This window comes from Juglans microcarpa x Juglans regia, chromosome 1S (genome assembly GCF_004785595.1).
Source record: "Juglans microcarpa x Juglans regia isolate MS1-56 chromosome 1S, Jm3101_v1.0, whole genome shotgun sequence".
Lineage (NCBI taxonomy): Eukaryota > Viridiplantae > Streptophyta > Magnoliopsida > Fagales > Juglandaceae > Juglans > Juglans microcarpa x Juglans regia.
In genome coordinates, this window is record NC_054595.1 from 13452330 (window position 1) to 13524418 (window position 72089).

Genomic DNA, 72089 nt, shown 5'->3' on the forward strand with positions numbered 1-72089 from the left:
CATGACATGTATTTGACTGGAAAAATAACATGAATTGTAACAGCCCGCAAAAACTCAATGGATGAATTTCTTTAGAACTTAGAAACGTCATGAAATCCTGGAAAGATTTCACAATCGAGTGACTGATTTGGTTTTAATATGTCAACATGGTCAGATCCCGACCTGCTTTTGTGATGAAGTTGTCTTTTTTTTTTTTTTTTTTTTATTTAAGGCACTTAGGAATGTAAGTTGGTGAAAGGAATTGCACCATTAGTCTCGGATGAATATTTAGGATTTTACAGTGCAATGTTACGTTTTTCGTCTCCCGGATGAATAGTATCCAGCAATGCCTTTTTATTTGATCGAGATACTTAGGAGTCAGATTTTGTGAAACAATTGCATCACTAGAGACTCATATGATTATTTAGGAATTTATGGTGTAATAATAATTTTTGTAATTTTTTTGGTGATAGTAACACCCGGAATATTGTCACGTAGCACCCGGTTCAAAAGATTGTCAAATCGCTATATGGAATGTCCAAATCCACTTAGAATCACTAGGATTGCTTCTTGGATGGACACTTAGCACTAGGGGTGGGCAAAAAATCTGCCCACTTCGACTCCGTTCGAGCTCTGACAGCACTCTTACTCCAACAGTCGTAGATTTTTGAAATTGGAGTCAGAGTCGGAGTCTAGATTCCATGTTAACTTCGAATTCTAACTCCGATCTCCAATGTTTTTTTTTTAAAAAAAAAATTCACATAATCAAAATGATGTCATTCTACTTCAAGAGGAATGACTTCGTTTCGTTCAGAAGGGGGTCCAAAACGCAGGCAATTCACACAGTCATAGAACGTTGCACCCTTTATCTCTCTCCTCTCCACATTGTGCTTCACCTCCCCTATCATTTGTTGCCGCCTGAGGTCGCCGTGAGCCACCTTCCAGAGTTCATTAAACCAAAAATTATTTGTAAGCCACTCACTCACTCACTTAGTTTTTTTGTAGAATTTTAGGGTTCCAAAATCATTTAATTGCCACATTGTGGTTTGAAATTTGTGAAATGTGTATGATTTGTTTTTCATTTCAATGAATTGTTGTTTGCATTTCAATGATTTTGGTTTTTAGGCGATTAAATTTAAGAATTGGGGGAATTTAAGGTTTGGAAAAATTGGGATTTTTGGTTCCGAACAACATTCACTCGATGCCCTCTCAAGTGTGGCTCGAGTGAACTTCACATAGATTGTTCGCTCGAGTGTGGCTAGAGCAAACTTCATACAGATTATTCGCTCCAGCCTTCACTCGAGCGAACTTCACACAGATTGTTTGCTCGAGTGGAAGTTCGATTTTTTTATTTTATTTATTTTTAAAATCGCAAACATGACTAGACATATATTTTTTTTCCTTTCCAATGTGTAGATAATTTTCATAACATGTTAAATGATGGATATTTGTTAATTGTTTCAGATAATTTTATACCAAGGCTGAGCAAACTATGGATGGCCACGATTCTCCCCAAGAAGATGACGCACAACCGTTGGCGTCACTGATAGGTTTTTGGACCGTAGATCCCCATCTAGAGCAGCTATCTCATGTGCAAGTAGTCGAGTCCCAATAGATCTAAAAGATGTTGATATGCTTAATGAGGAGGAGAAGTTGATGAATGTTGAGGTTGATTGAGAAGCACGACCTAGTAAAAAAAAGGTCGTGGACATAGGAACATTTCACCAAAATTTCTGGTGATGGTGAGAACCCACAGGCTCAATGCCACTACTATGAGTAACGATGCACTTGTCATTCAAAGAAGTAAGACACGTCAGTATTAATAGATCATCTTACGGGCTGCCAGCGGTGTAAGATACATAAAGGGTTGGTGGCAACTGATTAGACAAAGCTGAGTTACGAGACTTCTACTGCCATTGATGGCACGCAGATTAATAAGCTTGCAATCCCTCAATACTGTAAAAAGATGTTGAGGGATGTTCTTGCTGAGATGATCATCACTGATGAGATGCCTTTTACCACGATTGACAAAACAGGCTTTCGTAAATTTGTGCACACGATTGAGCCACGATTTCCCATGCCTTCACAGCATACGTGATGCGCGATTGTTTGAAGAGACATGCCAAGGAGAAAGCAACGATAAAAGAAATGTTTGTTGCCACTGGTTAGAGAGTGTCATTTATGACTTATATATGAACCTCCATACAGAATGTGAGGTACATGTGTGTCACAATGCACTTTATTGACAGTGAGTGGACGCTACAGAAGCTAATTATCGTCTTCGAAGAAATTGTTGATCACAAAGGTTCATCCATTAGTAAGGAGATGGATGACTGTATAAAGGATTGTTCAATCAGAACAGTGCTTTGTATCATAGTTGACAATACCAATGCGAATGACACTGTCGTTGATTGGTTCAGCCGAAATACGATGAAAAAAAGAAGATATCATTCGCGAGCACCAATTTATCCATGTTCGATGTTGTGCTCATATCATCAACCTCATAGTTTCTAAGGGATTGAAGGAGGTTGATTATTCCATTACTAAAGTCTAGAATCTTGTGAGATATGTGAGGGCTTCCCCCCAACAGCTCCACCAGTTTAAGGCAATAGCCAAACAACTTGAGATCCCATCTTCCAGTATGTTACAACTGGACGTTGCGACTCGATGGAACTCTACATACATGATGTTGGATGTAGCGCTGAAGTACCAAAACGCATTCGAGCTGATGGAGGTTGAGGATGGGAGCATGAGGTATGCTTTGCTGGAGTTAATTGGGGGGAGAAAGGGGCTCGGTGTGCCGGACACATTTGATTGGGCTAATGTCAGATATTTTGTTCAATTTTTGAAGTTATTTTATGAAATAAATATGCGGATATCTGTGACAAAATATCCTACTGCGAACATGTACTTCGAGGAGCTCTCGGGACTTTATGACCACTTGCAATTAAGTTGTAATGACAGTGTGGGTTTGTTGAATGCAATGGCTATGAGGATGAACTACAAATATAATAAATATTGGGGGATGTTGAGAAGATAAATAGATTATTATTTATGACTACAATCTTTCACCCTCGATACAAGTTGGCGATTGTAGAATTTTGGATTAGGGACGAGAGCTAAAATGTGATATTGATGATTTATATAGTCATTACAATAGCAGTGGTCAGTCTTCAACCGAAGGTGGTAGCTCCTCATGCCTAACTGGCTCGATATCTTCCTTAGATGACACACATGAACAAAGTTTAAATGTTTTGATGTTAGGACAATATCATCAAAACCATGCATCAAGGAATATTATACAGTGTAAGTCTGAGGTTGAGCGTTACTTTGTGGAAGATTTCGAGTACCTGGTGCAACATTCTAAATATTAACTTGGTAGAAGGTGAATTCTGGCAAGTTTCTAGTCATTTCCGAATAGCAAGGATGTGCTAGCCATTCCTATCACTACAATTGTCTCTGAGTAGGTGTTTAGCACCAGATGACATGTCTTGGATACTTATCGGAGTTCATTGTCTCCGACCATCGTCGAAGCCCTCGTTTGCATACAGAACTGGTTAAGTTCAAGGCCCATTAGAGTGGATAAAGTTGATTCCGAGAGCTATACGCTTGAATCAGATAACTTTATGGTTTTAAATGATCATTTACATAATTTTAATGTTTTCATTATTTAATTTATAATTTATATGATTTTATAGACCTAGCTATGAACCCCTAACTAATTGTGAATGATTTAGACGGACGATAGAGAACCCCCCCAACCCCTTTATTGGTGAGAAACTCAATACCATCATACAAAATTTGTTAGAGTTAGGTGGATGTGAGTTCATAATGTGTCTTATTTTATGTCATGTATCATTTGGCTAGATGGTTTAGAAGTCTATAGTTAAATGACTAAAGAAAGGATAGTGCATCTGATCAGTAAACCTTCATGCAGGAAATCACTATTGAGTCATCAACTCAAATGTATGGACTGTCTGGACTGATGTGAGACTGTGACTATTTGGATAAAATCTATGACATTATTTATATTTTGGCGCTGGAAATTTAAATTTACTATGAATTTTTAGTTTTAAATTTAAATTTATCATTTTCACACATTAAATCACCTATTTTTGTATTGTACTTACTTTTATTATATTTAAATTTTAGCTTTTTAATTTATTTTTTACAGTATTTTAGATTTCTTAATTATTATTTTTACATTATTTTATCCTTTTTTTTTAATAATTTTATACAGGGGTGGCCCAATCTGAATTTCAAATTTGGCCTTCAATATTGGGCCGTGGCCACAGGCCCAATTTGATTAGTGCCCAACAGATTAAGCCCGATCGGAGTCTCGAGCTCTGAACTCTGATCGAAGTCAGAGTTGGAGTGCTTTTTGACCTCCGACTCCAGTCGGAGTCAGAGGTCGGAGGTGGGCATTTTGACTCCATCACTGGAATAGTACTAAGACACTTGTCACTTAGTGAGTTAAGTGTGATTGAATGAATGCAAATCAAGTAATGTGATAGTGCCACCTATGCAAACACCATTCCAACCACCCGAAAGACTTTTTGACCAACCAAAATTGAGCTTCAACCCTAGTGAAACCCCCAGACAATTTGATTTCAATTGAACCCCTAAACCCTCATGACAGCCGAAACCCTAAACCATGATTTCAACCCTTTGTGGCCCAATATTTTATTAAGTATTTAATCACTTGGATTAATCACTTTCACATGCTATTAATCACTCAATTTCTCACTCATGCACCCTTAACCACTCTATTGCATCTTTGTAATCACATTAGGTCATGAAAATTTAGATTTGGGTTTGAACCTAACCGAAACCCCAAAAGGAATCCTTTGAAACTCCAAAATTGAGCCCATTGGTAAGGCCGATCTTTGACCCCACTGAAAGTCACCACTATGGGAGGCTTCTTGAGGAAGTTTCTTCCCTCTTCCAAGGCCTAGACAAGGGCTGACACCACCACTCATTTTAGCCCCCAATGGTCATTTGATGGATGACAAGAAGCCTAGCCAAAGCCTAAGCCATCCACTCAGCCAGAGTTTGTTGCTGCCAACAGTAGTTGTACAACCCCTTGTCCCCTCCAATTTTTGGTTGCCAACCTCCTATCCAAAGGTCATTCAGCCACCCTGATGTTAGCCATCCACCATATATATCACATCTCTTGCCTTTTACACTTCATAATTTGCATTTACAATCCATTTTCTAGAGAGAGAGAGAGAGAGAGAGAGAGAGAGAGAGAGAGACAGTCTTCAAGCAGTTTTCCTGTTAGTTCTTGCTTTATTTTTTCAAAGCCTTTGTAAGTCGATTCTCATAAAACTTCCTTCATATATTTTGTTTCTCTTTGAGTCTAGTTTCCGTTGATATATTTGGGGTAATTGTTCATGGAGTTTTGATTAGTGAAAAGTTGGTTTGAGCATGACAAGGGCATACTGGGCTATAGCCTGGATGTTTGTATGAAACATTGATATTTTGACAAGGTTTTTGATTAAATATTGGGTAGATATTTTTATAGTAAAGAGTTAACATGTTAATATGCAAGTTAGGTTTGGATGTGTTGCATGTTAATAGTTTTTATAAAGAGTTTTGCTGATTTTGCAAAGTTGAAAATTGGATTTAGGACAAAATTTATATGCGAAATGTACATTTTGGTAAGATTTGGAATTAGGATAAATTTTCATATTTCTAAGCACTTAGTGAGAGTTGCTAGCTCTTAGAAATATCTCATTTCAGTTCAAACTTTTTCACGCTATGCTTAACGTTATGTTATGCTTTCGCTTTTAACTTACTGTTGGGATACTTATGTATGTGCGGTGATAAGACTACCATTAATTATATTTATGTCACTTATGCTTACCGTATTTATTATAATATTCCATGCCACGCCATCGGTTATCCGATACATGTTTAAGAGTTACATGTCATGAATCCCGTGTATTTTAGTTGTATGGTTGCCATGATTATAATGTTATGCCATGCCATGTGGTTTAGTTATATGATTGCCATGATTATAATGTTATGTTATGCCATGATATTTAGATATATGTTTGCCACGATTACAATGGTATGCTATGCCATGATATTTAGATATATGCTTGCCATGATTACAATGTTATGCCATGCCATGATATTTAGTTATATGATTACCATGATTACAATGTTATCCCATGCCATGTCATTATAAGCATAGATCATGAACATCTGTGATGTCATGATTACCATATCATGAAGCATAAGAGTCTATCATGAAATATTTGAAGTCAAGCATGAAATATTTATCAAGCTAAATTGTATTATAGTCAAGGAGTATAAGAGGTGCCTGATACCACGGTGAAGGCATAAGTGCTACTAGGTACTACAATGAAGGAGTAAAATCTGTCATAATATAAAGGGTGCTCAGTGTGATGACATGTGAGCTACCTCAATACTCCCATTCTCAATCAAAATGTAGGAATTCAGTTACACGAGCAAGTATGTCATGTTCAAGTCCAGTCACATTATGTTCACATCAAGTCAAGTTAATTTCAATCATAACATGTCCATGTGCAGTCATGTTATTTTCAAGTCAAGTACCTGTTATGCTATTTGTCAAGTCATGTCATGCACGTTCACATTCATGCCACGATGCATCCATATAGTTTTACTATCATGCATGCATATATATATTGTTGGTAGCTTAATAGCATACTTGTTGAGATTTGTAAACAAATCTCAACTTGGTAGTCCAAACTACCATTTTCCATGAATGATAGATGATGTGTTAGGAAGTAGAAGAAAAGTGCATGATTGCCTGGAGAATTTCGAGTGAAGCCGGGGAGGCTCTCAGGGAGATTGAGAGAGAGGATACTTCGTTTTTTAATATCGCTTTTGGACTCAATAGTGGAGCTGTGCGAGCAGCTTTCCATTGAGACTAGAATTATGTTTATCTATAACTAAGGAGTTATAGATTCTAGTACTATGCTTGTTTTGTTACAAACTGGTTAGAACCAAGATGAGAATTTTAGTTATGTGAATAGTATAGATTATGTTATATTTAGGGATATAGCTTCTGGTACATTGTGTATTGCTCAAAGAAAAAAATTATTCGCTGCAAATATTGCATACTACTAAATGCATGCTAGGTGCACTGCATCTTTATTTATTTTGCTGCAATATTTTTCATCTGGCATATGTTCAAATCGAGAATACACGCTTAGCCCGAGTGAGATCCGGGTTGTTGTCGATCAGTTGGTACCCCTAGCACCAGAAATCCTTGTTGAACACTTTACCGAGGAATGAGGGTGCCACCTATGTGATTTTCCCTTGTTATTTATTTGAAATCTATGCATGCATATTTATCGCCATTTCTTACATTAACAGTTGTTATCTTGGGTTTTAACTTTATGAGTTTCCTTGAAATCTCACCATGGTAATCCCACAACGGTGTCACTCCTCAAAATTGTAGATTTTGATTATATGTAGGCTAGGAGGATACTTCGAAGAAGGTGAACAAGTGCAGCCCAAGGATCAGTATGGGGCCTATTCTCAATTAAGAATTCAATCTTTTGTAAAATCACCAATTCATTTGTATTGGGTGACGAGCAATTTATGATTAAGTACAAATTGTGTTAGACGATGAACAAATCATAGTATATAATATTTGACTGATAATGTGGATGTGACTTATGGATAATGTCATTGATGGGCGAGTTATGGATAAATCTCTTGTACTCACATTTCTAGTTTCTTACTAGTACCTTATACTTTTTCCACTGTGACTTTTATACACACGTGCACAAATGAGATGTCTACGTTGTGTAAGGGGGATGAAACTTGTGCGGCGTGACAAATCACAACTTGGGGGCTCCACACTTGTTAATATATGTCATTGCATGATTACAATAAGTTTAGCTCTAGGGTTAACAACTATCTGAGATTTTTATGAATCTCACCGCGATAGTTGAACATTTTGGAGACATGGTTAATGTATATATTTGTAAATCGTTGACAATATTCCAATTTGTGATACTATGTTTGTAACATGACTACTTTATGATTTTGAAAAGTCTAAATTGGGATGTAATTTATCTTATATAAGTTTTATATTACTTTTTCGTTGTGATTATTGCATATTGCTAGCAACATGCTAGGTTCATGCATTTTTTTATTGTCATGAATGCAAGAGGTATATAACCATCGTTACATATCCCAACTCCTCAACTTCCATGAAATCCCAAATGGGCTAAGGTCGTCACAACTGTTTATACCATCATTTAATTTAGGGTCAATTTGTTTCATTGTAAAACTATTTTTGAAAGAATAATTTTGGGTGCAATCCAATATAAGGCTTCCCCATGCACGACTAAATGAAACGGTGAGTTTTAATTAATTTAAACGTTGCCGTTTAATACTTGCCTTAAACCCCTGTTAAGTCTCGTCTCCCCCAAACCCTCCCCCCCCCCCCAAAAAAAAAAAAAAAAAAAAACCCCTGCTAGGTCTCGTCTCCCCCAAACCCTAGCTCCCCCCCCCCCAAAGAGCTGACCCTCCCTCACTACTCGAAGGGGTGCTCTCTCTCTCTCTCTCTCGTTTTCTTTAAGCTTAGTACGTTTGTATGAATTAGCTGTTGGTGTAGTAGTAGTACTAGAACCATTTTAACTCCTCTGAATTAGGAATAATCGAAATCTATAGCATTGATGAAAGTGATGGGGCTCTCTCTCTCTCAAATCTGGTATTTCTTCTTTCTTATTTTGATTTCAGAGGGTAAATATTGTCGTTAAAATCGTTTTTGGGTTTGATTTTGATTTCTGAGGGTATTTCTTCTGGAGGATTTTGATTTCAGAGGGTATTTCTTCTTGAGGATTTTGATTTTGATTTCTCGTTAAATTTTATCCCATCTGGTATTTTCACGTTAAAATCCTTTTCTCCCATTTGGTATTGTAACGTTAAACTCTAGGTGTATGAAGATCTTCACTGCCTTTTGAGAGAACCGGGTGGCCCTTGAAAGTGTGATGGCACTTGTTTTTTGTTGCAGGCATATCGAAAGATGAATTGCTTTTTCATTGAGTTGCTTGTGTTTCGCTTTGGCTGTTTAATTCATTTTCATATGTTGCCCAGCAAAGATTCCTTTCTCCATGTTTATATTCTCTGCTTGTCATATTGCAAATATTCATAGTGAGGTAATGATTATTTCTTCCAAGTTATCCAGCGATGATTATTATTTCACTTTATGTCTCTAGCTTGTCTTCAATTTATTTCAATGATTATTTCACTTTATGTTTTTGTGATATAATTTTAAATATTGCTTCACTTCTAGTATCTTTCTATCATGTTCATAAATGGCATAACATTATGCTCGTGTGCTAGCTTCTAATATTTATTCTTGTATGAAGGCATCGGTGGAGCACAATGCAGGGGAACTAAAGCAATATACTGAGAATCTTTACTAGGGTTGATGTTGTGGCTGCATTGTTAGTTTACTGGTCTAATTTAAAACAATAAAGTTTCTGGTTTGGGTCTGGTGCAGAGTCCCTATGATGGCAACCCTTTAGCTTCTGTTACTCTTGGTGAAGGCCAGATTGTTGACAAAGAAACCTGGATGATCATGGAATTTTTTATTTGCAAGCTTCAATTTTAATCTCATTTTGGTTGTTAGGATCAAGATCAAATGATGATTAATGTTGTTAATGTTGTGTTGGGGACTTAGCTCTTTTGCCAAGTTTGTAACTGTTGTAGTTAGACTGGTCACTTGTAAGTGTTGTAAGCATCTAATATCACTTTATGTGCTACATTGTACCATTATACCAGACTTGTGAGTTTATAATAAATTTTCTGCTTTTGTGGTTTTATTTATATAACAATGTATTGTCCAACAACCATACTTCATAAGCAAATTTTTTGTGCGCAGTAATACTAAAAACTGCACTTCATTCATAAAGTAGCATCTTTGAGAATACATCATCAAAAACTTGAAACCAACATAGAATAGCAACTCTCAAAATACATTATCAAAAACTCAAAACCAACATAGAGTAGCAACTCTCAAAATACATTATCAAAAACTCAAACAACATAGAGTAGCAACTCTCAAAATACATTATCAAAAACTCAAAATCCAAAACATCAATTCGGGGAGGGGTTCATCAACTGAGTAAGTTGATCATGATGTTGAGGATCCATCTATAACACCTTATCCATTCGTAAAAATCACCAAACTCTAAATTAACAACCACAAAAATAAACTCGAAATACTTTAAAAAAAAACATGTACTTACTTAAAAACTGCATACCTGTGAAATGACACTTTGTTGTGAGCCAGTCACTAACACAGCCTCTGTAAAAAGTGTACGGCCACTCGTGATGTTGTCATTTTTCGTTTGTTTCTTTGTCTACAATTCAATATATACATTTTCTTAAAAATCAAATTAAAAACTCAACATATTAAATACAAATGAGAAATACCATTGGGAAAAAAAAGTGAGTGAGAGAGAGAGATAAGAATAGAATACATTTCTTTTCTTGCTATTGTCACAGGCATCAGATTGGTTATTTTTAGTACGTCGCTTTCCCATAATCTTCTCAAGTGGATGTGCTCTTCTCTTCGATGGAGGTTTCCCTTTGCCTCTATCAACTCGAGGACTCAAAACCTTTTTTGAACTTCCAACCTCAACATCATGTCCCTCAGTACTAGTTTGCGCAAGTGTGGGTTGGGTCTTTGTTTTTGTGTACTGCAAATTCATTGCTCGTAACTTTTGTGTCATATCTGTTGCATTATCATCACATTTTGCTGCATCTGTAGCTACTTCATAACATAACTTAATCAACATAGAGTACCTACTAGCAGCTGGTTTACCACTCAAATCATCGTAACTACTCCGAATGAGAGCATACCTACGTTTAATGTCCTTTCTCCATCTGTCCATAATGTATTTTGAAGGCAATACTTGGACATCCCGCACTGAGAAAATTGCAAGAATATGCCTACATAAAATGTCTCTCATCTCAAATAGGCCACACATGCACTTCGCCTCACATTCATCCTCATTGAAGTATACTTGATATGTAACCCGCTTAATAAAGTCCTCGACTTGCAGTTGGTCATTAACTTGATATGTCAAAATTGCCCCCTTCTTTCTTGATGAGAATACAATGTGAATAGATAATCCCTAGGATTTGGGACTGTACTCCTTAAACTTAGAGTTAGTATACAATTCTTGAATTTGCTTCTCCTCAGGTAAATGGTTTATACACGGGATTGTGCAGTTCCATGAATGAAAGTCTGCTGTTACCTCATTCTCTACTTTCTTCCTCAGTGCATTGTCAAACTGATCAACAAACTCTTTCAACGTTGTCCCCGAATGCACAAATCTATCAAAGAATGCATTCATTACTCCTTTGAGTTGTGCTCATCCCAGCCCAAAATGTATCTTTTAGATATACAGGAATCCAATGCATTCGCTCACGATATAGACTTTGAAGCCATACATGGTCGTGCAAGTTGTAAGTATTAAGAAACACCTCCCAGGAAGCCTCTAACTCGTCGGGAGTCTGACAATCATAAACATATTTGTGCAATGCCGTCTTCAAACCACAATTGTATTGGGAATGTGAACCCAACTTCTCAGGTAGTTTTCGCATAATATGCCACAAACAATATCTGTGCTGGGTGTTTGGAAAAACTATTTCAATAGCATTTTTCATGACCATGTCTTGATCAATGATGATAGCTTTTGGCGCTCTCCCATCCATGCATTTCAACCAAGTTTCAAATAACCAGACAAACGTTTCAGTATTTTTACTTGATATCAAACCTGCACCCAACAATATGGATTATCCATGATGATTAACACCGACAAAAGGGGCAAATGGCATACCATATCGATTTGTTAGGTACGTTGTATCAAATGTCACAACATCCCCAAAATACCCATATGCTGGTCTGCTCCGTGCATCAGCCCAAAAAATATTTTTTAATTTTCCATCGTCATCTAAATCCATCAATGAGTAAAACCCCTCATTCTTATACTGCATTCTCACGAAATAATCCCTCATTGCTATAGCACCTCCTTTGCCAAGTCTAAGGTGACGGGCCTTGTCAATATAATTTAATGCATATTTCTCAATAAATGGTAGTTTATCGAATCCACCAGCCTCGACAACCAATGCACTGAAACTTTTTGCCATACCTATGCCTACCTTGTCATTAATGTCTAGTTGCCTCTTGACAGAATCATCAATAGCTCAATTACATCTAAAGAATCTTGCCTTTCTTGGACTTAAGCCATGGTTGTGTGCATTTTCCATAGTATTTATGCGCAACAACTCACCAACCAAGACTACATTAATTCCCGCCTTACATTCAGTCTTGGTTGTCAGACGTGGTTTAGTGAGATTAATACTAAGATTCCTTACCTTCCCACCATGCTCACAGCCAAGTGTTATATATTTAACACTACCATCTTGATTCCTTCTATTTCGTTGGGTCATTATTCCAAACCTAGTCTATTTCCCATATTTCTTATAGTACTCAGTGAGTTCCGCCTCAGTTTTAAAAACCATCCCAGTTGTTGGCTCTGAAACCTCCTCATCATCATTACAGCTGGACGTTGGCTCTAACATCCCCTCATCATCATTACATCCCGACGTTGGCTCTAACACCTCATCTCCAGCATTAGAGCCTGTTGTCGGTTCTAAAAGCTCATCTTCAGAAAACAACGATCGCTGAGTATATGTGGTGGGTTCAACCTGATTACTTTTGCCACTTGCTTCCATCCTGTTCATGACTACTAGATTAAAGCATGATTGTAAGACAACAACAAAACAACATACAAACCTAGGAAATTAAAGCAACAACGTTGATAAGCAAATTAAAATAATAAAAACGTAAGGATGAGGAAGAGCATGATTGCAAGAACAACAAATTAAAGCAACAACAATATTTTAGTACACAAAACAACAAGTGTAGCGGAATTGATTGTCTCCACAAAGGAAAAGGTGAAATGATAAAGGAAAATGTGAAATGACCAAATTAGGAGCAAGAAAGCTTTCTGCACATTGATTGGGCACTCAAAAGAAAAGAAAATGGGAAAAGAAAAAGTGGGGATACATCCCTATCGAAATGGAAGTCAAAAGTTGTTTACGTTGAGAAGTAAAAGGAAGGAATTTCAAATCATACCCTTGGAAGAACTTTAAAAGTTGAATCAGATAGGAGAACTTGTTGCTTTTGCCTCCTTTTCTTACCCTCAAAATTTTAAAATGCAAAATAAATATGATAGTTGGCCTAAAAGAAATAAAGTGAGGTTTTTCACACACCACAGAATCTCAGAGAGAAAGCTTGGGATATCTGAATGCTTCAGAAGTGAAGGAGAAGGGGTCAAAAATGGTGGAGGAGAAGGACGTCTATCGGGAGGGATAATTGCTGGATTGGAGGGAATTTATTGAAAGGGGCAGTTTTGATATTTCATAACATAAATTTGAGATGAATTTATTGAAAGCCCAGTAGTCTGCACGCAGTCCACCTAACGTGGACTGCACCTAGCAATTCCCTTTTTGAAAATGGTTTGCATAGTTTTCTGGTATTTGGATGCGCTTGGGAAAGTAAATCAACGGAAAGTAGTTTCAACTGAAAAATCAAGCTTCTTTTTTGGACCGGAAACCAATTTCCAATCTTGCACGATAGCTCTCAATTATCAAACAATACCACTATTCCTGAACTCGATTTCCTCTCTCTCCTCGTGTTCCTTTCCTCACCTCCCTTTTTTTTTTTTCCTTTTATGGAGGGGATATTTGGGCTCCTTGTCCATCCAGGCCCATAAATGGGAAGCTAGCCCAGAACCTTTATCTTAAGGACCAAGAGGGCCACGTCTGGAAAGTCCAAGGAGTATAATCGTAGGGCAGATAACTATTATGAGGTTGGAACACTGATCCACAAGTGGAGATAACGATCCAGAAGGAGATAACCCTTATAAAGTAGGAGTTATCATCCCTCCCGATTAGCAAGGGACAAGAGGTTACAAATATCTTCATTTTATATACACTTATCTTTATACTGTTACTGACTTAACTTATGCATCGGAGTCTACCTAGGGTGATCAGCGCCGTCTCTTCACTGCTACAGGTTGGTGGTGTGAAACATGTCTTTTACAGTTTAATTTGTAACTTTTTTTTAAGTTATAATATTTTTTGACATTTTTGTATTTTTTTTCTTTTGTTTCTAAGTTTTATTTTTATTTTTAACATTTTTGAAGCTGTAAATTTTTTTATATAAAAGTTTTAAAAGTTTTAATTTTATGACATGTGACATAATAATTAATAGTTTAATTCCTAACAGAATGATTAAACTAATAAAAGCATAGAGTAAAAAGTTCAATTAAGATGGACAAAGAGCAATTTGACTTTAAAACAAACCGCATATACTAATTTTGTATTTAACCCTATTTAGTACATAAAAAATTATGTTATAGAAGTAAAAGCATATTACATCTATCACAAAACAAATTTACATTTATGCAATAGATTATCCGCGCCAAACAAGAAAACACGTTTTCAGAAAAATGCTCTCATTTGACAACCAAACACCAGAAAATCATTTCTTCTCTCCAAAAACAAAGAGGGGCTACGTCACCAAATTAAGTCCCTATGCATGTGGTAATTGATGATCAGTAAATGCATGCAATGAGAGATGATATAAAGGGCTGAACTTGGGAATTAATTTGAATATCGTGTCGGATCCTAAGATCTAGTCCCTCGGAATTTGACTCAATCTGCAGGCAATATTGTCCGTTGAAGAGTGAGGGATTGCTTGAAAAATAAGATGAGATGAGAAATTTGTAAATAGTAGTGAAATGATTTGTGAATAGTAGTGAAATGGTTTGAGTTATGATGTTTTATGAGGTTTTGGGAAAGAAGAAAGAAAAAATTGAATGAAAAAAATTTATAAAGTTAATATTGTTAGAATATAATTTTTGTTTGGGAATTTAAAAAAGTTGAATTGTTCGTATGTTTTGTTTGGAAGTTTGGGAAACTCGTAATGATTAGGTAATGATTAAATGAAAAAGTTGAAGATTTGAAATTGAAAAGTGTTTGTGTTTGAGTGATGTTTGGAAGGAAATGAGATGAGATTAAAGAAGATAAAACTATTTCATCTTCCAAACAACCCTGGAGGCTTGAAGAAGATTTCCAAGGCAAGAAAAATAGTTGTTGAGAAAAAACAAAATGAGTTTGAAGCTTAACGTATATAGACTAGTTCCTGTAATTCAGTTGAACAATACTAATTGCTCCATAAATGTTGTGAGACATATTTTGTATGTCTAGTTCTCTCCCACTCTAGGTCTAGAGTTTGATTTACCTAATTGTCACTAGAATTGTTCATCCGGGCTGGATTTTTACCCGGCCTGGTCTGGAACCCGGGAAATCGGATTCCGGTTCCGGACTCCGGCCCGAAACAAATCTGAGCCGAAACCCGAGTTGCAAAACTTGGGTACACCCGATCAGGGTAATAGATTTTAAACTCAGCACCAAGGTTTTTATTTATTTATTTATTTACATTAGAGATCCTTTGATATTGTGATGTTTGATATATTAGTGAGTTTATTTTGCAATTTCCCTTGGATTCTAATTTTCAAAACTATATGTTTCCTGAACAGGTATTTAGCAAAAAAATGTCGGTGCCAAAGGGAACTTCGTGTTTGTAAAAGATGCTTTGTACAAGAAACCTGACATTTCAATGCTTCCATAATTTCCTACTTACATTGCTGCAGAGGATGAGGACACATCAGAGTTGGAACTGACTGCTTCTTGTTATTCTTTTGGCTATAAGAATTCTAGAAAAGGCAGTATTCGTGAAAAAAAAAAATTTCTTAGAACATGTTCCAAGAACCACCCGAGGATTTTGATTTTCAAGTCTCATGTAAAATATATTTTTCTATAAAATATAAAGAAAGTTGATCAAAAAACCCTTCTAATGGATTTTGTATTTTGATCTTTATTTTACATTTTGCTATAATAATCCTTTACATGTAGAGAATATTGTTCACAATTTTAAAACATTTTTAATTATTTTCTCTCATTTAGACATTTTTCTCCCCTGCTTTTGTTTACACCTTTTCTCACTCTGACTTCATATTGGGAAGGATACACCCTTTCATCCCTTCTCACTTATCTCTACGACATATGCTTATAAAAAATACATATTTGAAATAAGACATAATTATATAATTAAATTTGGATTAATAAAAAATATGACATAATTATATAACATTGTATATGAAGAGATATTATAAATTCATTGATAGTTAGAATAAATATTTGAAAAGATAAAAAAATATTAAAAAAAAATATTTAAATGATATAAAGAAAAAATAGATAAGCTGATGGATAACCTATTGTAAAAATCAGTATGTAAAATAGAAAAAGTGAGTTTTGATAATGTATTTTGAAGGATATAATAAAGAAACTATTGAGAATGCTCTAATACCTTGATTCTCTCAGTCTGTTTTGAAATTGAAAAAATAAAAAATACGTTCCTTACGAAAACTAAAATTATTCACAATCGGTAAATAAAAGTGACCAGCTAAGGTAAAATTTGAATAATGAGTTGAGATGCGATAAGTTGAGATGAAAATTGAATAAAATATTATTAGAATATTATTTATTATTATTATTATTATTTTAAAATTTAAAAAAATTGAATTGTTTATTATATTTTATATAAAAACTTAAAAAAATTGTAATGATTAGATGAGATGAATTAAGATAACTGTGTATCCAAACAAGGCCTAAATGCTACGGGTAGTCATCCATCTATAAGGAAAACATGCGTTGGTGCAAGATTCTTGCTGGAATTGTTAGCAGTAATCATCAAGAAGAGTCCAGGAGAATTGCAAAACTCTTAAAGAGTTCTGTGGAATGAAGATAGTTTGTTAATGAGAGGACTTATCTAGCACGAGTTCATCTTTATCTTTTGAATATGAGATGTTAATGAGTGCCATATTTATCTGTTGTTATGTTTATCCTTTTGTTACCTATTGAACTGGTAAAAAAGCTACATATATTATTTAAGTGGCAAGACCCTATGAATAAAGGCATGAGTGAATTGTATTCCCAAACCTTTTTGTTTGAAGAAGACAGGTTGGCTATAGTGATCCATTTTTATCATTAAATTCACCCTTTGTTACATGATCCCTCATTTGGGCTCGTAACACTAAATTGGATAAAATATATTTAATACTATAACTTTAATTAATAAGATAAACTATCTAATTTTAAGTTAACTAGTCGTAAAATTGCAGAATGCACAAACCGAAATAACTAAATTGCTAATACTATTTAGTAAAGCACTTCAGGTGGAAACTAAAGGGTTTTTCTTCAACTCCACCCATACTTCGCATTATACAGAATTGGATCGAATGATGTAATAGACATTTATAAACTCAAATGCTCACTCAATTAGCAAATAAAACGAATTTCTAAACTCACGACCACGGAAACATCAGCTTATAAAATTCTAAAAATAAGAGGTAGATGAACAAAAATTCGGCGCCAAAATTAAAAAAAAAAAAAGAGAGAGAGAGAAAGAGCTTACAACCACTACAACGACCCACAAACAGATTCTTCTGCAGTCTAGTTTAACAAGGATTCAACTATGCATTAAGAGCTCCCATGAGATCTCACAGATGATATTGACTGTGCTGAAATAGATGCAGTTGGGCTGTTGAGTCCTCGATCTCCATTGATGGCTTTTGGTTTTCCACTCAATCTTTCAATTGCTTCTTGACAAATGTCATTAAACCAGTCATCTTCCGGTAGTACGCTGACAGAAAAAATTAATCACACCTCAGGAAAAGCACACGTACAATGAGGCCACACAAACACACATGCAAGGAAGTTTTCTTGGTTTTCTCTAAACGAGTAGTAGATGTTCAGCATGATTAAGCACAACGGTCTTAAAATTTATTGGTGCAGAAATCCTGGTTTCTTCACGACTTGGATTTAAAATGATAGCTGACTTTGTTATTGAAATCTTAAAAACACTAGCCATTATCGCTACATAGTGTTCTACTGTTAGCAAATAAACATAGATGAAGTCATGGTAAAACTTAATATGATGTAATTAGGGCTACAACCCGACCAAACCGCTTTGTATATTGGGCCGACCCGCTCGAAACTGGAAAATGAGCCCGACCCGACCCGATATTCAACCCGTTTTTATATATGTAATGAATCGTGCCGCTCCAATCGGTCGGTTCCTTTAGAAGCCACGATGTTGCATATCACAGTGCGTCACTGCGATAAGAGTCGCAGCCAGCAAAGGGTAGATTGGGATATAAAAACTGAGATTTTAGATAAAGTTTACCTTTGCTTTTGATTTTCTCGCTCACCAAACAGTCCAAATTTCCTAACAGGTTTCCCCTCTCTATCTCGCTATCTAAGAAAGTTACACAAAAAAAAGGAAGGAATCTATCGGTTAGCTTTTGTTTTTATTTTTCTTTCTTTGGGGAATTAATCTCTCTTGAAGTGATTTTTCAACTTTATTTTCTAGAAGTGAATGAAAAATTGGAGGGGAGGGTGTAAAATCACCTGGGCCCGTTAACCTCAATGGAGTCCAAGACTGAAGCTTGATACTCGTCTCCGCCAACATCCTTTTTCACTTCCGAAATCAGCTTTGCAGCATAGTATAATGGTTCCTTCACAAGCGTGTGGGTATATGAAGAGGACCAAATCTATGAGAAGAGAAGACGAGCAGCAGGAGTGCAAGCGGCCCAGTCTCGCTAGGTGGTGGCGATGATTCCACCAGACTTCGATCTTCGGTGGTGGGGATGATTCCGGTGAATAGCAGCACGTACGGTTTGTGTGGATTTGGGTTTTTTTCAAGCTCTCTTTGATTGCAAAAGCAGAAGTAGCGGGTTTTGAGTGACATTAGCAGGTTGCTGAGATTTAGCGGGCTGGACGGGTCGAACCCGAGCGTCATTCAAACCCGGTTTTTAGATGCGGGTCGGGTCGGGTCAATCGGACGGATCGGGCTAGGCTGTTTCTTGCACAGGCCTAGATGTAATCATAATAACCATACAATCTGACTCCCAAGATACAACCACCCTAAATTAGTGTTCCGAGGCGTTTAATTCTCAAAAATCTAAAATGCGACTTAACTATACATCAATATTCCTAGAGAAGTGATTCGTGTAAATCTAAGTTCTTAAGAATGTGACTTTAACTCTTGTTTGGGAATGACAATGAATATGATGGATGGTTATAATATGGCATTCCTACATTTATGTTTGGATACCAAAAACATTTAGAATGTTTGAGAATTTTCGGAATTTGTTTGAGATTAGGTTTTGGAAAAGGAAAGAGAATAATTTGAATAATTTTTTTTAAATAAGTCTTGTATTGAAGTTTGTGAAAAGTTGTTTAAATATAATTTTTTTAAGATTATTTTTTGTTTTGGAATTTGTAGAAGTTGTATTAATTTTTGTGTTTGACTAATGATTAAGTAATGTGTAGATGAAAAGTTGAAAATTTGAAATAAAAAAGTTTTTTGTGTTCGAGTAATGTTTGGGATTGAAGTTATAAGAAAAGTTGAGGTGTTGAAATTTTTTGAGAATTCTAAGGTTGTCAAACATGGCCTTGAGTAATGAACTATATAAGGCCTTTTGAAAGATTTCTTTTGTTTTTTTCATTTTAACAAATATAAAAAACAAAATATTTTTGATCAAATGGTAGTATAAGAGTTCCTTAAATCAAATGGTGCCACAAAAAAAGATATCCAATAAATAAAAAAGCCAAACAGGTTCATGAAGAAGTTTAAAAAGTCATTGACTTAAGATCAAGCACCTTTTCCAATCTGAGTGTATGAGGCAGACGCTGGGTAGCAGCAAAATAAACCCTAGACTAAATAATGTAAATAAAATATTCATAATTAAGACAAGTAAAAAGGGACGTATTATTTGAAAGAAAATGGAATTTCCAAAGGTAATGGGAATACAGATTCTCACCTCTTTAGAAGGGAATCCACATACCCTTAAAAAGGGGATTGAGATGTGTTATGATCTTGAGGGTTAAAAGTTTAATCAAATTAATATCCAACAATCTTAAGACTTTTGGATCAATGCTTGAGTCTTTAACAATTGGCATATGAGAATTGATACTGATATGGTTGAATTGAGTGATGCAGAACTTCAACTCTGTTTTCAGAATTATCCTCGTGCACTCCATGATGAAATATGTAGAGATCCTGGAGAAAGGGTTCTCACAGTGAAGTCTTTAGATGGTGAAAATTTAAAGATCTTAGTTGAACCTTCTTACACCATTTACTATGTGAAGCTGAACATTTAACGCGAATATGGAAGACATATAAATCCATTGCAGCAACAAAAATTGATGTACGGAGAATTTCTCTTGGAAGATAATGTTGTGCTGACAGAAACAAGGGTATTTGAAGATGGGTATCTCTTTCTTGATATGAGAATGAGTGAAGATTTGGGCCATGTAGAATTAAAAGAAGAGAAGGAAGAAGCAGGTGAAAAAGGAGCACCGGCGGTTACAAAAATAGAGAAAGGTCCAGATGGAGATGCATAAAAAGAGGAAGAGGAAGGCCGAATACCTAAGAAATCAGCTCCACCACTCTTATTCTCCAACATCAACCCAAACCGATGCCACCTTCCTCAACCCTTAGCTAAATCCATAACTCACTTCATAGCTCTCTTATTGTCTCTCTCATGGCGACCTCTTTGCGATATATGCTGCCTCTCTTGGCCTTCCCAACACCCTAACACTTACTCCCAACACCCCAGATGGGACTTTGACCCTAGTGGTGTAGTTATTGGGCACCGAATCGAGGAGAGGCTCATAAATGAGAAGTACAAGATCTGGAAGAACAACCCCTTCCTCTACGATCTGGTCATTACCCACTCTCTTTGTCTATCTCTCTCTCTCTCTCTGATGGATGCTAGGTTTGGATTTTCTGATTCCAACAAAATCAGCAATGGCAGTAGCATATACCGCGTCGCCACCAATGCTGAAACACTCTCCTCCGAGCCTACACCACCCTCGGATGTCTCTGCCCTTCGCCGCCTCATTGAGAACCTCAAATCGCTTGTCGACTCTCCCAGCTCTGATTACTATGCCGACGCCAAGATCATTGTAACTGGCAGTAGCAGTAGCAGTGGCAGCAGCAACAGCCAAGAAATCCTCGTCCACCGGTGCGTTCTAGCTGCAAGAAGCCCTTCTTCAAGAACGTGTTTGCCACTTCAGCGAAGGATATCAGAGGCGTCGCTGAGTTCGAATTAAAAGGGCTAGCAAATGAGCATGAAGTCGGGGTCGATGCTGTAGAGGTAGTCTTGGCTTACTTGTACAGTGGGAACTGTGCACCATGCACGACAGGCAAGGCTGGTACGTGTGGAAGAATGGGTACGAGTACATGGGGGAATCGAGGAACGACGTGAATTCTGGCTGGGGCATCCTGATTTGGGCCAACAGAGGTACGTTCACCTTGATCATGGATACTTCTCACTCAATTTTCAAATACTAGAGCTTTCTATGTGTCTTTGTCAATCGCTAGTGGCCTTCCCATCCTTGAGGGTGTATACTGTCTGGCCTGTGCTCGCTGGGTGTGGCAGAGATACCTTTATACTGCTGGCTAGAAAAGTGATTATGCTGTTTTACTTGATAACAAACTGGGGCAGACAAATTTTGGTGGTGGGTATGTCCACAATGGGCTGTTAAAGGCAGCAGGGTGGGTTTTCGATGCAGAGTGTGAAGTTTTGAGGGAATGGGTTGAGGGGAACCCAAATTATACCTTGACTTTTAGATTAGGTTTGGATATTGAAATGAGTTGAGTTAAGTTGTGAATAGTAGTATTTTATGGGTCCCATTGAGATGAGTTTAACTTTTTTATCATAAGATGAGTTTAACTTTTTAGGTTGAAATGTATGAAGTTGGTTGAGATGAGTTTAATTTTTTTAGGGAAAGTTGAAAAAGTAGTGGGTTCCATCAATGATTGGTTTGAGATGCATTGAGTTTGGTTCAACAACCAAACACAACCTTACTGGTCTCTCATTTTCCCTCATTTTCTTGGAGGAGCCCCCTCGAAGAGAGCAAAGCAGTGTTACCCTATTCTAATCCTTGAGGTGTGTTACAGGATGAAATCCATGTTATGCATTTGGATCCCTTGTACGTATGTCCATCCAAACAGGGTAATCTTGTAGGATTCCCAGGTAACCGGTAATGCACGATTTCTCACCTACCTCAATCTTTCAACTTTCCAGTATGAGTGCTGCTACAAGTACAAACTGAAATCAGAGTGATATTTTCAGTATATTTCTGTACATGCTAGTGATCTCTATTTAAGATACAAGAGAAATATCAAAGGAAAGAATTTCCAAAATAAGAGCAAGAAATCTACCTAACTAATTGACAGAAAACCAGAAACTTCCTAAATAGAAACTTCCTAAACAATATCTACCACTAATTACTCCATCTCCATATTTATTGGGATTTCCATACTTCCCCACAAGTTAGATCATAAATGTTGATCATATCCAATTTGTAGAGGAAATCATCAAAACTTTGTCTAGATAGCCCTTTGGTGATGATGTCTGCTGTTTGCTCTTTTGTAGGAAGATAAGTCATACAGATGGTTCATTCCTCAACCTTGATAAAATGTCTATCCACTTCTACATGCTTGGTCCTGTCATACTGTTATGAACCCATTAAGTAGAACTCACCCTTGAAAATCGACTTACAAGAGAAGGGTGCCTAGGGGCTTACAAACCACCAACCAATCCCGTACTTAGTCGATGTGGGATCATAACAACCACCACGCTCCGTAGCCGACGTCCACGACAGTCCTAGTGCTCACACGGGTTGGCTGTGCGCTAGGTCTTTCCTAATCCCGAACGAACACTGTCATGCCGGCATCACCCCCCATGCCGCACGATTGCAACCGTGCCAACATGGACTGCATATGCGGGGTGGCTCATACCATTAGTTATGAACCCACTAGGTAAAACTCACTCTTGAAAACCGGCTTGCAAGAGAAGGGTGTCTAGAGGCTTATAAACTACCAAGCAATCTCATAGTTAGTCGAAGTGGGATCGTAACACATGCTGAACTGGATTGAGAGAGATGCTTATGGCTGCTTTGTTATCACAGTAGAGTTTGATAAGGAATTTTACTGTGACATGTAGTTCTTCCAAGAGTTTCCACAACCACAGTCCTTCACACATCTCTTGTGCAACTGCTCTAAACTCAGCTTCAGCACTACTTCTGGCCACTACATTCTGTTTTTTGATTCTCCAAGTTACCAAATTTCCCCATACAAAGGTGTAGTACCTTGTGGTGGACCTTCGATCCTCTGCTGAACCTGCCCAATCAGCATCTGTGAAGACTTCTACTTCCTTGCTTTCACATTTTTTGAAGAATAGTCTTTTGCCCAGAGAACCCTTGAGATATCTGAGGATCTTGTGCACAGCTTCCATGTGAGTTTCCTTTGGTGAATGCATGTGTTGGCTCACCACAGTCACTGCGAATTCAATGTCAGGTCTAGTATGTGATAGATAGATTAGTTTGCCAACTAATATCTGATATCCTTCTTTTTCAACAAGTCTTCCAAAGTCTCTTGTTCTTTTTCTTGCATGTGTTGGCTCACCACACTCTACATGGTCACACCCAAGTAGAGTAGTGTAACATAGAGGTCCAAATTTAGGGCTTGAAACTAGTATTTTATTTATTTATTTATTTATTTTTATTTTTATTGTCTTTATATTTTTATTATCATTTTAGAAAATGTGCTAACAGATAGATTAAATTAGTGATTCCTTCCCTATCAAAACCTTCGTATACTTTATCCATTAAGTTCCCGTATTAGATTCGGTTTCCAGTTTGAGACTAACTCCAACTCAAACTCTTCAAATCCTTTCAGAATCTGTGTCCTCGTAGGAATAGGTTCCTAAAGTCTAGGCAACTTCAAATTTCAGCCAATCTCTTGAAAGTTCACGTTGTTCCCTCCCATCGCCTATAAGAAACCCACAAAGCCTCTGAATTACACACAAAAATTCCTGGAGAAAACTCGTTCACGCAAAGAAAGGAAACTTACTCCCGCAAGCACCACCATAGCCCCTCTCGGCAACCAAGAGTCACCTCGATGGACCACCTCCCACACCACCACAGAAAACGCCGGCCAACCTAGTCCCGTCGCAACCACTCCCTTCCGGTAAGCCCATCGCCGTCGGCCACTAACTTCTTTCCCTAGTGTTTTCGGTTTGTTGGTTCTCTCTCTAAACTCTCTCTCTCTCTCTCTCCCTCTCTCGGTGTCGCACCACCATAGGGACCCCCCAGTCACGTCGCCGGTCACTCCCAGCCACCCAGAGCTGCCGTCGCACTCAGCTCTCTCTCGGTGAGCATCGCACAACCCCCTCTCCCGTAAGCCTATTTTCTCTTTTTTATTTCTTTTGCTTCAGTTTTCCCAAAATACCCTTTCTACTAGGCTGAGTTTTATTGGGGCTGGGCTTAGTTGTAACTTGACTGGTTTATAAATCTGGTTGGACTTGAATTATTTCAAAAACTATAGTACTAGGTTAAGTGGGTTGATTTCATGTGGGCATGAGGTTTAAACTAGGCTGATATTTAAGTAGGCCGAAGATTTTAATTGAATAAATATATTAGTCATAGACTTATTTTTATAGATAAGTATTTAAGGGATTTTAAAGCATAATTTTAAAGTATATTTTGAGTCCATTATTTAGTTAATATTCCAATCGACTTTTAACTAAGATTTTTATAAAATTATTAAGTTATATTTTAAATAGAAGTTAAGGAACATGTTATGAGTTTTGAATAATATTATTATATATGATTTTAAGTATTTAGAATGCTATGACACATCTTTCTAGAAAGGTTAGTGATGATTAGTACCTCATATAGGTAACGCGCTACAAGTTGAAAATCAGGAAGCAGCGCTAAGAGGTAAATAGTATGATCATATAAATGCAAGCATACTGTGATTATTATTGTTTTGTATGAAAATATTATGTGCTTATGATGGTTGACTACGCTACGCTAAGAGGCAAGTCAAGGTTAGAATCCTCTTACGATCTTTGATGAAATATGAGATTATGCTTGAATGAATGAATTTGTTGTTCAACTGATTGAATGTTACTAAAATCATATGAAAGCCATGAGATGTTCATGTAGTAATTCAAGTATGCCATGTAATGGAATAGTCAGATTATACAAGCCATGTCCATATAATACATAGGTTATGTATGCCATGTTCATATAGTACTTAGATCATATATGCCATGTTCATGTAGTACTTAGATCACGTATGTCATGGAATGTCATAAAACGTTCAAAGCATGTTATGTCAAGTCATGTTATGCTATGCCATGTACAAGGATATGTCATGTTATGCTATGCCATGTACAAGAACATGTTCATGAAGTCTAATAAATTCTCATGCATTAAGAAAGATAAGAAATGTTACGGTGCCATGGACTCAAGCGTGTTTCACTCCATGTTATTCAGTTAAGTGGAACACGGACTCAAGCGTGTTTCCCTCTATGTTAAGATAAGATAAACAAGTTATTATGCATTCACGTTACATGTTTGCCCTGATTATGTATGCTTCCGCTCATGATGATGAATATATATGTGCTATGTGGATATATGACGATATATGTATATATGTGAAGTTTTTCAGAAAGTTATATTACGTGTATGATTGGGAATTTGTGATGCTATATGTATTTTGTTAAGAGTCTTCAGAAACTAAATCCATGCTAGGCCAGATTATGTTTTACAGTATGATGTGCTATTTACTGAGTATTCAACTCATTTTTGTTTGTCTTCCTATTTTCTTTCATGTCTAATTTTTACAGATGATGTTTATGACGATGTAGAGCTGGATGGCCAGGAGTAGATTTAGTACAAAGAATTAGGAAGGAATAAGTGATATTCACACAAGAATTAGATCTCTTTTACGTCATTCATAGGATTAGCTTATGTTCTTTTACTTTACGTTCAGTTTTCGAGATGATTATGTTCAAATCAGTTTTAACATTTTATTGCTTTTCAATAAATGAGGTATTTCAGGATATGAATCTCTTTACCGGGCATTATGTTATGATTGTTAGTAACATCTCTATCCTATGAGAACGGGGTGTTACAAGTAGCAACCTACGATTGTACCCTCCTAACCTCTTTTAATTAGCAAAAACAGAAAAGCACGGAGTAATTTGACCTCAAGACAAGCCACACAAGGACCATTTTTGTATTTAATACTATTGAAAAACAATAATAAAGCGCAGAAACTGAAAATTTCTGCGTATTAGATCTCTATAGGCCTTTAATTTTGAGTTACATTTAGATTGCTAGAAATCCTTGACAACCATAGTGTTTTCTCTAGAATAGATCTCTAAAACATAATCGCTGAAGAGCATTTAGCAGAAAATAAACTATATTCAAACTACCCTACTTCATGATTCAAACTACTGTGCTTGATCACAAATGAAGAATGAGTAATGCTAGGTACAAACCCCAAATGTACAAGCCTTTTGTAAAAATGTGGGCGCCATCAAGAAAAAGTGAGTTTTTCCCATTTTTTCATGGTGGGGCCCACTTTTTATAAAGAGCTTGTGCGAGGCTTGTGCATTTGAGGCTTATATATATCATTTCGCGTGATGAATATCATGCAAGAAGTTCTCACTAAAGAAGATAGGAGCACCAGTTTAACAGCCTAAGAGCATTCACAATAGTTTATGTATATATCTCTATCTAAAATAGCAGACCAAAACCTCTTTTTTCTATTTTAATTGAACACTTTTAAGAACACCATCCAACAGCTCATCCAAATTTTATCTGTATTTCGTTAAAGCAATAAACAAATGAAAAGAAAGAGTCTCATAAATGATAAAGAAATAGATACATGAAAGGAAGAAGAGAGAGAAACAATAAAGAAAGAGCAAGGGAAATAAATTTATATATAAAAAAAAATTAAGCATTGAATAGTGTCAAATCTACATTTGGGTTAGTTACCTTTGCATAATCTGATAGAAATGGCTTTCTGAGAATGCTCTAAAAGGAGTTATTTTTGCACTGCCTTCTCAAAACTAGTCAGACCTTTAAAGACCCCCACACGCACACACACATATATACTGAACAACGGTTATCTACATGGGACATACAGATAACATACAATAAACTAGTTTAAAAAATTTGGAGATCATATCTTAGTCCAGTTCTGTAAATATTTAGAGTTACGAGTTACATTAATAATTAAACTGTCTGTATAAAATATGTGTCTTTGAGTATTTGTAGAGCAGCCTATGAGTAACTTACACAAAATGTAGAGCTTATTGATAATCCAGAAGGGAGGAGAAAGAAAAGCCTACCTATAAGGATCCTTCCCTGTTTCAGCAAATGCTGCCATTGCTTTCGATATGATCTCATTGACAACTCGATGCAAATTCCTAGACAAGTAGCGACCTTGGGAAGCAAAACATATGACAAACTTCATGTCCAAATAAAACTGCATATAAAACAACCCGAAATAAATGAGAAATCTCCAAAAATGAGACAACAGGGCATACATACTTCAACATAAGACCACAGAAAAGACTGGTTTGAGATCATTACTTATTGAAGTTTTAGGTGGTCATTTTCAGTATTTTCACCTCTTCATTTTGTATAACATAAATTCTGCATAATATCAGGGTTAAGTTTCTCATGTAGGCATATATATTATAATTTGATAATTTCGCAAATATTCTAAGCAACACTAGGCTGGAAATTGACTTTTGGAAAATCAAAGAACGAGTGGAGTCAATATAACAGAAGGATGAAAAACTCATATTGGGAATCAGGTAAAAAGGACAAGTTGCAAAGGGAGAGGCATTTAGACATTCTCTCTCTTCCTCAAGAACAGGAATGGGCAAGAAGGTAGAACCATTTACATTGAATTAGACTCCTTCCTCCTTATCAACTATGAATAAAATCGAGAGGGGCCTGAAAGGCCCCCAAAAAAACTATGAAGACTCCGCCCCTACACACTTCTCATGATGCAATGACTTGTAGGTTTTTAGCATCTACGTTGTATCCCCCACTCAAATATTTTTATATTCAAATCTCACCTTCCATCTTTGTTATAGGGGAGGAGATGTCATTTGAACTAGAGTGCATTAGCCCCCTAAGCAAATATAGAAGGTATAATGATACCGCAGTCTTGAGTGAATCAATATGAGACTGCGTACCTGTTGTAGACCAAGAGATCCTAACAGCTTAGGGCCTTCCTCAATATCATCCCAAAAGCTCTGGTCTTCTGACAGCCACAAGATCACAGTTTCTGTAAGTCTCATCAATAGCAACGTGGCAAATCTTTCTCTGCCAACAAACATCTCTGCTGCTATACTAGCCATTCTATTCAGTTTTACAAATAGTTCCTGGTCATAACAAGGTAGCAACATCAGATATTTCAGACTCGGAAAACTCCTACTAAAACAAAAGTGGAGACAAAAGCCACTTAATTTACATAAACCACGAAAGCATAAACTTAAATTAGGACTATCAAAAAACGTTGATCCTCCTGTAGCATCAGTAATTATTAGCAGTCAGGAGCCTTTTTTGAAGGAGAAGGCACCATAAACATTTGTTCTAGTAATGCAGCATACTGAGATCCATCGCAATGCACAGCATGCTGGAATCCATCCCAATTATCAATGCATGAAGATGCCTGGTATAACTTTGCTAGCCACATCTATGCTATAATCCCAAGAATAGACTAGTCAATTTGAAGTTTCTCTAGAATCACTCATAAAGCCTAGTTTCACATAGTAGGTAATCAATATGTGACTTAACACCTATGACTACCTTTATAACCTACCCACTTTGGGTTATTCTCATATTCCCAATGTGAGACGGGGGTATTATTAATTCCCCCTCTTAAATCTCTGACATCCTTGTCAGGGTCATGGCGTGCTCTAGTATCAGATGGCTAGCCTTACTACTTGACTCTAATGCCATATGTAAAACAACCCCGAGAAAGCACTATCCACATTTGCAATATATAACCCATAAAGATTAGTCAATTTGAAGCTTCCCTAGAATCACTTGAAACCAATAAAATTTTCAATTGTCACATTGGGGCTTTGAATTGGATGGTTTTCATTACCTTGCAGTAAAATGACACTATTACCCCTCTTATACAATTAAATGTAAAAACTGCTATTCAATTGAGTTTTCAGGCGTGCTTGAGAATGGGTGGTAGTTTGCAGGTGTTAGCTGGACTCTAATAAGTGAAACAGCTCATAATTTAGGCAGACTGCACGTGTTTTACTTTCTAGATGCTTGAATGGCAGTAGAATATATGCATGTGTGAGTGTGAGACAGAGAAAACAATGTGGTTTCAGTTCACCAGAAACAATAGGAGGTTACACAACACATTGAAGACGGATAAACATATCATTGCATTAGTCAAATGAAAAGAGTACCTAGAATATTGTTTTGATAAGTAAAAGAATACCTGGAATATTGGTGAGGGAAACCACTCAAATTCATCCACACTTCCATCCATATTTATGTACATGTCAGCGGTAAGATGGCTTTCACCATCTTCAGTAAAAATGAGGTCTAAAGCATGCTGTCGACAAAATGTATCCTTTAATCTGTCAACCGAACTCACAAGTCGCCTTTTCCATTCTCTTTGCTCAGGATGGCGGTTCTGCCTTTCTCTACGAGTATCACCATTGTAAGTAGATTGATTGGCAGGAGACAGTTTCATGGCTGCACGTGGAAGTAGGTCATCCGCTAATAATGACACATTTGCTAGCAATGCAATCTGCTGAGCTTCAGTCTCTGCCATTCGGACAATTTTATTTCCAGAACCTTCAAAGCTTGCCTCTTCCTCCATTGAACCTGGTAATGCGTTCATGAGCATGCTCACATATGAGTTAAATACTTGAAACAAACCTTCCAGTGTTTGACCTCCTAGTTGCATACTTAGCAGTGGTCCCACATCCTCGAAGAAATCCTGTATGAGAAAGTGGAAGATATAGCTAGAAAGATAAATGGAGGGATTAAAGCTCTGAAATGGAATCCTCAACCCCATCCACACAATGGGAAAGAAAAGACATCAAGCATAAGATCAATCAGGCTCCCCCAACAGCCAAGACTCAAGAAACAAGTGCTCACATAAATGAATGGGACGTTAAGGTAACAAATTCTACTCAGATGAAGTTCATTAAAAGACAGGATGCACTCGAATGATACAGTAATTTCACATAGATGAATCATTTTGTCTACCCAGGTGATAAAAATTCGTAATTGAATTTCAATGCAAGAGGAAGGTTGCTCGACATATTGTTTAAAACTGAACAAAATAACAAATAATGAGAGAATAGTTGAAGTCAATGTAGAGTGCAAGACCAGGAGGGGCATATAAAATGTAAACAATATTTGCACTCTGGTTGCAGTATGAAATGTAAAATAACATACAAATTACTAACTCGAAGGAAATCTCAGACAAAAGAGAGTACAATTCAAGTTCACACTTACTCAAAGAGAGATCAATTTCACAGAAACTTATTTAAGACCATAAGATGAGGATGCAACTCAGAAGGGAAAACGTAACCAATTACTCACTCACATGCATAACTGAATGTCAAAGACACAAGCATATAGAGAGAGAGAGAGAGAGAGAGAGGTGACATATTAGTTACTGAAAAGTGGAAATGTAAGTGAAAAACATTTATAGTTCACCTGGACCATCAAATTGAACCGATGGGCGCTGCTTGTAAGTTTATGTTGAAATGCCATTGCATTACCAAGGGATGTACTTGAAGACCTACCAGATTGACGTGTAGCTGTTGGAGGGTGAGTGAGTATCCAATCATCAGCAGCAGCCAGAGCAGCAGTGCTCTCTTGAATTCTTTTTAAATTAGCATCTAGTGCTTGTTCAACGCTGGACCTAAAGAGCTTCAAGAGTACAGGGCAAAGTGCCAAACCACGAGCTTCCAACAATGAACAATGACCTAATGCTATTTGAACACACTCAGCAGCAGCTCTTAAACCTCCAGCTGCTGCTGACGAAGCTAATGCGTGTCTTTTAACAAGAAGAGCAAAAGCCTCTATTTGCTTTGTAGCCCACATCACAAGCTCAGAAGTATAAGCTGGTTCCTTACCAAAAATGGCAAACGAATCGCTTGCAGCTTGAGCAATAGCAGAGAACACTAGCTGTGAGAGAGCAGCAGTATATGCTCCTCCATATGAGGTGCTTGATGGTCGAAGGCTTTGCATATTATACTGATATCTTTGTAAATGTGCATTAAGTAGCAAACTGTGAGCACGAGGACCATCCCCAAGCTTTTTAAGAGCTGATATGGCAGCACGAAGTTCACCACCACGCGTAGAAGGCTGGCAAGCAGCTTCAGCCAGCTGATCGGCTAACTTTTGCCTGAGTTCAATAATAGAGGTCTGTAAATGCATTTGCATAGCCGGGGTCAACGTTTTCGTTTGTTTTGCTTCAGAAGCTACACACTCTCCTTCACCAAGGGCAGCCAAAGCTTCATCCACTCTCCTCTCAGCTAACAGAACATTTAAGATATCAGAGAATTCTATTAACCATTTCTCCAGTTCTGAAGGTTCTGTGTCTTCTGAAATCAATAAATTGTCAACTGCAGAACCTTCTGAAATAGAGATAGATACGGAATCAATGTGGACTCCCTCAGATAAACCATGAATTAAAGCAGCCTGAGTAGATAGCAGGTTTCTGATGGAAGAAAGCTCCCCCTCTAAATCTGATATCTCTTTTGATGTGCTATAATAAATGCATATTATTTCAATGACACATACAATAAACCAATATATCAATTACTAACCATTGATTTAAGATTCAGACCTTAACTGACAATAAGACAAGTAATGAGATAGAGGTAACCAAAGAAAAATATAAAGCATACTATAAGGTTAAGATAGTTACAATCTCTGTAATGCCAAAACTGAATTTGGAAGGCAAGGGAGGTAGATTTTCAACCGGCAGAATGCTAACTTCCGTCAAAACTGGAACTTAAAGAAACTGAAATAAGGGAAAAAAAGCAAGTAAAAAAAAGAAGACTCCCCAACAGCTACTTTCAAGGCATAAGCATTTCTTATGGATGGACCAGTTAAAGATTTTAGTTTTCTAATCTTATTTTTATGCATTTAATATTTAGCATTGGAAGAATGTAAGGAATGAAAATTCAAAGATGTTCAATGACCACCACCGGGTAAGTAAATGAAGTTAAATAAAGGAGTGCATATTTGTTTCAAAGATGTTCATAAGATTTTATTGGACAATTTAACATAAATGACCTCTACCATGAGAAAGGTCTTCGACTGGGGAGAGCAATACTCATAAAATTCTCACGGTTTATTGTTTATTTTCCACATAATCTTAGTAGTTTTATATACAAGCTAAAATAAAGCAGAGACAAACAGACATTTCCAGAGAGCTATTAGGCAAAAGAATGTTGTCATTAGTAGGCGAGATTGGCAAGTAGCTTTAAATTTTAAAAGGTGAAGGAGGATGAATTATTGAGTCAAATGAAGTATATGTAAGCAACAGTCTCGACATATTTGACAAAATCAAATCTTTACTTTTGAGTTATTAGCATAATTCAATAATTTTTTTCATGCAACATGGTTATGTCAACTCCAAAGGAAAAAAGCAGTGCTTATGTTGGATGGAACACAACGAACAATATAACAAGCATAAAAGCCAATGCCCATAGAGTTGCTAATTAAAGAAGCGCATCAACATGTGAAGACCAAGTTGCTATTGTTAATCAACAAAGCTCAGAGGACACATTTAATAAATCACTCAATGTGATATTTACCATTTTAAGCACAGCCAAACAATAACTCACCGTATGAAGGCAGCATAGTTAGCATAGACACTTCTGCGCATTTCCTCAGCAGAAGCCTTTTTCAGATCCGAAAGGTATGAACATAATTTCTGTACATCCTATAAATAGCAGCAGATATCATCATAGGATGTTTTAAATATCATTTTAAACATAAAAATCTTGTTTCTTTTTATACGAGGAATTAGGTTGATAGAAGAGTCCTGATGGCAATGGAGCAAAATTTGCAGTGCATTTCATTTGTGTGTATGCCCAGTATAATTATCTAAATGAATAAGGCAAAACTTGCAGTAATGTAACGACTGCCAGTATAATTATCTGAATGAAAATTGCAGTAATGTAACGACCCATGGAATGCCCAAACTACATCTTGGGCCCATACTCCAAAATGACTAGTCAGTATGAGAACCGCTCCCTTCGAAGGTAGGAACTCCCCACGTACAGGCGAAACAAGACTACATGAAAGGTTCCTCATCTCAGGCGCAAAGGGGAAAAATTCATCCGAAGGTCCGGGCGGGAAAAAGGCTCAGGCAAGCAATACTCAGGCAAGCACGGCCTAGGCAGGCAAAGGTTTAGGAAAAGAGTAGCTAATGAATGGAGAAAGCATCATTTGGGTGACCAAAGGCCTACAAGATTAACAGTAGGCGAGTAAAGGATAGATAGGCGATATGGTGTCTCATGTGTGCAACGACACGGGCGAAAAAAGATAAACGAGTACAATAAGTTAAGGGCAATAGGAATGCAATGGGCAAGCAACGTGTAGCTCGATTAGTCGAGCGCCAAGAATACTAGAATTCTCATAAAACAACATAAGAGGGAGTAATGGATAACCTCACAAAAGATCAAACTCAAACGACAACGTTTCTACAAGAAGCACACCTGGGAAAGGACCATGGACTCTGTAGAAACACATGGGACAAATACTTTATTCATTGACATACCATCATATATATACACTACATACAATTGACAATTATACCCTCACAGGTTACACTAATTACAACAATGCTCTCTAACACTCCCCCTCAAGCTGGGGCATATATATCATATAAACCCAACTTGAAATAAATAAGCTTTAAGCAAATACAACACAATTACTTAGTGAACATATCTGCAAGTTGATCAGCAAACTTCACAAAAAGTGTAGAAATGTCACCACTTAGTATCTTATTGCGAATGAAGTGACAATCAATCTCTCTGTGTTTAGTCCTCTCATAGAACACAGGATTAGAGGCAATATGCACTGCAGCTTGATTATCACAAAATAGTTGAAGAGGAACAAGAGCTGGAAACCCAATCTCTTGGAGGAAGTGTTGCAGCCATGTGAGTTAACTAGTAGTGTGAGTCATTGCCCTGTATTCGGCTTATGCACTAGACCAAGCTACTACTGCTTGTTTCTTACTCTTCCATGTAACCAAGTTACACCTCACAAAGGTACAATATCCAGAAGTAAACCTTCTATCTGAAGGAGATCCTGCCCAATCAGCATTTGAAAAGGCTTCAACTCTGAGATGTCTATTTGATCGATACAACAATCCAAGGCCAGGAGCTCGCTTAAGATAACGAAGAATATAAATTACAGCATCTCAATGTGAGACCTGTGGCATTTGTAAAAACTGACTCAGTACACTCACTGCATAAGAGATGTCCAGTCTAGTGATAGTGAGATAATTTAATTTCCCAACAAGTCTTTGATACCTAGTTGGATCTCTAAACAACCCCCCTTCCTCTTTCAAGAATGTATGATTTGGGTCCATAAGAATTTCAATAGGTCGTGCACCTAACATGCCAGTTTCTTCTAAAAGGTCAAGTACATATTTCCTCTAAGATAGGTTGATACCCTTTTTAGATCTACTAACTTCAATTCCAAGGAAATATCTAAACTTGCCCAAGTCTTTTGTCTGAAACTGATCATGTAAGAACTGTTTTAGCCTAGCAATTCTAGCAGAGTCACTCCCAGTACTTACAATGGCATCCACATATACAACCAATAAAATGTGACTTGCATCACTATGTAAGTGAAATACCGAGTGGTCTATTTGGCATCTATGAAGACCAAATGCCAATGCAACATCGAAGAACCTCCCAAACCATGCTCGAGGAGATTGTTTCAAACCATATAATGCCTTCTTTAACTTACATACAGTACCTCGATACTCTCCCTGAGTAACAAACCCAAGTGATTGCTCCATATAAACTTCCTCATGCAAGTCACCATGTAGAAATGCATTTTTAACATCCAGCTAAAATAAAGGCTAGTCTAAATTAGAAGCAAGAGAGATCAACACTCGAACAGAAGAGATTTTGGCAACTGGGGAGAAGGTCTCCTCATAATCAATACCATAGGTTTGAGTGTAGCTCTTTGCAATCAAACGAGCTTTCAGACGTTCCACAGAACCATCAGGATGGAATTTGATTGTATTAAGCAAAATGTAAGAGCCTAGAAGAAAACAAGTCAATGCAATATGGAGTATTAAATCAATCCTTCTATTTAACATTCGCAACAAGAAAACCTAGAAGAAAACAAATATTATAAAGCGGTATTTGTTAATCAGAGAACCTCTTGAATTACCCAAGGTACACTTGCGGCAAACTCCTTGTCGAAGGCCTGTGCACCCCCGGGATTAATCGGGACACTGTTCTTGGACTCCCGGTGCCAATAAAAAAAAAAAAAAAGTTGTTCATCATAGAAACTTTTTAAATGATCTTAATTTTCTGAACCACATTTATAGTATCAAAAAACTTGTTTGAAATAGCCACTAAAGGGCGATCACATGACAACCATAGGGACCTCTCACCCCAAAGGTGATTACCAAATGCTCACATGGTGGCCAGTGCATGCTTAAGATTGGTTTACCCCTTTTTTATGAGTAAAAAACTTTATTAATATGAATGAAATAAGCGATGCCAATGTACATAAGAAGTATACAAAAGAAAACACCTAAATACTTCTAGGAACTTGAAAAAGAAACAAGAAAATCATGAACACTGGTTCCATTGAGCACAATGGCAGAAAATCAAAGTAATAAGGTGTGCACAAAAAGATCTCGAAGTTCATCCAACATGCAGCCCCTATCTTCAAAGTGTTGATCATTCCTTTCCATCCAGATTCACCACATAAGGCAGAAAGGATTCATCCTGTAACATCCAACATTTTATTGAAGTGTTTTAAATTTTTATTATTATTGTTATTGTTATTATTATTGTTATTGTTATTATTATTATTATTATTATTATTATTATTAGTTGTGTAAAAAAAATCTATTTTTTTAAAGTGTAACTTTATTCGTTGGAGTCTTCTGCCCTTTCAACTGCCTTGGGGGATTTCTTTGTCTGAAAGATTTCGGCAATCTTGTAAGTGAGCCTTCAGCCAATTTCTTGGTTCGAAAGATTTCAACAATTTTGTATTTGACCTAGACGCCGGAATTCTCAACTATTTATATCATCTATTTTCCTTTTCCCCCACGACATTCCTCCCTCAACCCTCGACACACCAAACCGAGCCTTACACAGCCAACCAACTCCCTTAGCAAAACCTTCCTTACCTCACTGGAAACTGTTATAGAAACTGCCGACTTTGACTCCGGCCACTTTTATTTTTATAAGTAAAAATATTGTATATATCAAAAGGAAAAACCAAGTACACTGAATGTATGCAATAAAACATCTTGCCCAAAATGACCCAACAAGCCCCTAATGACCCAAAAAGCCCATAAAAAAACCAACCCAAAGTACACCAGACCCAACCCCAATCATTGTTTCCCGTAGAACTAAAACTCTACCCGAACACCAACCCCAACACCTTGATTCCCCGTCTTCACAATACCCTCCCTTTAGGCTTCCCTCTAGTTGAACTACGACCCTTAGATTCGTAGTTGATTGTTGAAAAGAGACACTGTAACTCCCTGCTTTTCTTGAAACTTGATTTGGTTTCAAGTGTGCGGCTTGCCTCGATCGCAGTAATTAGTTCGTTAAATTGGTCTTCACATCCTCCATGTGAAATTCCCACGAACTGCTAAATCTCGTTAACTTTAGGCAGAATCCAATCTACTATTGGAGGAAGAGAGACCAAGGGAGCCACAATATCGCCATCAACCTGCACTCCCGACTCTAGACATTTCTCTACACAAGACACCAACGCCAAACCCATTGGTTCTCCAGTAACTCCATTGGTTCTCTCCAATGGTATCGGGATCCCCATTGGAGATTCTGGGGTGACAACAAGTCCCTTCACCTCTGGGGTGATAGCGGATCCTACATCTCCTTCAGACCTCGGCAGTACACCTTTTTCCTTAAACTCTGACGAGGGAGCCATAGTTTCTTCAGGGACCAAGGGTGTAATACCGACTATCGATCTATCCTGTGTTACACGAGGCAAATGACATTCCGATACTGATGTCTCTACGCCAATACCCGATGTAGACCCCACTTCAAATAACCCAGATTTCCTTTTGACCCGCCATACTCTCTTGGATCTGGTTATAGGGATAGGGCCGAATCTGATCTTCCGTTTTCCTTTTTCGAAGTTTAAAGGATTTGGGCCTATCATGTTTCTTACCACCCTGTTGCCTCCAGCTGAAAGCCGATCTATTTTCGTAGACAAGAAAGTTATCGTTGTCTTCAACTCGACAAGTTGGGTTTCCATCTCCTTTAGAGAATTGTGCATCTCGACAAGCTGGTCTTGAGGCGTGATTGGCAGATCCCCCACACTCTGAACCCCCGAAGCATGTCCCGTCTTTAGAGCTGAAGCATAGGATTGCCTCGCCACCGAGGATGTACTTGGGTCTTTCTCCATGTTCTCCCTCCCTGCCACACCACCTTGTCCTTCCAAGCCGTCACTCCCTCTCTTGCCGAAGGAAAAATGACGCAGCACCTCCCCCATCCTTCTCCAACCACTGCCCCCCTCTTCAGGAATGAAAATAAAATTCCTCCTCCCCCTAACACCATACTCCTCCACCGCCATATAACGTCCGCGAGCATTCGAGCAGCGATGCGCTGTGAAACTGCATCGACCTTCCCTGACAGTGGAGAAAAAATCTTGTTTCTTATCCTTAGTACACGCTTCTATGGCCTTGGCTAGCCACTGCACTGTTGCCGAACCCAGAACCAACTTAGATATCACCCTTCGACTCCTTTCAGTAATGGCCAACATGCTCCCCTCCTTTACCAGTGTAAAGGATTTAGATTCGATGGCCAACTCCATAGAAGAACCCATACTGACCCACTCCCCTTCTTCAACAACCATTCATCATCTCAGAGAAACCAGATCAGAAATCCGTTGGGAGCTGCAAGCACTGCGAAGTTGTGGACTTCAGGTCGTGCTCACTCCAGCCACTTTGTGCCACTTCCTTTTGGTAAGTTTCCAACGCATGGTGTTTCCATTCTCTCAAGCTCTCTATTTGTGACTTTACGAGAATGATGATCAGTACGAGCAAGAAGGAGCAAACTATGAACTTAGTGAATTTATTGTGTGACAGTCTTACCCATTTTCAGTTGGTTACAATGTTTTATTTAATTATGCAAATTACTTTATCGGATATAAATGAAGAAAGCTACTTTTATCGAATATAAAAGTGTTTATTCCCAGAAGACTAATTGTTTGAAATAGCCACTAAAAGGCGATCACATGCCGAAAGCATGGCAACCATAGGAATCTGTCAACCAAAGGTTATAACCAAATGATCACGCATTGGCCAATGCATGCTACAAGTAATATGCTAATCGCCTTAAGGTTGTTACTTATATAAAAATAAAAAAATAAAAAAAATCGCCTTAAGGTTGTTGTACCCGTTATGATATCAGATAGAAAAGAGAAAAGAGATTGTGCTAAAAGACTAATTACAAATAATGTGTTGGTTGCCTTCAAAGCAATTAGATTTTTTAGCCAAAAGGGCGGGGGGAAAAGGTACTTGTTTCCATAAAGTTAGACATGAGTAATACATATGATAAGGTAGGGTGGTATTTTGTTGAAAGAGTCGTGAATAGACTTGGCTACAATTCTAAATGGATTTTGATGGTAATGCACTATGTGTTCTTCGTGACTTATTCAATCTTGATTGGTGGTGAACCAAAGAGTTGAATGATTCCTTCTCAGGGGGATGAAGGGATCCCTGTACTTTTTTCTCTTATGCGTGGAAGGTGTCTCATCTTTACGGAGAAGAGCTGAGAATGAGGGGAGAATTATAGGAGTGGGGATTTTTAGAGGTGTAGCAAAGATATCACCTATTTTTGTAGATGACAGTATGCATTTTTGCAAGCTAATAATACATAGGAATATTTATATATTCAGCACATCCTCAACCTCTATGAGTTAGTCTTGGGTCAAAAACTTAATTAAGAGGACACCTCCCTCTTTTTTAGCAAGAACAAAAACCAAATTGACCAAGACAACATCATGTCTTTATGGGAGTGGCAATGGTGAGGAAGCATGAAACATATCTCGGTTTACCTTCTATGGTGGGATGAGCTAAGAAATATAACTTCTCAGACATCAAGACAAGGTTTTGGCAAAACGTAAAGGGCAAAAAGGAAAAATACTTTCACGAGTGAGAAGGGAAATATTGGTGACAGTAGTGGCACAAGCAATCCACACATTAGCTATGAGCTAATTTAGATTACCTTCTAGCCTTTGTATGAATTAGAGTCGATGATGCATTTTTTAGGGAGACAAGGGACAATTAGCGAAGAATCAAATTGCAATAACTAGGGAATTTGTGTGAATCTAAACATATGTGAGGGATAGCTCTTAAGTCTAGAGGCTTTTAACTTGGCTCTCTTGGAAAAAAAATTATGCAACATGCCCAATCCCTTATTTATAAGCTTTTTATGGAATCCATTTAATGCATGAAACATAGCTGGGAGGCATAGAAATTTATGTGAGAAGGGTGGGACATCAAAACATGGGAGGACAAATGGCTGCTTACATCATTAACTTATAAGCTTACTACACTATAGAGTCATAAAAGTTGACGATCTCATTGACAAAGATACAAAGTGATGGGATTTGAAGAAACTTTGTGCCATTTGTCCACCACGAAGGGAATGCGATTTTAAGGATAGCACCAAGTCTAATGATGCCAGAAGATGGATTGATATACTGGGAAAAAAAATCATGGGAATTTAGCATGAAGAGTGCTTATGTCTTTGATACCAATATGAGTAGGAAGAAAAGGCTGGGGAAAGCTCAAATTATGAGGCTATGAGGAAGTTTTCGAAAACTTTTGAAGAATTTAAACATTTTTCAAATCATTTTTCCGGCCAAATGTTAAGGAAGGCTCATATGATGAATAAAAAGTCTTTTCTATCGAAACACCAAAAGAAGCCAATAAGAAACTTGCCCAATGAACAACTGCAGAAAGCTACAACCTGAAAATGATAGTGTTTTCTTCTTTCAGCTCAAAATGAGATGGTATTTTAAATTCAACCTGGAATTTAAACAAACTTCAAACCCTAATTCTTCCTCTTGGGCATCATTTGTTGTTCTTTAATTTGTTTCAACTAAAGTTAGGCTCACAATAACAACTAAACAATAACAACTAAACACTCTAATTTTCTTAACATATTGCTCTCAAAATTGTTAGTATAAACAGAAAACAAATTTTCTACTCCAAAGATGAACTAATTAAAATACGGCGCTTCACATATTTACGATCATATTTATATTTTTGTTTCTAAAAACACGAAGTAAATTATATTTCCATCTTAACTCCTTTTTCATAGTCCCAACGATTTCCCGGCAATCAAACAGAAAGCAACAAAAGAACGAAGGAAACGAACCTTCTCATTGAGAGAGCAGCGGGACTGGACGAAGGCATCGGCGTCGAATTTATCGGACTTGAAGACACCGAGACCCTCCTCGAGTTTCACGCCGTTCTCCTTCACCATCGCCGTCGAGCCCCTGGACCGAGCTGTCTTCGCCGTAGCCATAATTAGTACAGAATTCTCACACTCACCTCGATTTACAAGAGTACCGAACCGGACCTCCAACAGCGAAATTCAAAGGGCCACGATATTAGATCCGAGGAGAGAAGAAAATCAGAATTTTGAATGATCGTGTGTGAGGAAGCAGAGCTGGCGAGGAGCGAAAGCCAGCACTCCACGACTCGGCTCCATTTTTTATACTCTCGATCGATCGATCGACCGACCGACCGACGACTAGTCTCACCAGCAATCACTTTTCTTATTTTTAGCTACGTATGGTTGTTGGATTTGCACAATTCAATTAAGTTAAATTTAATATTTAAATATTTAATTCTTAAATCATTAAATTCATCTTAATTTAAAATTTATTTATATATGAGACCCACAACATTTTTTAAGTAGACCCCACAAAATTTATTCCATCATTTCAACTCATAACTATTCATAAAAAATTCAACTCATTTTAACTTAACTCAATATTCAAATGCAACCTTATTTGGATAATAATGAGTCTCTAAACATGTATAGTAATATAAATGACTTTTTCTTTTAAAATATTTTTTGAACATTCTTAATTTTTAAGAAAAATAAAATAAAAATTATATTTTCACTTATTGTCACTTTCTTAGTAATTAAGAAAAAAATTAAAAAATTAAAAAAATATATATGGGTGGACACATTTAGTGGGTATATTTGAAAGTCGTGCTATCATTTTCCTTTTTATTTTGTTTAGAGCAAGGATATAAGTACAATCATTTTTATAATTTTTTATATAATTATGTTTTAACTTGAAGATATTTGTGTAAAAAAGATATTATTTTTATAAATTATTTTACAAAATATAAATAGAGTTGTGTAATTAGTTATAAAAAATAGTGGTATCTATATAATTTTTTAGAGAAATAATATATACAAGCCTCAAATTTACAAGTTTCACGCACACCTTTTATAAAAAAAAGTAGATCTTACCATAGAAAAATGTGAAAAACTCACTTTTTCTTGATGGGATTCACATTTTTACAAAAGTCTTGTACATTTGAGATTTGTACATGGTATTACTCAATTCTTTATTCAAGAGTTGTATGCTTAGTAAATGAAGATTAATAAAAAGAAGAGTAATGATAAAAGTACAATCATTTTTACAACTTTTTATACAATTATATTTTAAATTGAGGGCATTTCTACAAACGATATTACTTTTATAACTTATTTTATAAAAATGACGTTCATGTAAAACAGAGTTGTTAAAATGATGGTATGTATATCATTTTTCTTTTAAAATCTCATTATTGTTAAAATTTCTCGACCTTTTTTTATTTTTCTAGCTCAACTTAAGTTTCTTAATTTTTTTAATATTATCTTCTAACACAAATATCTTTATTTTTTTTTATGTTTTTAACGTATATTCATTTTATAAATCTTCACTTCTTTTGTATATATGTACACACAAATTACATAAACGTGCACATATATATATATAGCTCATCCAAAAAATGTACTGTAACTGTGACGCCTCCAGCCCCTGCTTAGGATTGAACGGTAATTGAAACGTCGGGACATATAACTCAAGGCTACATATACATGACAGTTAAAATGTAATGCACCTAATATATTTCTAAGAGTATGCAATAAATCATAGCGGAAATTCATATAAATTTAAGTAAGATCAAGAGCAATTTTTTTCAAAATCATGGTACCATAAAACTAAAGATCCCAACACAATATCATTGATCAAATTCCTAAAACACAAAGGGGTTTCGAGGTATAAATCAAAGAATTTCTAGTTGGTCACATTCCTTCACGCAGGAAAGGATGCCATTTCCCAGTGGAACAAGAGGTCCATCTAGCAGAAGCCCCAAACTCTGACCGACCCTTGGGGCTTCAGTTGTGTACTCCTGAGCTTGTTGTAAGTAGCTAGTTACGTTGTCCATCCATTCTTCTATATCAGGGCTCCCTTAAGCTCGAGGTTTCCTTGTGATGTAGGATCCTCATTTAAAATGTCATGGATTTCTTTGAGGTAGTGCAAGGTTATACTTAGAGTTACAATAACAAATTGATATCGACACTCAAGAGTGACCTCATCTTCAATCAGATCTAGCATTGTGTCCATCCTGTTCAAGGTCCTGGGGTCATGTCACAACTTCTACCATTCTAAGTGGGGAATGGTAGTGGAAACTACCTGTAAGGGATTTTTCCCCTTTCAGTCTCAGCGAGCTTGAGAAGAGCGACTAAGGGGACAAGGAGCAAAGGCCTAAGCCCAGAACAAGTAGACTCTTCAGCCCGGCCCACGAGTAGGCTCCTTTAGACGCTACCTGCATGAGGGAACGTGCTGTAATGGGATGGGACTCACCGACCTGGAGACCCCTCAAATAATGTCTAGCTCTTAAGTGCTTACCTGCGTAATGGGCGGAAAGAATGGGGAACCCTCGATCTTTTAACATGGCAAGCGTCAACGGACCACCAAAGACGGCACCTTGGAGAAGCTCCACATGCCAATGCCACTTGGTGTGCATGCACACACTCCTTCTTGGGAAGATGAAGTGGCTCCAAGTCTTTTTACGTTTTTGCACATGAGGTTCTGGACATTTTGGAGAGGGGCCAAGCGAGACTTCGGGCTAACCTAGGGCAAGGCACATGCCAGTTTCCGAGGAGGCCTTTGCACTTCCCAAAGCCACCCAATGATGAGGATTTCGGCCAAAGAGGAAGAAGGCCATGCCACTTGGCCAACACGCAATGGCCCTTGATCAACCCATCGGATTCATGAGGAGAAGGCTCTGAAAGGGCCATAAGCCATATGCCCATGCCTTTTCCTTCTTGCCATTTTCAGATTCTAAGCATTTTTTCTCTATGCTATACTTTTATACACAATACATAGTGGATTTTCTCACACTTTCCTTCCAACCAAACAAAAACCTTACACTCTCCACTTGCAAGGAAGGGCACGACTCTAAGCTAAGAAGGAACCTCATGCTTGCTAGTGAATATTCGAAAGATTTTGTAAGTAAACCCTCAACCTACTTTTGGTTAAAGTATGTATATACTTGTGTAAATCTTTCACCTTGTTTGGTATTATGTATGTTTGTTACTTCGTGATTTTGTGAACAAATATATTGTTTTGAGTTGTATAAGAACATGCCATGATTATATGTTTCGGTTTGCATGATGATACGCCATGATTTAAAGTGATTAGGGTTTCGGCTTGTGTGATGATTTGCCATGTTTTCGTGATTCAAATTATGTGAGTATCTTTGCTATAATCTATAGTGTAACAACCCCGACCCGTAAAGGGCGGAATCACTATGTACATATATGTCCCTTTTCTTTTCTTTCTTCTTTTTTTTTTTCTTTCTAGTAATATGCGATCAGCATAAACATGACTCACGTATACTCTAAATTTCTAATTTAATAAAAGGAACACCTGATAGACATTTTATTCAAACATTCATCTATAAGAAACTCTTAGAGTCCATCATACATTTATAAAAACATAATTGTTCTAGTTAGGAAGAGACTCCATCCTAACATAAAAACAACATCCATAAACATAGCCCATCATCCATGCAAGGTCGAACCAACAGGGAAGACATTAAACGTCTGCCTCTCCCTCTGGAGTAATGCCTTGCTCCCCAGCCTCTTCGTCATTACCTGGACATTTAAAACATTAACACAAAGTGAGTCGAATACTCGGTAAGTAGTACACTATGCCATTAATGTACTAATCATCTATTCTTTTTTCTTTTGAAAACATGCATACATAAACATTTTGACAATTTGACAATGATTTCATGCATAAACATTTTAAGGAATACGCAATACTTTCATGCATAAATATCTTTGAGAAATAACTATACTTTCATGTTTCACTTTCCTTTGGCTGGTACACACTAATACGCCCCGTGTGTTAGGGTTAGTGGCCTTCCTCATAAACATTTGCTAATTTTTGACAATGCTTTCATCCATAAACAGTTTAAGGAATAAGCCATACTTTCATCCATAAACATTTTAAGAAATAAGCAATACTTTCATGCATAAATATTTTAAGAAATAACTATGCTTTCATATTTTACTTTCCTTTGACTAGTATACACTATTACGCCCCGTGTGTTAGGGTTAACGGTCTTCCTTTGAACCTGGATTCCGCTCGTGGCCATCGGTTGGGAATCCCTTTCAGTCAGGGGGCAGCACTAGGTGCACTACCAGTACTACTTACTCGGCATTGCAATCTGTCCATTCCTTTGGTACCCTTTTCATTCATTCATGGCTGTTACATATTTTCATACATTAAAACATTCATTCATTCAATCATTTCTTTCCTTCATTCATTTTAGTCCTTTCTTTTCATTTAATAGTTCATTCATGGAAAAAAAATCATTTAAAAGCATGAGCTTAAACATCATCTTTCATGGCATCCATAAAGCATCAATTCATAGAGACATTTTAACATCAGTTCATAGATACATTTTAAAACACTTTTTTCACATTATTTAAAGCATCAGTTCATAACGATATTTTAAAACACTTTCCTCACATCATCTAAAGCATCAGCTCATAGGGACATTTTAAAATGCTTTCTTCGCAGCATTTAAAGTATCGCTTAAAGCATAAGGCATGAGACGTTCATTTCCTTTCCTTTGCAATCAAAACATTTTCATCATCCTTCTTTGTCGATGCACATACATTTTTATGAACAAGATACATTTTCATGCTATATTACATATAGGAATAATCAATAAGTTTCTTGAGAGAGCATGTATGAAAATTTTATGATTTAGAACCTACGTGCATGCATTATCTTATACACATACACACAATTATAATTGATAGGGTGCTTAACAGGGGCTATCAAGAAAGGGCTTGTACGTACTATATTCATTTACTCTTTTCTTTAGAAGAACATTTGCAATAAGAGAGAGAAAAAATCTTTCATAAAAGAAAACTTGGTATAAGAAATATGGTCATAACTACTTACCTCTATGCTCCTCAATATTTCCAACTTCATAATAGGTCTTATTCCAATAAATAATAAGCGTATTAATATTTATTCAATATCCTTTAGGCCTCCCTGTAAACGAGAAAGCCATGACATTAACCTAACGCCCCTTCTACAACTTCTACACTTAGCGTTATCCCACTTAACTAACCTCTCATCTAACCTTTACAAGATTCACATAATTAATACTAAAGCATGTTAGCCGTCCATGAAAGGGCTACTTGGGTATTTTATATGGAAAGGTAGTTGAGGACTCATGGGCTTAACAAAGTTTATTGGATTTAAGCTTACTTTGAAATTAATGGAGATAAAGGCTCAAATCTGGAAATTTGCTTAATAAAGGGGCTTAGGACAGATTTGGCATCTTGGACAAACTAATCAATTTAGAAAAACATGCCCTTTAGAATAGCTAGTTGTCCCTTATTAGAAAAGGCTCACTTGTCATCAAAACAGGGTATATACATGGGATTAGGCTTGCTGGACATTTCACACACAATAGTATAACATGCACAAATAATCATCTACTTCTAATACCAACTCATACTATAAATCTAGTGACATTGAAATAAAAAAAAAGTTCGTTAAAACATAAATATTTGGTTAAACATAGCATAAAACAGCTAGGTTAAAACCCATTAAGTGAACTTGAAAACTTTAAACAACTATACTCATTTAATACATGTTAGAAGCAAGCTATAAAATTACAAGGAACCAAGCCAAACCTTTAAACCGATTCCTCTAGCATCCTAATAACAAGTCACCAACCAGACCTCAACACAAAAATATGGCATCAACATATTATATATATATATATATCAAAAGATCAACTAACATCACTTATGATTAACCAAGTTAAATATCAAAAAATATCATTTTCGAATGATAGGAAAATATGTTACAAAATAGCTTCAACACACTCGGTTTGGGCAAAAAACAGAGCATTCACGTTTATTGACAACATAGATAATAACTATAATTAAGATACAAGCTAAAACAACTTAGTTGACCTCCAAAATAAAACTAAAACCGAATGGATAAAGCTAGGGTTTTTACCTTTGGTGAATCATTCCCAAAACACGAAAATGGAGAAGAGAAGAAGTGGGTTCAGCTTAGAGAACTAGAGAGCACACGAACCCTTGGATGGAATTCCAAAACTAAAACATCAACAATAACAAAAGAGAAAACCCACTTGATTAAACCATGGCTATGTTCCAAATACACAAAGGAGGAATGTTAAGGGTACTCTTACCTTGCTATTTTCCTCTTGAGAAGAAGAGATAATGGGTGCTTGGCTTGATATTGGAAGAAGAATGGAAATGGGAGAGAACGGGTGGTAGGTCACATGGTTGAGGGCTTGAGAAGTGTTTCTCCTTTTCTTTAGAAGCCGACGGGTCCAAGGGAATAAGGGACTTATTTCTTGCCTTAGAAGCCGACGGGTTCAAGAGAAAAATGGCTTGATTGCTTTTAGTCAAAGCTTATTCTATAAGCTAGAGAGATGGACGGTGGAGATCAAGTGTGGGAAAGTATTTCCTTTACCTACCCATCCAATGGTGGAGAGAGCTTGTGTTATTTCTTAAATAAATAAAATTAGAGAGCTTAATGAAAATATTGTAAAGTCTTAAAATCATGCCCTTGATTTATTTTAATAAATCACATTTTAAAATAAAGTATACTCATCTTAAAATAAAATAATTAAAAATAATAAAAATCTTTATATCAAAATATTTAATCTAAAAAATTAATAAAATGACGTACGGACCTACGTAGTAGGACTCAGGTATTACATATAGTCCATTGTAGTTCATATTTGGTCCATGATTAAAATGAATTTCACATGCTAATGTACCCTATAAGTTTCAGACAAGCATGTTTGTGTATGTTTGGAGTAGGTGTTTTGATGTTCCATGTGTATTATGCTTCAGATTTTGTCCATGTATCATGCCATGCTCAAATGTTACCATGCCATGATCCAATTGTGTTATGCTTGTTTTTGCATACACGACATTTCATACGTTACATGTCATGTGTAAGAAAAAGTATGTCTTAAGTCTCATGTCACATGCATTTGGGTGAATGATAGTCATTTCAAAAGTCAAGTACATGCTTTATCATGATCCCAAATGCTAGGACAGAGAAATGTCCTAGTGGAATTCCTCTATCTACTCTGGAGTGCTTAATAATGAAGTGGTAATCCCTAGGTCGACAAAGAATCATCAACGTACCTCGAATTGATCTTTTTGGAAATGATGCCGGAGCAAGGAAGCACCTAACTCTAGTGGGTGTTATGACTAAGGAAAATAAATTGACAAAGTACTGTTGTGTTATAATGTATATGAATAAGACGTATTCACCATGATGTAAGAACTATTGGTGGTGCGGTAACTAGTAGGAACACGCAGTGCATAGGGGAGTCGTGATGTGTCCACCATATGTTATATGAAATGAACAAGGTCATGACCTCACATAAAGTGATATGATATGAATGTGTAAATATCAACTTGAAAATGATATCAAAGATGTTTTTCTGAAAAGTCTAAGGATCTTTATTACATGTCTTTTGAGAAAGGTCAAGTGCATAAGTCAAGTTTTTGGTCAAGTCATATGCCAAGTACATGTCCATGCACACATTCCATGATTTACCATTTGTATGCTTATGTTAACTATTGTATATTTACTTGTTGAGACTTCTCGAAATCTCATTATGGTAGTTTCTACTACCATTTCCCACACAGAATGGTAGAAGTTGTGACAAGTATAGAAGATCACCCTATGGTGAAACGCAAGAGGACGGTACCTCCGACCATCAAAGAGGTACCAAAGAGCAAAGAGAGCTCAACGGAACCCTCTTTGTTAGATAGGGTAGAGAACATCGACCGACTCATTACCGAGGCATTGTAGCTCATTGACAAGCTAAAGAGTTTAAGGAGAAGAGAAAGAAGCCTGGCTAGTTTAAAGAAAAAAAAAAAGGCACCACTTTTCCTGTGCACGGAAACATGTTTTGGATTTTTAAGACTTAACCTTTTGCAATGGTCCCCTTTGTTTTGGGAGAAAGTTTCAGTACTTATATTTTTAGAGACAATGAATATATTATCTAGTACTTTTGAAAAGCATGTTATGTTAAGACAATGTTTGAGTTATGTTTAGTTTTATGGTATCATGTGCTAATGCAGCTGCTTTAAATGTTGCTTAGTTTTACACGAACTTTAAATTTTTCATTGCGAAATATATTGCATACTGCTAGTATACATAGATGCATTACATCTTATCTGTCATGTACGAGAGATATGTAGTCTTGTGTTACATGTCCCGACGCTTTAGTCACCGTCCAATCTCAAGTGAGGATGAGGGCGTCACAATTTTCCTCTCACATCATGGGACTATTTGGGGCTGTCATGGACAAAAGTTGGTCTGCCATGGGTGGGGGAAAACTTCCTTAAGATGTTTTGCCAATGTGGCTAAAATTCGTGGGCCTTAAACAAGTGGATGTCATTTAGGGTTTAAAAAGGGTTTGATTAGGCTTTAAGATGCTATCAAACTCAAATCTAATTTTTCTTGACCCAAACAAATTTTTAAGGTTTAAATGGGTGGATAATGATGTCATAACATGAATGGGAGGAATTAATATGTGGAAGTGATTTAATCAAGTAATTAAATACAATACTAGAAATCTAATCAAATAGGGTTTGGAGGCCAACTTTAGGGTTTGGGGAAACCGTTTAAATTTTCGGTTTCAACCCAGTTTTTGGGGTTTCAATTGGATTCCAACTATTTAGGGTTTCACTAGGGTTGAAACCTTCTTTGGTTTGGCACAATTTGGATGGTTGGTTGGAATAGGATTTTGTAACACCCCACCTAATTAACCATTAGGATTAAACTTTAAATGCCCTTAGATTAAGCTTATGATTTTGAGCTTTAAATGTTTTTTTATTTTTTTATTACTATTATTATTATATTATTTTGTTTGCTTATTTTATTTAATTACTTCAATGTTGATAGTTAGATTTATTTAGACCATGACACTTAGTGTTATAAATTATTAAGCATAGAGGATTAGAGCAGCAAGCCATTAGTAATTCTATTAAGGCCTTTAGAACCTTAGGACATTTATGGGCCAAGCCCTAGAATCCCTAAAACAAGACTCATAGGAGTACAAGACTTAGTAGGATAGCTTTGGCCCAAGTATGAGGAAAGTCCTTTGGGCCAAGCTTGGTATATATTTGACATAAGGCCCAATTATGTCAAGGAAAGCCTTTTAAGCCCCATTTTAGTGGATTTTAAGGCCTCTTTTAATCCCTCAAAATATAGAAACAAGGCCTCCATTCACTCAAACCCAAAAATCATTAACCCACACTTATGGCCCTTTTAAGCCCACAAGGCCCAAAGCTTTGTTTTGTTCTATATCACTCTACAATTTGAAAGCCCAATACACAATACCATGGGTTTCCTAAAGCCCATGTCATACCCTAAGTACCCAAATTAAGTTTTAAAATTGGGTTAAGACCATTAATCACCTTACCCATGATTAGTGATCTTTAAATCATGTTTTAGAGCTTAATTTTCTTTCTTAATCTTTTTAGCCTTTTTTATTTGAAATTTTCTTGTTTCATTATTCAATTACATTATTCTAAGACCATATTAGGACCCTAGATAAACTTTCACACATGTCATTAGAAGAAATGACATATCAAACCCAAATTACACCAATTGGCACACATGTGTGCCCTTTGTGTGCATGGACTGTTTTGCCCTTCAGCCTAATATTTTTGTGCATTTTTCTCAAGGGAACTATGGTCCTTGAACACCTCATGAGACCCCTTTGAACCCAGACCAAGCCTTGGATGAGTTTGGTTTCAAGAACCAAACCAAAACACCAAACTTATTGCACCTAGGAAGGTAGTTGGTTGCAATCGGTTTGGCTGAGCCACCACCCCACGCTATGTTGAACTTGGATTAAGTATTTTATATTAAGGAAATTCTATCCTTAAATTTGAACTTATGATGGATATTAATGCTATTGGGATGTTTTAGTTCATTTTGGCATAAATTATAACTAATCACCTTTATTCCGCTGCGATTATTGCATACTGCTAGTTGCATACTAGGATGCATTGCATATTAATTGTCATGAACGGGGGTATGTAACCTTGTGTTGCATGTCCCGATGCTTCAAGTCTCTGTTACGTCCCAAGTGAGGGTTTGGGGGCGTCACAATCAAGTCCAGTCTCTCCTCAAGGTCTGGCTCCTCCTCAGTTAGTCGGATTCAGCTCTCCATCTACCCCGTCCTCTTCGAATCCTAACACAACCTCTATTATTCAGAGTGGAATGATAGTGGGTCCACAATGGGTGAGATAGTGGGTTCACAAGGGGTGAGATTTACTTGAAATCTTAGTAAGTTAAACAACCAATGTGCATAAAAATAAATTATGCATGAAGAATGATAAATGTGACATGTATGAAATGCAAAAAATTAGTGTGTCTCTCATCTAAATTCCTTAACATTTTCAGAAAAACAGAGACACATAATTTTGTACAGAGAACATTTTTACTTCAACAGTCAAAAAACATAATTTCATCGTAACATTTAATCATTAGCAGTTGATAATTTAATCGTAACATCATAACGTGTGGTTTCGTCACAATTCCCCATATTCATTGTGAGTATTTGCCGGTGACCGTAGTATAATTCACGTTGAAACTATATTTGGCTGTAGACTCGTTCTGAATGCATTGGTAATATAACATAACATCATAACATGTACACCCATCAGCTTTAGGTGTCATAACATTTGACTTCACTCCGACGTTCTTTAAAAAGAACCCATTTAAAGCCCGTTGACTGTTCTTCATCAACCTAGGGGTTACCACTGCATTCTTAAACACTTCAGAGTGGACATATGAGTTCCATTAGGATAATTCCTCATCCTAGACTTTGGAGTTGTAAAAGTTTTTCATGCTAAGTTGAAAAATGTATTTCATGACATGTGCATATGTAGCAGGCTTTCATGTAAAAATGATATTTATAGATGCAATATGCTAAAATGGTAAAAATATCACATGCCATGTAAGTATGCACTCAATGTATGATATAACATGATATTTTATGCTAAAAATGACAATTATAACATGAATGTGGCATTTATCAATAAATCATAATAACTTATCAAGGTGTAAGTTAGAGGTTAACTTACAAACTTCTTGAGTTTGAAAAAGCCGTACCGTCTGAAATCAGATTCATTCTAAGTTAGGATTTGAACCTCTAAGGAAGATGTTCATAATCAAAGGGTTCAAAAATGAGTATTTACAAAAATACCTCTAAACTTTCAAAAATTGCCACTAAGGTCTTAAATTTTTACTATTTGCAAACAAATCTCAAATTTAACCAAACTCTATGGACCTCATATTTTTGATATTCTAAAATCATCTATACTTTCAAAATTGTAAAATTTAAAGTGGAACTAGCTCAAACATACCCAACCCGTGTAATGCACTCTAATCATGCATTGATGTTCTTAGTGTAAATCACAAAGGCATGCTTTCAAAACTCACCCAAAACATGCATTTTTGTCCTTATCCCAATCAAAAGGTTTCTAAATGCTTCATCATCAATCCAAGGTGGAATAAATCAAGCTTTGTGCCTTAATTCACAAACTTACTTAAAACCCATGCATATTTTGATGATCAAAACAAGTTAGAATCAAAACCTATCATGTCATGCTTCTAACAAAAAGATAAAACATTCCATGATCTTTATAAGACATTAATAAATCATATCAAAGTATGCTAAGACATGCCATAACTAAAATTTCCACTTAAAACAATTTAAACACTTAAAATCATTCTTAATGAACTTGATTTTGAAACAAGCATGGTAACATTTTCTAAATTCATCCAAAAATCACTCCAACACTTAAAATCACAACTTGACATGTAAACTAAGATCTAGGGCAAGAATGCTTACAAATTTCATAGCCCACTCAAGCTCCAAGCACAAGAACTCACAAGAACTTCAAAGAACACTCAAACTCACTCACCTTTCGGTTTCTCTCAAAACTAAGAGGGAAGATGGCTCTCTATGCTCAAGGGGAAGCTGAAGATGAGGTGTGGAGGAATGAGGGGGGTGGAGGGGCCTTTTATAGGTGGCCAAGGGGGTGGAGACGTTGGCCTTGGTCCATGGGGATTGGTTGAGGTTGGTGGTGGTGTAAGGACTGAATTTTTCAGCTTGCACTCTATCACTTGGTGTCACTTGTGCCGTGGTGTAAGGACTGAATTTTTCAGTTTACACTCCATCACTTGGTGTCACTTGTGTAGAGTGAATAGTCCCCTAAAACCACCATGATTTCATCACTTCTGGTGCTACATTGCTCCTAAGGGTGCTAGTCAAGTCGTTGTGTAGAAGAAAGAGGAGAAAAACCATCAAAACAATCCAAGGTGGCTAATGGGTTCAAGTGGTTTTCCTTGGGCAAATTTAATCATAGCCTTGATTCATCTTCTTGGCTAGGGGTGTAACCGGTCCGGTCCGGTTTTAGACAAAATTTAGGACCAAACCGGTATGTACCGGTTTTGCATTTTCAAAAATCGATTACGTGCAGGTTACCCCCTAAACTGGTACTTCCAGTTTTACCGGTTCCAGTCCGATTAGGTCCGATTTTCCGGTTTTAATCATCTACCATAAAAAACATTCTGCCATAAAAAAAACTGCTCTTATGTAAAAAATCTGCTGCCATAAAAAATGTGCTATAAAAAAATCTGCTATAACAAAAAATCTGCTATAGAAAAATTTGCCATAAAAATATAAAATCTGATATTAAAAAAAAGAAAAAAAACTGTAACAACAAAATAAACCCTAAATCAGAAGCTCATTAAAGTTTTTATAATATGTAGTTATGCACGTATTGATGCCAGTTCATAAAAAATACACAAAAAAAAAAAAAGAAGGATCAACCAAAATTGACTTGTTTTATAAGTGTTCAATGGACACCAAATAAATTGATATATAGAAATCTCAAGTACATGAACTACAATGACAAGCCAAAAGGGCAAAGTAACCTGCCTCTCGTTACATAGCACAAGAGAAAAAGCTTCCGGGTTCCTTATATCAATACACACAGAATAAAGATTAATAGAGAAAGAAAAGTCATTAATGCAATAGCAGAAAATTCAAATAGAAAATACACACAATGCAAGAAAACATTGTAATGATTCAAGGCAACACAGAACACACAAGAAACCAAACTAGTAGAATCACTGATTGACATCCATGCAACCCAAAAAAATTTATCAGGTTCAAATCTACTAACAGATATATATATATATATATATATATATATATATGAACAAACAAACAAAATTACCCACAAAAACAAAAAGGAAAGAAATCAAGCTATTTTCAGCTGGATGGGGAACTATATATGTTCATCCTCGATGGGGAGCTATACAACATAAATAAACCCTAAATCCTAAAATATAAAATTATTCCTTCCACAATTATAAACTACAGATTCAGCTTGATGGGGAGCTATACCAAAAAACTATAAATATAAACCCTAATCAGATTTTGAAATCTGTAAAAAACTCTAAAACTCAAATTTGCAAATTCTATAAAAAAAACCCTAAATGAAATGAATCAATTAGCAATGAATTGAAACATTGCAATGATTCATGAAGTGAATGTAAGATTTTGAAAATTAAAAAGCATATATATGTTCACATACCGATTAGCTCGTCGAGAGAGGGGAAAGCAATATCTGTGATTCTGTAGCCTTGGGAACAACTGGAAGCAGAGGAGAACAGAACGGACCAACAGTGTCGACGGCGAAGGGCTGTTGATGGCGTGAGAGAGGTGCTGAGCGAGAGAGACGGCTGCGGTGACTCAGGGACTTGAGAGGCAGAGCAGAGATGGTCGAGCGGGGAGAGAGAGAAGGGGGTGGGTGGGGGGACCGTAATATATATAACCCCATTAAATGACGCCGTTTGGCCTTTGGGACTAAAATTTAGTCTATATTCATAATATATATAATATATAGTATAGTATATATTATATATATATATATTAATTATATATATAATATATATAGTGATATTAATATATAGTGTACTATATTATATATTATAATACTAACTATATATTATACTCTTATAGTGATACTATCATAATAATACTATATACTATACTAACCTCACCGAACTGTTTTTGCAAGACTTGTGGGATACAGACCACATCCTTCCCACCCAACAATCCGAGCTATGATGAGTCAATGCAAAATTGAACCAAAAAAGAAAATTAATTAGTTACTAAATGTGGCAGCATAATAATGGCTCCTGAGTAATGCATATTAGTGAGCAAGGAGGCTCAATGCATCACATAAATGACATTATCATAAAAGAAGACATAAAGCAATGGATTACCAAGGAAATTTTTGAGCTTATTAGAGCATAAAACATAAAGCAAAGCAGAAGTTATATGCCCACGATCCAGATCTCACAAACCTAGTCCAGATCTTATAAGGAATTTAGGAGACTCTATGGTTATGGATATTTTCACTCGTCTCCCTTCTAGGTCTCACAAATCTTGATATAACACAAAAAACACTACATAAAGATTACTCCATTCAAACATTCACATCAAAATAAACCCAAAATCAACAAAGAGAATAAAAACCCAGTCGTAAAAAGCAAGACAAGACTAGAAAAAATAGCAGATCTAGCAAAATATCAAAATGCAAATCTACATTTATGTTAAGAATAGCTAAGGCTATAAACAACTAATTAGCTTGTTAACTCTCTTAGCAGTGGCCATTAAAAAGACCTAAGGCCAAATGAGAAACTGTAATCTTCTGTAGAAAGGGCGTGTTATCTAAGCCATTTTACTAGCAAGATAGCAAAAAAAAAAAAAAAAACCCAGATCTTACCTAAACAAAAGCTACACAAGTCATAGCATTTCATCGTCGTCATTCCAAGGTAATAAAACAGACCCAAATCGGAATAAAACAGACCCAAATTGCATAGAATAAACCTTGGGTCACGAGGATGACGTGAGTCGGCAACGACGATGATGGGGTCATGAGGATGACGGGGTTTCTTTGATTGGCACTGAGGGGGAAGGCTAAGGTTTCTTTGTCGGCATTGAGGGTGGTAGGCTAGGGTTTCTTCGTCGGCACAGAGGGAGGGAGGCTAGGGTTTCTTCGGATTGAGTAAGAGAGAAAGAGTATCGGAAAAACAACCTAGAGGCAAAGGTCTACGGTGACAGAGATGCGGCAACGGCGAAGGAGATGCGGTGATAGGGTCATGATGGCGGTGGCTAGGGACCTAGGGTTTTTGCTTCTGCCGTAGTGCAACGAGAGAGAGAACGAGAGACTAGAGAGAGAGAGAAAGAGAGAAGTGAGTTGGGGGCCAATCACACGGGGTTCTTTTTAAAAAGACCTGGGTACCGGGTTTACACTCGGTACCCAGGTCCCCAACCCGTACCCGGACTGTGTTGGTCCGGGTTTTGCAATTCAGGTTTCGGATCCATTTTGATCCGGGTCAGAACCCGAAACCGGAATCCAGTTTTCCGAGTTTCGGACTGGGTCGGGAAAAAACCCGGCCCGTATGAACAGTGCTATCTCAGATGGAATCCCATGTAGTTTGACTATTTCTCGGACAAAGTGAGCTATCTTGGAAAACCTATCAATGATCACCCATGTTGAGTTTTGTCTGCCCGGGGCTTTAGGAAATCCTGTCATGAAGTCCATGCTAATCTCATCCCATGGCCAAACCGGGATCGACACTAGTGCAGTGTTCCTGAAGGCCTTTGATGCTCGGCCTTAACCATCGGGCACGTCAGACATTGAGCTACAAAATTATATACATCCCTATTCATTCAGCTCCACCACTGTGTATAAAGACCTGTGCGCCTCTCTCAGTAGTAGATCCCATAATTCTTTTTCTGCTGAAACACAAGTCTCCCCTTGAACCGCAGGGACCCCTATTCAGAAACCATAAAGTCGAGCTACCTCCATTCTGAAACCTTTATCTTGATCTTCTGGAGGTTGGCATCTTCACTCTGAGCAGCTTTAATCTGGTCCAATACTGTCGGACTAAGAACTAGGGTACTTAACCTTGCCTGTACATCCCTCACCATCTCCACTTCGAGCACCCAGGAGAATAAATTTATGAGGGGTGTACATGCTCACAAGGATACCAAAAGAAGACTTCCTGCTAAGGGCATCTGCTAAAACATTAGCCTTGTCAGGATGGTAGTTGATGGTACAGTCATAATCCTTTATCGGCTCCAACCACCTGCGTTGTCTGCATTTAATTCCTTCTGAGTGAAGAAATGTTTGAGACTATTATGATCCGTGTAGATCTCACAGAGCTCCCCGTACGAGTAATGTTGCCAAATGTTTAGGGCAAAAAGAACTACTGCTAGCTCTAAGTCGTGGGTTGGGTAGTTGCGCTCATAATCCTTGAGTTGGTGTGAGGCATATGCTACAACTCTCCCGTGGTGCATCAGGACACATCCCAACCCTTGGTGTGACGCGTTGCTGTATATCATGAAACCACTTGTACTAGAAGGTATAGTTAGAATAGGCACCATCACATGCTTCTCTTTCAACTCCAGGAAGCCTTTCTCACAGTCCTTAGTCCATATAAATTTCTCCCCTTGCCTGGTGAGCTTTGTCATGGGGCTGCAATGCGGGAAAACCCTTGGAGAAATCTCCGGTAATACCTCGCAAGACCCAAAAAGCTCCGATCTCTTGGACTATCTTAGGTCTAGGCCATTCTACAATTGCCTGGACCCTCGAAGGATCCATAGAAATCTCATCTTTCGACACTATGAGGCTAAGGAAGTAAATATTTTGCAGCCAAAACTCACACTTAGTCAGTTTGGCATACGATTTCTTCTCCCTTAAAATTTGTAGGACCACTTCTAGGTGCTTTACATGCTCCTCTTGGCTCTTAGAATAAACCAGTATATCATCAATAAAAACGATAACAACCGGTCAACGTACTCGTGGAATATACGGTTCATTAAATCCATAAAAGCTGCTAGAGCATTAGTTAATCCAAAAGACTTTAGTAGAAATTCGTAATATCCATACCTTGTCCTGAAGATAGTCTTAGGAGCATCTTCCACTTAATCTTCAACTGGTAGTATCCTAAATGGAGATCGATCTTTGAGAATACCTATGCTCCTTGAAGTTGATCAAATAGATCATCGATCCAAGGTAATGGATACCAATTCTTAACGGTCACCCTGTTCAGTTCTCTATAATCGATGCGAAGGCGCCACGATCCGTCTTTCTTCTTCACAAAGAGGACTGGTGCTCCCCATGGTGACACACTAGGGCGATTAAAGCCCTTCTCCAATAATTCCTATAGCTGATCCTTAAGCTCTTTGAGCTCTACAGGTGCCATCCGGTAAGGTGTTTTGGGAGATCGGCATTGTTCCCAATAGATGATCTATTGAGAACTCAATCACTCTATCCGGAGGTAAGCCAGGTAGCTCATCTGGAAAGACGTTGGGGAACTCTCTCACTACCTTGATGTCCAGAAGCTAAGGCTCATTTGGTTGAGACATAACCAAATTAGCAAAGAATCCCACGCAACCCTTCTTTAGCATCTTGATTCCCTTTAGTGTGGAAACCATCTTGGGCTTAGGGCGCTTACCCATTGCATAGAACTCTGTCTCACCCGATGGTCTAAAGACCGCTCTCTTCTCAAAGCACTCCATGCAGGCATGGTGCTTAGACAACCAGTCCATGGCCAAAATGGCATCGAACTCCTCCATGTCGAATATAATTAAATCGACAAGGAGGTGCTGACCTTGTATCTCTATCGCGCATCCCTTCAATGCGGAACTACCATTTACGAAGTCTCCAAGAGGAGTAGAAATAGACATTGCAAACTCTAAGACTCGGGGATCCTTTCACTTAAACAAGCAAACCTACGGGATATGAAGGAATGTGTGGCACCAGAATCACCTAATACTAATGCACGATGGGGAAATAGGGAAAGAACAGGTCAATGAAAGCTTCTTTAAATATTGCCTACGAAATTGGAGTTGCCTCGCTTAACTCTTGCAGAATTAGCCCATGAGTAGACTTCCTACACCTATTTGCCACGTCAAATAAGTTGTAAGTAGTGAATTCCATCTTCTCTTGTTTCAGACACAAGACTATCTGGAAGACTTCTCTTGGTGCTTGATCCAGTTGTTAGCACCTGCTTCGCTACACTTGCCATCAAACACCGGAGGGTGCTGTCTACCGAATAGTGTGAAGGTTGTTGAATGTTGGGTTTGCCTTTGCGTCTCAGTTTGTCCATCAATGACGATGCACTACCAGTACTATTTACCTGGCATTGCAATCTGCCCATTCCTTTAGTACCATTTTCATTCATGTGGCCATTACGTATTTTTATATAATAAGACATTCATTCATTCAGTCATTTCTTTCTTTCTTTCATTCATGTCAGTCCTTTCAATCCTTTCTTTTCAGTCCTTTTCATTTAACAATTCATTCATGGAAAAACATCATTTAAAAGCATGAGCTTAAACATCATCTTTCATGGCATCCGTAAAACATCAGTTTGTAGGGACATTTTAAAACACTTTCTTTGCCCCATTTAAAGCATCAGTTCATAGGGACATTTTAAAACTCATTTAAAGCATCACTTGAAGCATAAGGCATGAGACATTCATTTCTTTTCCTCTATAATCAAAACATTTTCATCATCTTTCTTACTTCGATGCACATGAATTTTTATGAACAAGATACATTTTCATGCTATACTACATATAGAATAATCAATAAGTTTCTTGAGAGAACATGTACGAAAATCTCATGATTTAGAACTTCATGCATGCATTACCTTATACACATACACACAATTATAATCGATAGGATGCTTAATAGGGGCTACCCAGAAGGGCTTGTACATAATATATACAATTACTCTTTCTTAAGAAGAACATTTGAAAAGAGAGAGAGAGACATTCTTTCATAAAGAGAACTTGGTAAGAAACATGGTCATAGCTACTTACCTTTATGCTCCTCGATACTTCCAACGTCAATATAGGTCATATTCCAATAAATAGCATAAGCGTGAAAAGATTCATATAATATTCTTTAGCCCTCACTTTAAAAGAGAAAGCCACGATACTACAATCTAACGTCCCTTCTATGCTTAGCATTAACCCAAATGACTACTCCTCACCTCAACTTATAAGAGAAATAACTTAAATATTAAGACATGCTAGTTGTCCATGGAAAGACTATTTTAAAAGCTTAAATGAAAAGTAGTTAGGAATTCATAGGCTTCAAACAAAGTCTCTTTGGTTCAAGCTCACTTTAGGTTATGAACATTAGGAGATAAAATCTGGAATTTCTCAATATTGGGCTTTAAAATAGATTTAGGTATCTCAAGTAGGCTAAACAAGCTTAGGAAACATGTCATTTAAATCAACTTGTGGTCTCTCATTATAAAAAGGTTAGCTTATCAATATTTAGACTCTTGGGTTGGATAGAATTTAACCAAACGAGGGACAACAGAAATGGTCTATTTTTATATCAAGACGTGGTATGGCATGGACTTAGGAATACTTGGACAGCTTTACATATCATAATACATCATGTCCAAATAATCTCTTATATCTAAACTAACTAAGTTGTAACCTATTCACATAAGCAATATTTTAAATAGTTTAGATAGCATATCCCATTAAAATTAAAGTAGCATAAGGTATAACAAAGTTACTCATAAGCAAACTTTTAAACTTTTAAACACTCAAGTTCATGCTTTATCCACTTAATATCATTTAAAAGCAAAAGTATAAAATTATAGAACCAAGCAAAACCTTTAACTGAACCTCTTAGCATTCTAAAAACAAATCACCAATAAATCTCAACACAAAACACCTGGTACCATTTTTTTTTTTTTTTTTTTATAAGAGTTAGGGTCACATGTCCAATAGTGACCCCTCCCCAATTTTATTAATAACCCTCACTTGTGGGGGAGCAAAACCATGGTTACAAAATAAGCATCTGGGGTACAAAACTAAACCCAGCATGCCAAAAGAAACCAAACCAAATAAAATAAAAACAAGACAGTGACAAAACCACAAGCTTAAGACAAAACGAGACTATCTAATACGAATCGAAGGCATCCTGGAGTAGTCCATGCGAATAAGGCCATGCAAAACTCGGGGAGTCTCCATCAAGTGGGAAAAAAACTGAATCACTACCAGAAACCCCATGCTTGGCTAATCAATCTGCAACTTTATTTCCCTCTTGAAAAACATGGTGAATTGAACAAGTCATGGAACTCATAAGATCAAGAACTTCTTCCCAGAAATCTTCCAGATACCAAATCCCACATCTTTTACTTCTCCACCAAGAAATAACAGTCATAGAATCAAGTTCAATTTTCACATAATTGAGGGATAAAGACTTACAAACTTGGAGCCCATGAAGGAGAGCTAAAAACTTTGCCTGATTATTAGAACTAGTACCAATGAACGCAGAAAAAGCATGAATTAACTTACCATGATCATTTCTAATAATCCCACCTATGCCAGAGGCCCCTAGATTAACTAAACTACTATCATCTGTATTCAATTTAATCCAACCCGCCGGAGGCCTTTGCCATTTAATAGCTTTGCAACGCCGAACGGGAGGGAAACTAGGCTGGACTTGCAAACTCTCAAGTACCTGCAAATCAAAACTAGAGATGTGAGAACTAGTATGCATATCACGACAAATAAGACTAATCCACTGACAAACAGAATGAATGATGTCAGAGGCAGTTTCAAAGCGGCCCTCCATGCACGCCAGACAACGCCTTCGCCAAAGTCTCCAAGTAATATCCACCGGAAGGAAACCCACAATAATGCCAATTTGAGATGATAATTTCGCACGGGGAAACCAAATCTGTATCGTATCTTTTCAATTACGGTCGTTTCGGATACCAAGACTAGCCCCAAAATGACGCCAAACAGTGTTAGCAATTTCACCTGCAAACAAAACATGATTCTGGTCTTCATAATGGCCATTAGCACAACAATCACAACGAGAAGTAATAGGAATGCCCATGCAGCGAATTTGATGATCCACGCTCAGGGCCATATACCAAGCTTTTCACATATTGATGGACATCTTCAAAAGAAGACTTTTATGCCACATCCAAGAATGCCCTTCAAGAGTGCCACCCCTAATACGAACACAATCCCAAGCCGACTTGGTAGAAAATAGTCCATTATCAATTTTTGTCCATATCAACACGTCCAAACCTGGTTTAGATTTACAAATGTCCTCTAAAATACCATCCAGATTATCTGGACCCACTAACTGGAGAATAAAATCCACGTCCCAGTTATTAGATAATTTGCAGTCCTTAACTTTAAGGAGAGAATTACCCACAATAGGCATTTCATTAGCTAAAGGACCTCTCTCCCGCCATTTATCATACCAGAAGAAAACATTTCCTTCTTTTAGACGCCATTTAGTGTTATCCAAAACCAAAGGAAGAGATTTAGCAATCATTCTCCAGAACTTAGTACCCTTAGTTCAGTTAACTAGAGTCCAAGGCTTGGTACCCACATACTTACCCTTACAAAAATTGGCCCATAAAGAATTAGCTTGAATGAGATTCCAAGCAAAACGAGTGTGAATGGCTTGTTGCATATCATCAAGGTTTCTTAACGCCAAGCCACCTTCTTCCACGGGACGGCATATAGTATTCCAAGCCACTCATTTTTTCTTACTCTTACCATTTACCTCCCCCCAGAAAAAAGTGCTCATCATGCGATGGAGAGTTTTGATAGTGGCTTGCGGAACCTATAGAACTGCAAAGAGATGGAGAGCCATACTAGAAAGAACATGCCGCAATAAAATAAGTCTACCACCTGCCGAGAGAATTTTCATTTTTCAGCCTGATATTTTCTTTTGGACTTTAGACACCATATCTTCCAAATACACCTGTTTGAGTCGACCCAAAATAATAGGCACTCAAGATATTTGAAAGGGAAAGATCCTTCTGAAAATCTAGTCATTCTTAATAATAGGCTCTTACGAGTTGAAGGAATTTTTTGAGAGCAATAAATGGCAGATTTAGAAAGGTTAATGCATTGTCCCGACCAGCTTTCATATTTATGAATCACAGCTAAAATCTCCCTGATGGCTTTAGAGCTACCATTAGAAAAAAGCACCACATCATCAACATACATAAGATGAGAAATTATAGGCGTACCTTGGGCCTGCGAGATTTGACCAAATTTTCGAGCCTCCACACTCTGCTTGATGAGTCGAGAGAGAATTTCTTGTAGAATAATAAATAGATAGGGAGAGAGGGGGTCACCCTGACGCAAGCCACGACCCCCTTAAAAAACACCTTTAGTAGTACCATTCATCATAATAGAATACCATGGAGTCGAAATACATGTTCTGATAAGATCCAAAAAATTAGAAGAGAAGCCAAAACAACGAAGAACCTCTATAAGAAAAGACCAGTCCACTCGATCATAAGCTTTAGCCATATCCAGCTTAATCATGATATTACCACCATGGGCCTTCTTATTAATATAATGTACCATTTCCTGTGTAATGCTAATATTCTCAAATATACTTCTTCCCGAAATGAAAGCGCCTTGTTCCCATGAGATTATTCGTGATAGGAGACCTGTCAAGCGATTAACAATGATCTTGGAGCAAATTTTATAAAACATCGAACAGAGATTGATAGGCCTGAACTTATCAAACCCAGAAGGATTATCAACCTTTGGGATTAAGACAAGAAAAGAGGCTGTAAAAAATCTTGGAAGTTGTTTAGAAACAAAAAATTCAGATATTGCTTCCAAGACATCCTCTTTCACTACCTCCCAGCAACTTTTGAAAAAACCAGAACCAAATCCATCAAGACCCAGAGCACTATTAGGCAGGATAGAAGAAAGAGCTGAGAAAACCTCATTCATAGTAGGAACTAAGCACAGAATAGAACTATCAGAGTCTGAAATAACTGGTGAAATAAGAGTCGACAAGTCAGGTAACATTCTATTCGGCATGCCAAGCAGAAAATTAGAAAAGAAGTCCACTGCCCCTTGATGAAGACTCTCCGGTGAATTGAAGACCATCCCATTCGAACACCTCATTTCCACCACTCTTTTACGCCGTTTATTGGCAAGGCAAGCATGGAAGAAATTCGTATTCCGATCACTTTCCATCTGCCATTTTAACTTAGAAATCTGAGCCAATCTGGTATCTTCATGGTGAAGCCAAATATCTAGTTCTGAAGACGAGACAAGAAGGTCCCTCTCCGTTGATTCATCCCAGCTTTGATGCAATTTATTTTCAAGCTCTTCAATGTGACTCTCAAGAGAAGTAATATGCATAGTGGTACGGCTGAAAGTATGTTTATTCCATTCCCGCAAAGCCACCTTAGTATTTTTCAACTTGATTGCCAATTTAGTGAGTCCATGACCCACAACAGTCGCAGACCACACTTGGCGAACACACATTAAAAACTGCGGATGATCCACCCACATTTGTTGAAAACGAAAAGGCGAGGGGCCATAAGAGAAAGGATCCATCTTAAATTCAATAACCATTAGGGAGTGATCAGACGTAGTGCGTGGAAGATAGGAACAAGTAGCATTCGGAAAAGAAGAGAGCAAAGGAACATCCATGAATACTCGATCTAATTTTGCCCAAGACCGAGCAAGACCCAACTGCCCATTGCACTAGGAGTATTTTTTACCTGTCGATTTCATTTCAACCAAACCACCCTGATGGATCCAGACATTGAAATCCTCCATCGCGGCATTGGGACGAGAACAACCACCCCTTCTCTCTGAATTATTACGAATAATATTAAAGTCTCCAGCAAATAAGCAAGGTTCCAAACCCATAGACTGAGAACTGAGATCCTCCCACAATCTTTTCCTCTCATACATGCTGCACTTAGCATAAATAATATTACACAAGAAATGATAAGACCCCGTATTCACACGAAGAGAAATAAACTGCAAGCTTGTCTGCACCACTTGTACATCAAGAACATTGTCCCAAAAAATCCAAATTTTACCACCATCATCTACATTAGATGTAAACGAATCAAAGTGTAAAAAGTTCATCAACCGAAGAGCTTTGTCTTGAGTTTGGAATGGTTCCAAAACTGCTACAAGCTTAGACTTGAACTTACAAACTAGATTTTTTAAACGACACCGAGAAGTGCCAATGCCTCGGACATTCCAAACAATGATGGAGTCCTTCATAAGGGCAAGGTAGAGGATCGGGTAAGGACCCGAAGCAAACTTCTCACTTTATCAAATTTCTTCTTCTGATATTTTTTTTTTTATTAGATTTACCTTCAGTATCTGAGTGATAATCTTTGTCCTGAGGTAGTATGTGCGAGGGAATCTCAGGATCAGGCTCAGAGGCTACATCATCTAACATGGGTTCCTGATTCTCATTCATAGTAACATCTTCCAAACAAGGGTCGGATTCCAAAGTAAATTTAAAGGAATCCTCCAATATCAGAGGGTTGGGTTTCAGAAAGCTAAAAGAAAAGATTGGATTTAAACAATTACCTGCATCCGCACTAGGCGCGAGTTCCCCCCCCCCCCCCCCCCCCCCCCCCCCGTCCGTAATATCACTGGGCACAATCCTCCCATTTGCATTCTCAAACGTGACTGTTGCTTCCATAACGTTAATCTCCTAAACAGAGGACATTAATTTCTTGGTAGTTTGCTTTTCTGTATTGTCATCCTGCGGTTCAGCAACCTCACCATCCTCGTTCTCAGGGACTACAGGTTTTGACGTCTCACCATCCTGCATGTTACCATTTATGTTTCCACTAGAGATTGTTTCTTCTTTCTTGCTGCCACGATTTTTCTCACCATGCATGATTTTCCCCATGCGACAGGTCTTAGCATTATGCCCTGCACTCTATACTTTCCACGATACGCAGGTAACGTTTCATATAATATTTCCTGTTTCCGACTAGTTGGTAGTCCAGAAGTGCCTATCTAGAAATAAGGAATATGTTCCTTGGCCACATCCATCTCCAAACAGATACTAGCCCCATCCGTCCGAGTCGCATAATGAGTGGGATTGTCCCTACGTATGAAACGTCCAATAGGTGCGGTGAAGATTCATAGGAATGATTCTTGGTAGAAGTTAGGCGGTAACTGAGACGCCCCCAAATTCCGTTCGGGATCGGACGGACATTTGAAGCGTCGAGACATGCAACACAAGGTTATCTGCCCCTGTTCATGACATATAAGATGCAATGTTCTTACCGCGAGTCATGTGTCACTTCCTGAAACACACGAGTACACGTATTAGAACATGTATTATCACCCATACTTCAACAACTTCAAGCCTAATATTTGGTGCATTTCCTAAGGACATGTGAATTTACTACCCAGAGACGTATTGCTCTGATACCACCTCAAATAAATAGAATTGCACTTCTGGCACCATAGTGAGTGATAACACTGACTATGTTGACAGACTAAAACCTATGCGATTGGTCGATTCGTAAAAAAAAAAAAAAAAAAAAAACTTACGGAGTTTTCATGAGATTCCTAAAGCCAATAAAATTCTACTTTTGAATTTCTAGCGGGCTGTTACAGTAACCCAGGGAGTAAGATCCACACAGGGACATTAGAAGGTTCATTCTCTTCGTTAAAGTCTGGAGACCAGTGAAATGCACAGTAAGCCACTCCATTCACTTTGCATGACTCACGGGACAGAGCTTTCATAAAATCAGCCTCCGTGGTCAGCCTTACGAAAACATTATGGGGAAGTTTCATGGAAGAACCCATCGGGGTAGAGGACAGACCCCAACGGCTATGGATAAATGCACGGATAGCATCCAGGGAGGGTCTTTGCCCAAGGAACTTGAGCACGATGAAGAAGCGGAAAGGCTCAGCCGAACAATTGATTTCCTCTTTCAAAAACTGGAAGAATATTTCTCCGCCCATGACTTTCGGGGCATGAGAGGCAACGTGGATGTCAGGCAATGGTTGTGGAGTCGCAGCAGCCATCTCGGCAAAGGACTGACGGCCATAAATGAGGCCATCAGCGGCTGCCATGCAGCCTCACTGAAGCAGCAGTGTCGAAGCCCTGCAATCACAATGAACCCTAGCAGAGCAAATTTCAGAACCAAGGGCAAAAACGTCTAGTGTCCTTCGTACCAACATATATACGTTAAAATTACACTAATCGTCACCTATGATGAAACCAAGTTTAGTAGCAACATAGCATTTTTAAAATATAGGAAAATATATAGTAAAACAACTATAATACCATTCGGTTTGGACCAAAAATAGGGCATACATATTTATTTTCAATATAGGAAATTAAACACATCAAAACACAAGCTAAAACAACTTAGTGGGCTTCCAAAATCAGACTAAAATCAATGAGTCAAATTAGGATTTTTACCTTAATCTCTTAGCTCCTTCCAAAACACGAAATGGATGACTAATTAGTGGTGTAGTCGTGTAGATGAAGATCAAGGATGATTGCACTGTGCTAAGCCCCAAAAACTGAAACACCATAGGTAAGGTATGTCATGAAAATCGAAACCCATATGAAAATCATACTAGGAAATAAACCAAAAGTCTATTACCTTCAAGATTTCACCCTTTTGAAGATGAAAACAAGTTTTGGTTCCAAGCTTTGAGGCAAAAACCGAAAATGGGTAGAGATGAGGTACACACGGCTTGGAGATGGAGGAGGATGTTTTCTTCCCTTGCTGTGGAGTGGCACGGCTTGAAGGAGATGAGAGGAACTTGCTTTCTTGAAGATGAAAAGAAAAAAGGAAGGAAAGGGATGAAGGTGGCGTCGGCTATGGCTTTCTTGGAGAGAAAGATGAAGTTCTCTTTTTCTTGGGTAAGACCCGACGGTTCGGAGTAAAATGGCTTAGGATAGTTTTTGTTTTTTTGTTTTCTTCCTTTTGTGTTGCTTCCATCGTAAGCTTGGAGGAGGGGCAAGGACTTTTTGGTCTTTGTCTCCTCCTTCCATCACAAGGAATCAAATGGATGGTGGAGATCTATCCACCACAAGGATACTTTTCACCTACCAATCTAATGGTAGAGAATAATTGGGTCATTTCTTAAATGAATACAATTAAAGGGCTTAAGGGAAAATATTTCAAAGTCTTAAAAATCATACCCTTGATTTATTTTAATAAATCATATTTTAAAATAAAGCATACTCATCTTAAAATAAAATAATTAAAAATAATTAAAATCTTTATCTCAAAATATTTAACTTAAATAATTAATAAAATGATGTAAGGACCTACGTAGTAGGACCCATGTATTAGAAGGAGATACCTGAGGATGAAGAGACTAGAGTCATCACTGGTATTTTTCTTTAAATACCTCTATTTAGAAATTAGCTTTTTAAATAGTTGCTTAGTACTCAGTAGTTGATTACACCTTAGGTAAAATCACATTATATGAAAGCATGGCTTGCGCTTTGTTTGACTCTAGCACTACAAGATCTTTACTGTCCGCGGTGTTTGCGCATACGTGTAACCTGCCGACTCAGATGTTACCTCAAGCTATAGTAGTGTCAATTCCTGATGGGAGCATGATCTCTTGTACCCGCATGTTGAAAAACTGTCCATTAACCATGAGAAAGAGATTGGTGGAAGCCAAGTTGATCGTCTTCGACCAACTAGGGTTTGACATTATACTAGAAATGGACTGGCTATCCAAACATTGTGATAGGATAGATTGCTGGAACAAGGAAATTATCTTTGATTCACCCGTAGGTGGGCAAATTCGTCATACGGGAGGGACTGTGAAGGCTACCCCCTCTCTAATTTTGGCTTTGCAAGCGAGGAAGTGCATCACTAGTGGTGCCACGACCTACATAACATTCATAGTAGAGGATTATGGTTGTAGTAAGGAGATTCAAGGGATGCCTATAGTTGAGGAATATCCTAAGGTTTTTACTGACGATCTACCCGGATTACCCCCGATAGAGAAACAAAATTCACTATAGAGCTAGAGCCTGCTGTAACCTTGGTCCATAAAGCTCCTTATCGTATGGCCCCTCTAGAATGGAAAGAACTAAATGAGAAAATAGAAGAACTGCTAGAAAATGGCTTTATTCGACCTAGGTCATCAATCACCTTGGGGTGCGCTAGTTCTATTCGTTAAGAAGAATGATGGATCGTTAAGGATGTGCATTGATTATAGGGGATTGAACAAAGTAACGGTTAAGAACAAGTACCCGTTACTATGTATTGATGACCTGTTAGATCAATTGTAAGGAGCATCAGTGTTCTCAAAGATAGACTTAAGATCTAGTTACCATCAGCTCAAGATTAGGGAGAAAGATATCCCTAAAACGGCGTTTTGGACTAGATATGGTCACTGTGAATTCTTAGTGATGTCCTTTGGTATAACCAATGCCCTTGCCGCATTAATGGATATGATAAACAGAGTATTCAGGCCCTACCTGGATAGCTTTGTTGTCATATTCATCGATGAGATATTGTAACAACCTACTAAAAATTCAATGGTAGAATTTCTATAGGTTTTAGAAAACTCGTGAAAACACCGTGAGTTTTCACGATTTGACCAATTGCGTAAATTTTAGTTTGTTAGCATAGCTAGAGTTATCACTCATTATGGTGTCATAAGTGCGATGTTATTGATTTGATGTAGTTAGAAGTGTCAGATTGAGATATGGTCTGGGCCATTAGACTCGATTGATTATATAGGGTTTTATGGCATAATAATCTCATTTTCAGTTTTCGGACGAAATGCTTGTTCAAAAACACATTTAGCTTATTTCGTGGTACTTCAGGATTGAATTTCGATAAAAGAATTGCACAGTTAGGTTTGTATGAATATTTAGAATTTTTCAGTATAAAATTTATTTTTCACTTTCATGGAGTGAATAATAACCTCTATAGTAGCATCTAGTGCAATGTTTTCAAAATTACAGTGTGAAATGTCCAAATTAGGTTAGAAAAGTTTTATTTGGACACTTGACAGATCTTAGTCACTCTTGGTGAATAGTGTTGGACACTTGGCACAAAGAGGAACCATGAGATGGATTGTGAAGGAATCAAGGTGCGAGATTATGCCACCTAAGCGAAACCTTATTTTTTTTTCATGTGATCAACTAATTTATGCCAGACCAAAGAAGGTTTCAACCCTAATGAAACCTGGTTGAAATCCAATTGAAACTTCAAAAACTTGGTTGAAACCAAAATCCTAAACGGTTTCCCCAAATCCTAAAGTTGGCCTCCAAACCCTATTGATCCAATTTCTAGCATTATGTTTAATCATTTGATTAAATCACTTCCACATGCTATTAATTCTTTAAATTCATGTTATGACATCATTATCTAACCAAACCCTCTTTAAACCATGAAGCATTGTGTGTGATAATTAGTTTGCAACATTGAGGAAAGATGAGTGAACTAAACTTAGATTAGAGTCATAGACTTGTGATGTTTGCAATGTTGCAAACTAGCTGCTGTGTAATACTAATCACTATTTTGTTTTATAATTACGTGACAACGTGTAACATTTATGTTTTGTTTTATAAATTAGATGGATTCTTGGTCATCTCTGATTGATACTGATGCATCAACTCCAACCATTAACTTGGGAGATGATTTGAGGGAGACCCAGTCATAAACCCCCTAGTGCCCCTACTAGTACTACTTGTCCATTACCTAAGAAACAGAAAGGGATGGATCCATTGATTGTTTGTGACCATTTTACGAAGGTGGAGGGTTTTCCTATAGATGATCTGAAAGCTAAATGTAATTATTGTGGTAAGACATACGCTTGCCACTCAAAGAGGAACGAAACTTCAACAATGCAAAATCATTTGCCTTCATGCCCTAAAAATTCTTATAAACATGGGCCTTTGGATAAGTACCAAAAAATATTGACAGATGAGGCAACACCTGAGGAGGTGGTTGGCGAGAGTAATGGTATATTAAGGAGTCTTGTAACCCACAAATATAGTGAAGAGGTTGTGAGGTTGGTGATTGTAGAGATGATAATTATTGATGAGTTGCCATTTAAAGTTGTTGAAGGACAAGGATTTAGGAAAGTGTGTTGGTCTCTTGAACCTCGGTTTAAAGTGTCATGTCGTGTCACAGTTGCAAGAGATTGTATGAAATTGTATGAATGTTGAAAGGGGAAACTTAAAAAAGTGTTAAAAAATGGTGGCATGAGGATTTCGTTGACGATCGGTATATAGACATAAGTACAGAATTTGAATTATATGTGTCTAACTGCACACTTCATTGATAAAGATTGAAAATTACAGAAAAAAAAATGATTAACTTTTGTTTAATCCCTAATCATCGAGGGGATACTATTGTGAGATATGTTGAGTCATGCTTGCTTGATTGGGGTATTGATAGAATATTTAATGTGACTATTGATAATGCAAGTTCAAATGATATTGCAATTTCATATTTGAAACAGTTTTTGGCTGGGAATTTGTTGGGGGGTAAGTATATGCACATGAGATGTTGTGCTCATATATTGAATCTTATTGTGAATGAGGGTTTGAAGGAGTGCAATAACACTATCATAATGGTTAGAAATGTAGTTAGATATGTGCTTTCATCCCCCGTAATATTAGACAAGTTTAAGAGATGTGCAGAAAAAGAAAAAACTGATTGTAAGAAAATGTTGTCGATGGAACACAATTTATATGATGTTGGAGGCGGTTGAGAAGTTTGAGAAGGCTTTCAGACAAATGGAGAGTGAGGATTATAATTACCTCTCATACTTTGATGATGGCCCTAGGTCTGGGCACATGGGGCCTCATAAAGTTAGGGAGTGGGAGATAATGCAGGTTTTTATTAATTTTTTGGGAATATTTTATGATGCCACTAATAAATTTTTTGGGTCTTTATATGTGACAACCAACACTAGTTTTCTGGAGATTTGTGATCTCCAAAATGAGTTGATGGAGTTGAGCAAGAGTCCTAATAGTTGCTTGAGGAGTATGGCCATAAACATGAGAATAAAATATGATAAGTATTAGGGGTCATTAGACAGGCTAAACTTGTCCATGTTAATTGCAGTTGTGCTTGATCCACGAAGCAAGTTAGGACTTCTTACTTTTCATTTGAGGAAAGTTCAATACAAGTTTCATGCTGAGGAGTTGGTGTCGAGTGTGAAACATGTATTGAGAGATTTGTATGCAGAATTCGGCTCCACCTTGAGTAGAACCATGAATGATGGTGATGGCAAGCATGAGACCAAATGGTTATACAAGTGGTATAAAGCATATTCCGCCATGGGATCTAATATTTCCAAAACAAAAGTGGATCGATATTTATCAAATGGTTGTGAG

At 37.3% G+C, this 72089-nt stretch overlaps 1 protein-coding gene across 2 annotated transcripts; it reads right to left on the reverse strand.

Moving 5' to 3' along the window:
* Positions 1–17268: 17268 nt before the first annotated feature.
* LOC121246175 (exocyst complex component EXO84B-like) lies at positions 17269–41051 on the reverse strand. Of its 2 annotated transcripts, XM_041144218.1 has the most exons (7): positions 40629–41051; positions 32856–32953; positions 30712–31768; positions 29477–29983; positions 28209–28397; positions 27351–27487; positions 17269–17773 (listed from the first exon to the last, which is right to left on the reverse strand). In XM_041144218.1, exons 1-7 carry the CDS (start codon positions 40776–40778, stop codon positions 17611–17613), a joined length of 2301 nt encoding a protein of 766 aa, XP_041000152.1. In that variant the 5' UTR covers positions 40779–41051; the 3' UTR covers positions 17269–17610. The 2 variants fall into 2 exon arrangements, with proteins under 2 accessions (XP_041000152.1, XP_041000153.1); XM_041144219.1 differs by lacking the exon at positions 32856–32953.
* Between the last annotated feature and the right edge of the window lie 31038 nt (positions 41052–72089).

Bases quoted from the DNA above. Each gene is read 5' to 3' on its own strand.
- LOC121246175 (XM_041144218.1), bottom strand. From the start codon at position 40,778: ATGGCTACGGCGAAGACAGCTCGGTCCAGGGGCTCGACGGCGATGGTG. The intron at 31,769-32,855 runs GTGAGTTATTGT...CATTTATTATAG, and splicing joins AACTATGCTGCCTTCATACG to CACATCAAAAGAGATATCAG. The intron at 28,398-29,476 runs GTATTCTTTTAC...TGTTATGACCAG, and splicing joins TTCCCTCACCAATATTCCAG to GAACTATTTGTAAAACTGAA.